Raw genomic sequence first — 60,948 nt, 5'->3', positions numbered from 1 at the left:
CAATCTGACCTGTTGATTGGCAAGGAAGAATACGTGTCAGGTCCGGAAATCACGATCGGCTAAATTTCCGATCTCGAGAGAGCTTATCAGCGAATCGGTCGATTTGCCGTAATAAAGAAATCGGCTATAAAGCAGCCGATCGCAGTAGCCGTGTAGATAAGAAAATACTGGAATGATCGACACAATGCTATAGTAACAACACTAGAAATAGATCTAATCGGCTATATGTGAAATAAGTGAATTTAATAGCAGAATGTAAAGAAAGCCGAAATCACCGATTCCTAGCTGGATAACTGGTGATAAAACTAGAAAGACAGGTAAAACCTATGATTCTAGTAAATATCGATAACTAGTGAATAAATCTAAACGAAACGACAGCGATGCGCCCGAAGTTAAAGCTTAGAATTTACTCGGTAAACGGAACTTACAAGATCGGCCGGAGATCAAGTTGATGCAGCCCTGCCAACCCGTACGAACTCGTGAAAAAGGAGAAAGTATTTGGCGAAGTCGCCTGCTCGAAAGTAAGTACGAGGAAATAGTAGTTGGTTGTATTGATTTGTTGATGATTACAGATTTACAAAGGTAGCTATTTATAGCTCCGTACAGGTGACTCCTTAACTGACTAGAACTCTATCCCTAATTCAAATAGAAAACGAATATTTACAAGCATGATTCGTACTAGGTTTGTTATAATACACTTCATGGGCTGATTTCCTCTTCATCCTTCTGATCCTTTTCAAGCCCATACCGGCCCAATTATTCCAGCCCCCTAATCGGCCGATTCCTTATCGGCAAAGGATAACCGATTCGGGAATCAGGCGCGTCCGATCCGAACCCCAAGGGTTAAGCGAGGCAGAAGTCATCGGCCGATCCCGTACTGTAGCATCTGGCCGATCTTGGACTGTAGCGCCAACCAACGGATCTCCAACTGTACTTTCCCATTTCCTCTTTTCTTGGCGCCGATTCCACTGGTGATGAAATCTAGCGTCAACAATTACAATTATAGAGTTCTACTCGGTAAGGCCCGAGTAGTTTTCCATATGCATACTTGACTAGTCCGAGTGGGATACGCCTATCCCTTGTCCTGATCATATCCGAGTACGCCCCTTAGTGGGCCGTCCAAGGTCTACTCGTGGGCCTGGGGTGCATGCCCGACAAGCCCCCGAGTACTTTGTAGTCGTGCGCTGCAGTCTTGGGCACTGCAGGCGCTATCCGAGTAGTTCGTCATAGAGGTTGTGGACCGAAGTGCTCGAGTACTGTCGCGTGGCTGGAAGGTACTCTTCTTGTTCCTTCGAGTTGTTTCTGTTCTAAGAATTTTTATATGGTAGTGCGATGTCAATCGCACTCCATGTGGAGTAGCCCCCGAGCCTTAGGTTGAGTCGAAGAGTCAGGCTTAGGGTCAATCCAGCTTTTTGTTTGTTTTACCCTTGGAAATCTTGAAAAAAGAAAAAACTGACCATCGGTTACGGTACTCAAGCCCCTGAGCACTTAGGCGATCTTTGTCGTTGAAGTGGTCAGCAATCCGTTCAAAAGAGTAGCCGTTGAGTGTTTAAGGTGATTAATCTGCAATTAATCTGTTTAAAATCTGTCCGTTGCGTAACTAACGCGTGGAAACTGGAGCTGGCGGAGATAAAATTGGAGAGCCCCCTTTCGGTTAGATTTACACCGTACGATGATCAGATCTATTTTTCTTCTTCCCCTGCTCTCCTGCTCTACATCTGCGCCACTGCAAGTGCCGCCGCCGCCATTGCCACCCCTTGAGAAAGATCCGAGAGTGAGTGCCGTTTTAGCCTGAGGTTGAGTCCGTTAGATGCGCACCAAGAAGATGGGCAAGAAACCCGAGAAGACCCAGGGCAAGGCTCCGGCGACGGGCAAGGTGAAGTCCAAGAAGGGGAAAGAATTGGTGCTGCCGACGCCGAAGGTGGGGCTGACGATCCAGACTGCGCCGGCGCCGCCTAGAGCAACGTGGCAACATTCAGTGATGAAGGAGGAAGCCGTGCAAGCACTCATTGATGTGAAGCTTCTGCAGCCAAAGGCAATTCTTCAGTGGCGCCCCGCATTTCCAAATGCGTGGTAATTTGAGGAACATCCAGGCGAGACAGTGATGCTCGCGCACTTTGTGGAGAGGGGGTTGGCAGTGCCCACCTCCGACTTCTTCAGAGGTATTCTCGACTACTACAAGCTTTAACTTGTGCATTTGAACCCCAATGGTGTACTGCATATGTCTATTTTTGTACACCTCTGCGAAGTGTATTTGGGAGTTCCTCCAAGTCTCGAGTTGTTTAGGAAACTGTTCCGCTGTAAGCCACAGCCTAGTGTCCATAGAACAGAAGTCTTTGGAGGCACCGGGTTCCAACTCAGGAACTCGGGCGCATACATTGAGTATAACTTGACTGACTCCCATGGGGAGTGGAAAAAGAGGTGGTTCTACATTGGTAATCATAATCCTCGCTTGTCTGTGGTGACTGGTCACGCGCCCAAGCACGCAGAAAACTGGGTGAGCGAACCCGAAGACACCCCCGAGCTCGATCACCTGATGCAGCAGATTACCGAGTTGAAGGTACTCAATCTAACTGGAATCAATGTGGCGGCCAGCTTTCTGAAGAGAAGAGTCCAGCCGCTTCAAAAACGTGCTCACTCGGGGAGTGAGCACACAGGTCTTAAGGATCCATCGCGTATGTCCGATGAGGATATATCCAATGATGATGTAGAGGCGCTGTTGGCCAAGTTCTTCAGGAACTATCAGGGAGTACCAGTAATCCCTGCGGCTCTTCGTCAGTACGACGCCTGGTATGAGCCAGAAGTGGTATGTCCTTGCACCTGACTTGTTCTTTTTGGCTTGTGATATTTGTTGTTAATGTCGACTTGTTTTTTGTAGTCTCGAGTTCTTGCCGACTACTTGGCGCAGTCGGAAGAAGACTCAGGAACTGTTGCTGAGGAGTCAGAGGACGAACCCTCTCCTCCTGTGAAGAAACACAGAGTAGTCCGCAAGATGTCTGCGACTAAGTCTACTTCAACCCCTAAGAAGTCTCGCAGTACCAAGGTATGTAGTTGTGAACTCATCTGTACCTGATGAATTTGAACTTGCTATTGTTGTGACTAAATTGTCTTTATCATAAAGGTTGTTGATACGACCTTTGGTGATAATGAGGCTGCTTCTGAAGAAGTAGTCGTGACTGACCTGGACGTCAGTAATGTATCTGTTGACATGGTGAAGGCGCCATAAACAGAAGTTGTAGTAGCCCCCGAGCTATCCGCACCGGCTTCGTCGGCTACCACGCTACCTGTTACTGACCAGGCGGTCCTAGGGTTGCTCGCTGGAGCAGTGGGTGTTGCAAAGGAGGTGTCGCCAGTACTCGCTACTGGTTCTTTGCTGTCCAATGTGATCGCTAGTGGTAAGCATTCTGCCCCGGCCAGTTTCATTTGTCCGAGTTGAATCGTAGTCTTGACCTTTGCTTTACAGGTCTTGGCGAGGAGACAGCGTTGGCGGCTGTTCCTGCGGCGCAAACTACTCGACCACCTGTTGTCGAGAAGAAACGTGTGCGGTTTCCGCCACGCTCAACTCGGTGAGCTTGCTTAGCCGGTGTATATCTTTAAGTTGTCTTGAAATCGTATAATGACGTTTCTTGATGCAGGGATGCAGAGGAAACTATCCCTGTGGAGACAAGGGTAGAGTCGAATCCCCCGACTACATTTTCGGCTCCCTTGGAAGATTTAATTGTTGAGGAAGTACCCGAAGTCAACGCCGATCGTCTTGGAGCTACTATGTCCATGCTCCAAGACGTCATCCGTTCGGTGGAAGTTCCCGCCGCCGCGTCAAGTTCAGGAAGTGCTTCCTTATCAACATCCACTGGCAAATCGCTGGTTGTAGTGAGTGTCGAAAAAGTAAAAGAGGCAACTGCTTCAGGTATGTTTCTGTAGTCTTGTTATTGTAGTCGTACCAAGCAGTTGACTGATGATAAATGTTGTAGGTGCCGCCTTGGATACAACTCCTCATCTTGCGGAGAGTACTCAAAGACCAGTGCTTAGCCTGCCATCTGACTCGGAGTTCTAGAGGGCCATCGATGTTTTCCGGAGCTTCCAGGTGAATTGCCTTTGAATTGTCACACAGATCGAGGAATTGGGAGGTTTTTAACTGACCGTATCGCCTTGCATACTCAGACCCTTTCAGGAACGAAGTCATCAACTGGAGCAGGAATGTGCCCGACTGACGGAAGCTCTGAGGGTTCACGAGGTTGGAGCGAAGTCTTTTACTGTGGAACGCACGGATCATGCAGTCCTGTAGCAAAAACTGGAGAGCCGCTACAAGTCGTTGAACAAAAAGTATCAAGGTGAGTACTTTGCATACTCCGAGTATGTTTGATTGTAGTCAGCTGTGGTTGAACTTGTTTGTCTTGTAGAGCTCAAGAAGCAAGAGGCGGCTGCAAGGAGCCAAGTCCTCGACTGGAGAAACGCGCACGACCGAGTGGCGGATGAGGTTGAACGTCTTCGGGCCGCGCTGACGGAAGCACAGGCTGCTTGTGAGCATCAGCGGGACAGAAAGATGCAGAATGGCGTGATGCTTGCCATGGCCATGGTGTCATGCAGGGATCATGCTCAGACCCTGGGAAGACTCCGAGGTGAACTCCAAGAGCTAACTGTAGCAGCTGAAGACTTGGTAAACGCCATAGCCCCCGTGGAAAAAGGCGCAGGGCCGCAGTCACTAGTCGAGCGATTGAAGGCTGCCCCGAGTAAAGTGGCGGGACTCTGCAAAGCTGTTTGCAAACAAGTCCTTGTAGTCGTGAAGTCCTACTACCCGAGGGCAGACTTGGCGGCGGCTGGTGACGGCGTGGCTCGCAACTGCACAGAAGAAGCATATGCGCAGTTTCTAGAGGAGGCAGGGCCTATTCGCGTCGAAGATGTCGGAGTTTGTCTCTCCAGAAGAGCCTTGAGCATTTTATGTACTCTTGAATCTGTGTCGAGTACTTTGAACAATACTTTGACAAATGAATGTTTGCCCATTGTCTTGTTGCGTGAAGTTATTGTCTTGCGAAGAGTAGTTTTACTCTGTTTTGTCCAACCCAAAGTCCCGTGGTCAGCTAAGCTCGACCCTTTGGGGGAGGAGCTCCTCCTTGCCCGACCCTAAGTCCTGGGGTCCGCCAAGCCCGACCCTTTGGGGGAGGAACTCCGCCTCGCCTAACCCTGAGTCCTGGGGTCGGCTAAGCTCGACCCTTTGGGGGAGGAGCTCCACCTCCCCCGACCCTGAGTCCTGGGGTCGGGTGCGCCCGACCCCTAAGCAGAGGGTCGGAGTATTCCAAGCCCCCGAGATGTAGGTCGTGCTTGGATTAGAGTAGTGCTGGGTTTCGAGTAGTCACAATGCTGTCGAGTACTCTACTTTTGAGGGTACATAGGTGTACGGTGCTTTTTGGTCCTTTGCGGATGCACGGGTGTACTGTACTCTTTTGTCCTTTGTGGCATAAGTGTCTTCACGTGGGCAGAGTCAGAAGTCATCAGACTGCATTGATCACGTGCGCATAGCAACTCTTGGGTAGGTGGTAGTTGCAGCTCTCGGCTATAAATAGATCCATCTGGAGGTCGACCCAAACCAAGTTTGCTGAGTAGCAATGGATCATCTTCGGTTGCTTTTGTTTGAGTGTAGAGAGCCATCAAAGAGTGCACCGGTGCTAGAAGATTCCTCGTAGATTGAGGCCACCTTCCCTCCACAGACTCCTGCGCTCGTAGGGATAGCCGCGATGCTAGAAGAATCCTCGTAGGAGGTTTCATCGCGCGCCTCATCTTGCAGCTCGTGATCCAGTGGAGTACGCGCTGGAACTCGCGGGTGATAGGTGATGAGTGCCGCGGCCTTTATCCCGCTCTCTTAGAGGTGGAGGTGTGGTCGTAGAGTGGATTGACTCCGCAAGGCTAGCAAAAGAGCAGCCTTGGTTCCCTCTAGGCGCGTTGCGCCGGATTCATCGTTGCCGCTGTCAAGGCAGTGGCAATACAGGAGTTCCTGGCGTTGCCTTGGGTAGAGGACCTGGATATGGCTGTGTTTTGCGCAGCTTCCTTGCGTGTAGTCCCTTCCCGTTGTAGTCGACAGACTTGAGTGGCTTTGTGATATAGTAAAAGCCTGAGGCTTAAATGCAGCCCGCCAGTAGGCAGTTGCTTGTAGTTCTTGTGTATTCCGAGTACTTGTACTTGTATATGACTTGATGATGTATCTTCGATTCCGAGTAAAGAATCACTCGACGGAAATTGTGCCATGGCAGTGATCCTTGTTGAGTTGATAATGCTTGTGTCAAGACTAATGTATCTTGAAGCTAGTAGTCAAGTAGTCATCCGGAGTTGTTGCCTCGAAGCAATCACTCGGGTGGTGCTATGGGTAGTAGCGACAAAGGTGTTCTATATTCCAAGAGTTTGGCACTTGTTCTCCTGAGAGCTCTTGCAATCTGTAAGATCCATGTCCGGTAACCTTTGATATGATGTAAGGACCTTCCCATGGTGAATTGAGTTTATGCAACCCTGTTGTGTCTTGGATTCGTTTGAGGACCATATCTCCCACGTTGAAAGATCTTTCCTTGACGTTGCGGTTGTGGTAACGCCTTAAACCGTCAAGGTATCTGGCAGATTGCACTAGTGCTGCGCATCTTGTTTCTTCTAGACTGTCTATATCTGTTCGTCTTGTTTCTTCTGCCAGTTCTTCGTCATATTGTTCAACTGATGGTGATTGCCACATGATGTCGGTGGGTCGTATGGCTTTCGAGCCGTATACGAGGAAATAGGGTGATAACCCGGTAGTCTTGTATGGTTGGGTACGTAGGCCCCACAGAGCATTGGGTAGCTCTTTGAGCCATTTGCCGCCTTTGGTGTTGCCAACGTCATGTAGTCTCTTCTTCAGGGCATCGAGTATCATGCCATTAGCACGCTCGACTTGTTCGTTAGCTCGCGGGTGAGCGACCGAGACATAGCGGACGTCGATGCCGCTATTCTCGCAGTATTCCCAAAAGTCGTGGTTGTTGAAGTTTGACCCTAGGTCTGTGATAATTCTGTTGGGGAAACCGTAGCGGTGTACGATTTCGTCCAAGAAGTCGAGGACCCGATCTTCCTTGGGGCAAGTAACTGGTTTGACCTCGATCCACTTGGTGAATTTGTCGATTGCCACGAGTAGTCGGTTGAATCCTCTTGGCGTAGTTGGTAACGGTCCTATCATGTCGAGCCCCCAGCAGGCAAACGGCCATGCTGAAGGTATTGTGACTAGCTTGTAGGCCGGTACATGTTGCTGTTTGGTGAAGAATTGACAACCTTTGCATTTCTGAACTAGTTGTTTAGCATCGGCCAGAGCCATTGGCCAGTAGAAGCCTGCTCTGAAAGCCTTGCCAACTATTGTCCTCGAAGAGGCGTGGTTGCCATAGATTCCTTTGTGAATTTCCTCTAAGATTTCTTGGCCGTCTTCCCGGGTAACGCACTTCATGAGTACTCCAGATGATGCACCTTTTCTGTAGAGCTTGTCTCCGACTAGAACGTAATTTTTTACTCGCCGGGAGATTTGTTCAGCCTTATTTTTGTCGGATGGTAACTGGTGATCTTTGATGTAGTCGATGAAGGGTGTCCTCCAGTCGACTTCTATCATCATGATTTCACGAAAGAAATCAGCAGTCTGGACCGCTGGCGGTGTGACTTGGTCAGATATGGACGGTTTGCGCAGTTCGTGTACGAAAATTCCTGCTGGAACCTCTGCATGGGTTGAGCCCATTTTGGATAAGATGTTAGCGGCAATGTTGTTGTCGCGGACAATGTGATGAAATTCCAAGCCTGAGAACTTGTTTTCCAGCTTACGTACTTCTTTGCAGTAAGTGTCCATGTTGTCCTTGTTCCTGTCCCACACGTACGTAGTAGTGCTTCGTACTCGGCTTCGCTGTTAGATGCTTCCCAAAATATTTGCAGTACGTATTTGAGCTGGTCTCCCCTGGGGGAGATGAGTAATACGCCTGCGCCGGCCCCTTCAAGTTTGAGGGACCCGTCAAAGTACATTACCCAGTGTTCTAGCCGTTCAACTGGTGTTGGTACTTGATTTTCAGTCCTTTCAGCTACGAAGTCGACCAAAGCTTAGGATTTGATAGCTGTCCTTGGCTTGAAGTCCAAGGTGAGAGCTCCGAGTTCAACTACCCATTTGGAGATTCTACCCGTGGCATCTCTGTTGTGAAGAATTTCGCCGAGCGGGAAGTCAGAGATGACTGTGATGTTGTGCTCTTGGAAGTAATGGCGCAGTTTCCGGGAAGTGAGCAAAATTGCATATAAGAGCTTTTGTATCGGTGAATACCGAGTTTTGGAGTCCGAGAGTACATCTCTAATGAAGTAGACAGGTCGTTGGACCTTGTAAGCGTGGCCCGGTTCAGACCGTTCGACACCTATTGCCGTGCTGACGACATGAGTAGTAGCTGATATGTATAGGATCAAATCTTCGTTCGGAGAAGGAGCGGTGAGTACAGGAGGCTTTGACAGAAAGTCTTTGAGTTGTGTTAGTGCCTTGCCTGTCTCTTCCGTCCATTTGAACTTGTCCTGGCGTTTGAGAAGCTTAAAGAAGGGTAGTCCCCGTTCTCCAAGTCTCGAGATGAACCGGTTGAGAGCGGCCATGCAGCCTATGAGTTTCTGCACATCCTTAATGTTAGCTGGTGCCTGCACATTTGTGATGGCATATATTTTTTCCGGGTTGGCCTCAATGCCGCGTTGGCTAATGATGAACCCGAGTAGTTTGCTGGAAGGTACTCCAAAGACGCACTTAGTAGGATTGAGTTTCCATCGGAAAGCGCGTAGACTAGAGAAAGTTTCCTCCAAGTCCGCAATGAGTTTCTCCTAGTTTCTTATTTTGACGACTACGTCGTCGACATAAGCTTCGATATTGCGATGAAGCTACTTCTCGAAGCACATCTGGATAGCTCGTTGATAGGTTGCCCCTGCATTTTTTAGTCCGAAGGACATTGTTTTGTAGCAGAAAGCTCTGAAAGGCGTGATGAACGCTGTTTTGGCTTGATCTTCTTCTTTGAGGCTTATCTGATGATAGCCAGAGTAGCAGTCGAGAAAGCATAGTAAGGCGCACCCAGCAGTGGAATCAACCACTTGATCAATCCTGAGTAGCCCGAAAGGGTCTTTTGGGCAGTGTTTGTTGAGGTCGGTGTAGTCGACACACATTCTCCACTCGTTGTTTTTCTTACGAACGAGCACAGGGTTGGTGAGCCAGTCAGGGTGAAAGACTTCTTTGATGAACCCTGTCACGAGTAGATTGGCTAACTCTTTTTTGATTGCCTCTCGTCTGTCTTGAGCGAAACGGCGAAGTCATTGTTGTTTTGGAGTAGCCTTGGGATCAACATTTAGAGAATGCTCAATCAGCTCCTTGGGCACACCTGGCATGTCAGCCGGTTTCCAAGCAAAGATATCGTGGTTAGCCCGAAGGAAGCTGACAAGTGCGGATTCAAAGGTACGGTAGCGTTCCTTAGTTCCAAAGGTAACTGGAAGGACAACTTGTCCTAGTGGTATAGCCGCATTTCCGGGCACGATACCGTAGAAAGGTGAATCTGTTGGAGTAAGCATTTTAGTGACGTCGAGGCACATCTTCCTCAATGTCTTGGCGAAAATAACGTTGAGTCCACTTCCGCCGTCGATGAGTACTTTGGTTAACTTTGAGCCTGCCACAACCGGATCGAGTACTAGGGGGAAACGGCCTGGTTCTAAGAACTTGATTCATTGGTCCTTTCTGCTGAAGGAAATGGGCACTTCTAACCATTTTAGCGGTGTTGGATCCGTTGGTTCAATGGCCATGATCTCCCTGAGTACGAGTTTGTTGGCTCGCTTGGATGCGGTGCCTCGAATACCGCCGAAGATGACGTTGACAGTTTTTGAGGCGGTCTGGAAGTCGCCTTCTTCGTCTTCGTCATTGTTGACTTTGTTCTTGCCCTTATCTTTTTTCTTGGTGTACTCTTCAGGGGGTGGTGGTGCGGGTAAGTCTTGCATTACTCGGCGCATGCTGCAGCAGTCTATGGCCGAGTGCTTGCTAGTCGGGTGCCATGGGCACTGCTTTTTGAGTAGCTCGGTGAAGGTTGGACCGCCGTCGTGTTTACGGGATCCCTTTTTCCTAGAGTTTGTCATGGCGGCAACAGTGTTGTCGGGCTTCCTTTTGTGGTTGTGATTACTCGAATAGTTGGTTCGAGTATCATTGTGTCGAGTTCTATCTTGGTCATTGTTTTTGTTGTCGCGTCCACGGTTACGGTGGGAGCCGAAACGTTCTCACTCTTTGTCTTCTTCATCCGCCCACTGCTGTACCATGACTTTGAGGTCTTTGACATTAGCTGATCATCGGCGACCGAAGTCTTGGTATGTTCGTCGATCGTAGAGTCCATTCTGGAAGCACTCGATGACGTCTGTTTCTGAGATGTCAACTATGGTAGCCTTCTTTTCGAAGAAGCGTCGCAGATAGTCGTGTAAGGTCTCACCTTCTTTTTGCTTAATTTGACTTAAGTCAATCTTGTTGCCTGGTCTAGCCATGGAGCCGGCGAAGTTGTTGGTGAAAGCCTTTGTCAAGTCTGCCCCAGAGTCAATGGACTTGGGTTTGAGTGACTCAAGCTAGGTCAGTGGTGCGGGTTCCATGCATATGAGGAAGTGGATAACTTTGGTGTCGTTATTGCCCCCGGCTGCTTGGACGGCTAGCGAGTAGCATCGTAGCCATTGAATTGGGTCTTGTTTGCCATCATACTTGGTGATTCCAGTTGGCTTAAACTTCTCGGGTAGTTTTGTTTTTATTACCCGGTTTGTGAAAGCAGGAAAATGGTTGTAGTTGTCGACTTCTCGTTCGCGCCGACTGTTGAGGATTTCTCGCAGATCACTAAAGTTGGACACTTCGTGGTTCTTCCGAGTAGGGCGAATGCTTGTTACCGAGTTGGTGCAGCTGACCTCTCCAACATCCTTATAGCGTGCTGGGGCCTTGTGCTTGCTTGGGCCTTGGCTGTGTTGCCGAGGTTGATTGACAACTTCATTGTCATTTCTTGGGACATTGTTGTTGCCTGCAGCTCCCCTGCTGCCTTCTTGGTGAGCTGTGATGTGAGGAACAGACGGAATTGGTGATTCTTTGTCAAGTAACTTGTAGGCTTGCTCCGCGAGTTGTGTGATCAGTCCGTTACCGCGCTGCATGAGTTGAGCTGTGGCTTCGTTATCCCTGTCTTGAGGCATCAACGTTGTTAGAAGATTGATTGAGGTGATTGCCGTGAGTGGAGTATTGTGCGCCTGTGCCTGGACTGCGTCGAATGCTCTTTCAAGGTTTGTGATGGGAATATTTGTAGCCATCGACTGCCGTCGCTCCGCTCGAGAAGCGTTGCGCATCCTTCGATTCCGTTGTTCAGAGGTTTCATTGTGAGGAGCGTCAGTTGTAGACTCGTCTTCGGAGACGTTGTCGAGTTGTGCTAATCACCTGGGAGTTCTGTTCTGGCTAGTACCCGGGTTGTTATTTTGAGTAATAACAAGGACTTCCCTGTCTGGGTAGTAGCTTCCGGAGCTTGATGTTGCGATCTCTGTGGAGCTTTCCTCGCGATTGGAAGTGAGTGGAACGCCCTTTTAATAGGGGATGCTGTCTATATGAGCGACAAGGCGCGAATCATAGTCGCGGGCAAGGAGAGACGGTCATAATCCTGGCCAATGTACGAATCTGCCTTGTGATGTTGAAGTGATTACCAATCCTTGGGCTGGACCAGATAATGGTATCTCTGGTGGGTCAACCTAGTCGGAGTCGACATCTTCATCACGTCCGAGTTCGAGTTGGGTTCGAGTAAGAAAGTCTTGGTGAACTTCGGCTGCATTGCGGAGTCCGTGCAGGAACCACTTTGAAGTCGAAACCGACTTGGGAATCGACTAGGACCGACTAGAGCGAAGCGAAGTCGAGTCCGACGCATAGTCGAACTCGAAATTTTCAACTTTGAAATCTTGGTTTTTCCTGGTCAGATCTTCTACTTTCTTCTCCTAAGCTTTGATGATCTGGTGCCGAAACGAACCCGAGCCATCAGCGATGCAGAGCCAGGATCCAAAAACGAAGGTGGCACCCGCTTCGATGAAGAAGACGGGCTTGATGATGATCGTTGCCATTGAGTTCGCACTGAGAAACTCGACGAGAGCCCCTACTTGGCACGCCAGCTGTCGGTGTTTTAGACCGGCAACCCACCTAGGGGGTACCCTAGGTGGTCTATTGTGCGGTAAGGGTCGTCGAGAATCAAGGAATCAATGGTGATGCAAGGAACACGATTTAGATAGGTTCGGACCGCTAGATCGTGTAATACCCTACATCCTGTGTGTTGGTTTGTATTGATCTTGGATGAACTAGAGTTGTTGTCTTTGAGGGGGGTCCCTGCCCGCCCTTATATACTTGGGTGGGCAGAGTTACAAGTCCGAGTCCTAGTCGAGTACAATTACAGAGTTCTACTCGGTAAGGCCCGAGTAGTTTTCCATATGCATACTTGACTAGTCCAAGTGGGATACGCCTATCCCTTGTCCTGATCATATCCGAGTACGCCCCTTAGTGGGCCGTCCAAGGTCTACTCGTGGGCCTAGGGTGCATGCCCGACAATCAGTGCACAAACAAAACCAAACATAGTGATCATCCAACTTGAAAACCTAAAGTCCATACTGCCTGCCGGCAACCATGGCCAGATCAGCTCCGCCTTGCGTCCCTTGACGTCGGTCGCTTCCTCCTGCGCCACGCGCACACCTTCCACCTCTTCCTCCACCCCGTCCATTGCATGCTCCACGCCCGCCTCACCCCACGCGCCGCTGTGGTGCTCCACGCCGAGGCCGAGGTTGTCGCCGCCGCCCTCCCTTCCGCCTCCGTCATCTACCTCCGCAAGCTCCTCCTCCTCGTGCCCTCGCACCACTTGTATATGTCAAATGAATGGACTGATTACTAAATATCTTAACAGAGGAGCTCATAATTTTATCGTAGTAGCTCTGGATGATGTTATCCTTTTCTTTTATTTCAGCATCTCTCTGCTCAATCAACTCCAGCGACTGACAACTTCTACTTGTGCAGCTCGGAGATTTCAACTTTCAGCCTCTCTACCTCGCCATCCTTAGCAATGTATGCCACCAACAAACACCAAGTGATTAGTGCATGAACCAAACCAAACATAGCGATCATCCAATCATTCAGTCCAATCCCTCCCTCTTCCATTCCTCGGGTGTCTCCAAGTCTCCAATCCCCATATCCGCATCCCGGGTTTTAAGCCCGCGATTTCGGGTGTAAATTGGCGAGGTGGGATTATACCTGGTGGGCGGCTTGCAATCCCGCCTCCTCCAGGCGCGTGACGCTTCAGCAGCCACTCCGTCTCTGTCTAGCTGAGGTTGTCAAAGATGGAGGGGGTAGCCGAGGTCGCCGTCATGGGAGCAGCTGTGGTCGGTTGGTCGCTGGACTAGCAGGTTGCGCTGCCGCTTGGTCCGTTGACTTCCTTGGCGCTCGCCCTCGCCGCTGCCGGGTTGCCCCTCGCCCTCGCCCTCGCCCCTCGCCCTCACCACGCACAGAGGCAGCGCAGGGTAGCAGCGGGGCGCCCCGCTCCGGCTTCCACCCACGTCCAATCCCCTCCGTCGCCTCTCTAAATAGAAAGGAGAAGCTTTTTCCCTTTAACCCCCTCCCTTTCCTCCTTTTTTCTACCCGACCCTCCTCTCTTCAGAATTTGGACTGCGGGTTGATTACGAAAAAGTCAAGAATTTTTTTGCAAAATGACCATGATGGTTGAAAAAAAACAATGGTTAGAAGAACCTCCGCTCTTTAATATTAGGTATAGATAAGCTCGTGAGGATAAAAGAAAAAGTGGCCTTGCAGGTTGCTGTGGTGGGGAGTCGGGACAGAGACTTGACCAAGGAACCTTTGGAATGTAAGATAACCCGGCCCAACCAGGTGGCCATTACAAAATTTTGGAAACCTTGGATCCACACCAAGCTGCACACTGTCCATGCCACTAGACCTGACACATCTTTGCTCAGCTTCCGGTAAGATGATGGTCCACCAGATTTTGTGAATAAGGATAGTTTCAGTTTAGATGTCGACGGTAGGCAAAGGACAAAGATCGATGGAGTAAACAAATTACTGTACTGTACTACATAGATGATAGATCAATGGATGAGATGTAGGCAGGTTTCAGTCCAACTGGTCAAACTTGGATGGCCAAGGAATCCTCTCTCAAACAAGGGTAGTGACTAGTGACTGGACAATTTTGATTGTTCACCGTTCCCCTTTAGGAACTTACTAATGTAGAGTGTTTGATTTTAGGTGTGGCATGGTTATGTGTGTGATCATCTAATCAGTTTCAAGCGTAATTTTCTTGCTTGCTTTGTAAAATAGAACGCGTTGCATTTCTTATATATAATGTTTTGTGTACTTCCTTCGATCCAAATTGTAGATCATTTTAATTTTTTAGGTGTATAGATATTATTATGTATCTAGATATAGTGCATGTCCAGATACATTTGGAATGGAGGGAGTAAATATGAAGAATGGATTGAGTCGTCCCACGAGTCTATTTTTCATCTTCAACCAAACACCTTTTTTTTTTTACCAGTTTGAGGTTACACTACATTTCCAGGGCCAGACCGCTTCTTATATTACATCTCGCCATTGTGAAACGATCACCTAAACCAGTACACGACACACTAAAGACAAACCCTTCAATAGTTTAGACACAGAACTGAAACGATCAGTGGTTAATTAGGTGGCCTCCTCACATCGGGAAGTCTGGCCATGACCTTGGCCATTTGGCACTTGTCCTTCCATTTGAGGGTGCCCCTGGTTAGCATGTGCCACGCTGCCACGACGGCGTCTCTCGCGGTACAACCAGACAGTGGCATGGATCACCATGAACAGCACGACGAGCACGGTGACCACGACGACGCTCTCCCACTCCCTGGTGCTGCCGGCGGCGTAGGCCGCCAGGAGGCCAAGCAGGTCCACGACGACGGCCGTGTTCGTGGCGACGAGGAGCAGGTCGGGGCTCTCCGCCGGGTTCGCGCGGCGGCGCCGCAGGATCTGCTGCAGGAGCAGGGCGATGACGACCACGGACGCGACGAAGGACGTGGAGTTGCTGTAGAAGAACACGTGGTAGCGGCGCCTGTTGGTGTCCTGGAGCACCGAGTTCCCCGCCTCGCGCCGGCGGGCGCCATTGCCGCCGTTGTCCTGCCACACGCCGCCCGGCGGCGCGAGGCCGGCCTGGTAGGTGACGCTCGCGGCCAGGATTCCGAGAAGCATCAGGTACTTGCGCTTGGCGTACACCTCGTCGCGGTACTCCGTCTCGTCGGCGTTTCTTGGCCCGTGCTCTTCCCCGGGCGCGGTGCTCCGTTGGACGAAGTCGAGCACGGTTATGTTGAGGACGATGACGGCGATCACTGCGCCGACGAGCACGAACAAAAAGCCGGATGTCCGCAAGCTCCGGGCGCTGCCGGCGGCGTAGGCGCCGATGAGGCCGAACAGCCCTGCCACCTGGCACGCGTAGAGCGGGTAGCACCGGATGGCGAGCCGGTGCAGGTTGGGGTTGACGAGGAGGAGGATGAGCGCCATGGACGCCATGAAGCTCGCCGTGTTGCAGTAGAAGAACGCCTTGAAGTGCCGTGGGTTGCTGTCGAGGAGGACCGCGTGGCCCGCGTAGTGCCCGAGCCGCCGGTCGTCGCTGATCCAGAAGCCACCGGGCGGGGTCAGCCCGACTTGGTAGGTGATGGTGGCGACCAGGATGGCCAGCAGCAGGAGATGCTTGTGCTTCTTCTCCGGCAACGTGCTGGTGGTTTCCGCCGCGCGCAGCGTGAAGAAGAGGACCTGCACCACGACGTACAGGACGACGGAGGCGGCCAGGGCGACGACGACGACGGAAGTCATGAGGTCCCGGCAGCTCCCGGCGGCGTACGCGCCGACGAGGGCGAACATGTCCAGCACCATCACCGCCAGCAAGGTGTGGCTCCTGACCAGCCTCGCGTTCTGGACCATGACGATGGCGACCACGGACGCGACGAAGGCAGTCGAGTTGCAGTAGAAGAAGGCCTTGTATCGCGCCGGCTGCGCCGACAGGAGTATCGCGTCGCCGGCGCGGTGCCCGTCATGGCCGTCCTCCGGCCAGAAGCCACCGGGCGGGTCCAGCCCTGCCTGGTACGTGATGGTCGCCGCGAGATTGGCAAGAAGCACGACAAGAGACTTGACCTTCTTCGTTGCTTGATCGATCGTGTCGGATTGCCCGCCGTACACATTAGCAGTAACAGCGCTTGGGGTGTTGGCACGGAGGCGCTTCTTTGTCGATAATGCCATCATCATCGCCATCACCATCCCCATCACGAGGAAGATGAACGCGAGGACAGCGCCGAACAGGCTGACGACATAGACGCTGCAGTTGGAGTCCCGGCAGCTCCCGGCGGTGTAGGCCGCCACGAGGCCCAGCAGCGCGCCGAAGACGAACACGTAGAGCGCGATGGAGCGCGCGGTCCTGGCGCTGAGCTTTTCTTCCAGGAGGACGACGATGATGTAAAGGGACGCGACGAAGGCGGTGGTGTTGCAGTAGAAGAACATCCCGTAGTGGCCCTTGTGGTGCGCCTCCACGAGCGAGTCGCCGGGCTGGTAGCCGCCGCCGTGCGCCGCCGGCGAGTCCCAGAAGCCGCCCGGCGGGTTCAGCCCGGAGACGTAGGTGACGGCCACCAAGAAGGTAGCGAGCAGGAGCACCACCTTGCGCCGCTCCATGGCCCTGAGGACGCCGGGCGCCGCAGCGGCGTCGTCCTCCTCCTCCTCGTCCGCCACCGGCTGTGCCGCCTGTGCGTGGTGGGAGTGGGACAGCGCTTGCAGGATGTGGACGCCAACGTAGGCGGAGAGGGCGAGCACCAGTGAGGCAGCGAACACGGTGGCGGACTTCTCCTGGCAGCTTCCGGCGAGGTAGGCCCCCATGAGGCCGAGCAGGTCTAGCACCATGACCAGCCGCAGCACGGCGAGCTGGACCCTCGTCGGGTTCTTGAGCAGGAGGAGAAAGATGACCACGAGCGACGCGACGAGCGCGGTCGAGTTGCAGTAGTAGAAGGACAGGTACCTAGGCCTGTGGGTGGACCAGAGGATGGGCGCGCCGGCCCTGGCGCCGCCACCGGCTCCGCCGTCCTCCTTCCCCACCCCGCCCGGCGGCTCCAGCCCCGCCACGTAGGTGACGCTGACCACGAGCGCGGCCAGCAGCAGGAGCTGCTTCCGGAGCTTGTACTCCGACGAGTCCCCGGGCAGCTCCACCGGGGCGGCGTTGGGTGCCGCCGCCGACATCTCCGTCGAGCGTGGAGGACTGACAGGCGACGCCGGCGTAGCTGTAGCTAGCTCCGATCCTCAGGCGCCGCCTGCCGGCCGTGTTCCAAGGACCTCCTCCAGACTGTAACAGCGTTGCCGCTGCTTCCTCGTAGCTGCTGCCGGCCTCGCCCGTGGTATCGAGCCGTCATCTGCTGGCTATGAATGATTTTAATACAAGTAGCGAGTAGCGACTGGAGCACCAATTGACTAGCGATCGAGCAGCGAACGAGCAGAGATCTAGCCATCTAGGAAAGACGACCGGATCTCCAATTGACTAGTGTTGACCTGAAGACCTCACCGACTCCCAGAGCTAAAATAGACGATGGGATGTCAAAACAATCCCTTTTGATTAGTCAAGATATTTTGGCAGTCCTATCTGTTTTCTTTCGTTATTCGGGAAAAAAAAAGATCTGCTAGTTAATTAGATGAACTCTTGTTTATTTAAAGATTTCTCTCCCTTTTGATTAGGCAAGATATTTTGGCAGTCCTACAGCAATTTTTTCTAGCCCACTAGTGCTGAATGACAGGGATTTTTCTTTCATGAAATTAAATCCATAGTATATACAGTTCACCACTACTAACAAATCGTTTGTGTCAGGCTAAAACTTGCTTGCATTGCCATGCATCCAGCACCGCCTCATATTGCGTCTTTTGCTGCTGCTTGGAGATTGGAGATTTGGGGGTTGAGTTCGGTTGGGTGCTTGCAGTTGCAGCAAAGAGATCAGCCCGCCTCATGTGGGGGACTTCTGCTACATGACATACACCACCTACACCAAGCAGGAGCTAAGCGACATGTTCAAGCTGTTCAAATAATTCCCAAAGTTCATAGTTGATGTTTATTGCTAGGCTGCCATTGAAAATGCCAATCCTCCTTGGGGAACGAAGGAACAAGAAGGATCTCCCTGTTGTCTGAAATATTACAATTGATCTTTTCTGTATCTCCTGCATTTTTCTTTTGTAATTCTAGAACAAGAAGTTGCAGGACAGGCTGCAAGGTTTCTGAACTCGACCTAGTGTGCCTGGGCAACAACAATCGTGGGTGGGATGGGTGATGCCGTCATGGGCCAAAGTGCCAAACTGAGCTGGGCCTTAAGATATTAGAATTTCTATCAAATCGAATCTATATTTCAGGGAATGTACATAACTATACACTTACATGTTATCCAACTAGGGTAAAATTTATTTGAATTCCCTGCAGAACGAGAGAGCAGTTGCATCATCACTGGGTCCAATCTATCTATAAAGAATGAAATCAATTGAAAAAAAAATTCACCTAAATTAGGTCCACCATACCCCTCATACTGTACCCACCTGTCAGGGTTGAGGTGGGTGGGAGAAGGTGCGGATCCATAGAAATAAGAGTTGGGGATGTTTCCGCCCAAAACCAATTGTTTCTTTCACTGCTCACAGTCCTATCTGCCTATTGTACCCGCGCAGGTTGGCGTGGACCGAGCGGAACATCTTTTTCTTTTGTGAACCGAGTGGAAAATCGTTCCCGTCCTCAAGATCACGCACTTATTTGTTTCCTGATTGATTCCATCCCGCTTGGGGTCCCTGTTTTCACTGCCATCTCCTTCGCATGGAGATCTATGTCCATGTAATCCATGTAATCATATGTACTTTTTTTTTTGCTTGATAACTCGATGCGTGAATCGGTGATATTCTGAATCTCTCTTACTTATTACTGAATTGGAGATTGTTTTTTAATATATACATATAATCAGAGTAGCAGACACATCATATATAGATGGCTAAATACATATTTGTTGAAGTAATCATGTTGCTTATTTATGTTCGAAAAACAAAAAAAGGAGATGTAGCTTGAAGATCCTGAGTCGTATATTAGATCTGTAAATCATATGTGGCATTGTGAAACTAAATATTAAGATTATGTGCTTGCTTAGGGAAAATGAGCAAGGGAAATCATGAAACGAAGACTGAACCACAATCTTATTTTTATTGCATTGCAAAACTTTAGGGTTATTTGTAGAATATATCAGGGATCTATGAATTTAGGACTATATTACTATATACCTAAATCAAATAAATGAAGGATAGCTTGGATAGTGAATATTTTAAAACTAATTGAATTTTTTTAAAATGGTTGGTTATTAATTTTTCATGATAATCACGTGCGTGCCGCATGTGCATTTATGCTAGTTCATACTAAAGGTCCAATCCTAATTTTGAAATGGATATATTGTGGGGGCTTCTAATGTTTGGAGCCATGCTTATTAGGCTATAGACATATAAGGTTATTTTTTTTAGCACATTGCAACGTACGTGTATATTTGGTTGTAGATCATGAAAATTAATCAAAAAAGTCTTGAATGGAATTTTAAGGTGGAATAGCTTTCTTGGTGCTCAACCTATCAACCGAGGCTCAATTTCGTCCCTTGACTACCAAAATGATCATTTTAGTCCTCAAACTTTGTAATATGGCTCAGCTTTGTCCTCCATCCTATGTGTTATGCCACATTGGTGCTCCATGTCAGCATTGAGTTAGCTAGGTTTCATAGAATACCTTTTCTACTTGTATATGATGCACATATCCATGCACTCAGGCATCTCCATTCGTTTAAGGTTCGTAAGACACATTCTTCACTTATCGTTGAATTGTAAAAAAATAGTTTGAAATTATTTCTCTAAAATTTACTTCTCTGATTCTCTCTTTGGTGGCATGTGAAAAAAAGGCTGATTTTTTCGATACATTTTAAGATAGGATGAATGGGTCCTTTCAATTCAAACCCACTTTAAACATAATCTAACTGGATGTTGACATGGCAGCCAACATAGCGTGACATGTAGCACAAATGATGAAATTAAGCTGTGTGAGAAAGTTTAAGATCCGAAACAACCATTGTGGTAGTTCAGGACTAAATTGAGTCTGAGGACGATAATGGCTATTCCTCCAAATTTTAAATGTCCGTGCATTGCAACGGGTTCTTAATGGTTCTCACGTTATTATTTGCTTGTTCCTAATATATTTAATATATTGGCTTTGCTTCACAATGTGTTGGTGCGTTGTTCATAGTAATCCTCTCTTTGCAATGTTTATTACGTGGGACCCACACATAGAAATAAAAAAAATCCACCGCTTAACCTCCGCTCTGTCCATTCATTCGATTTCCCTCGTACTCAACGTTATCCAGCCAGTCGTTGCCTCTTCATCCATTGGCTCCACCCGCATCTTGCCCCATCCTCGATGTCGCCCAAGCGCTGCGCATCTTGCCGTCCTCGCCGTCGTCCAGGCAAGCGCTCGTCCTCCCCATGCCTAGCCTCATTCTCGCTTTGAGCACTAGGCCATAGCCTCTGGCCGCCATGAGCAGGAGTGCGTCCTCCTCTTCATCTCGTTTTCATTCAACTCCCTTCTATAATCCACTCCAAATCATTCCAATCAAGTGTAAAATCGAGCTCCAATTGCTAGATGTGGAGGCCTTAGTTCCGGATCTGAAGGGGATGGACGTCATTGAGAGGAGGGGGTGTGAGGTCCCGGTCTCCGCCCCTATTTGCGTTGCCTGCCAACTGCTGCTGCGCCCCCCCAGGAAGGATGGAGCTAGGGGCAGCAGTCATCTATAGAGGAAGCTCGGGCAGCACCAACCATTGAGGGAGGGGATTCGATGCGGTAACTGGGAGGGAAGGAGAGGAGCTTGAGGTGCGCGACGGTGGCGGCAGCATTTATTTGTGGACTGACTTTTGCTCAATTGTGGAACCTAGCTTACTATCTCCTTTTCCTTTTAATATTGTGAGCCGAGAGCGACACATCCCCGAGTGTGAGCTCCCGGTGACCGGCAACCTATTCACCTGGACTTGTGTACCATTCCATGACCTCTCTTCGTAGTCCTTCCTTTTCTTCCCTTAATTTTTAGGTCCCCACAGCTCCGGGGTCTCTATTTTTTCCTTAACTTTTTAGGCCTGTTGAAATTCTCGTGATTTATGGGCCTACCTCCTCTGCATCCAAGCGGGCAGCCGCAGGATTATGTGTTTTTGCTCTTGTCACAGGATTTTGAGTATTGTGACTGATTATGAGGAAGCATATCCGAGATTCCACCAACGATGTGGTATTATATAAATATATAATGATACCTGCTTATGGTTTTTCGAACCGATACCTATTCATATTTTGGGTCGTCACGAAAATAACCTAGTAGAATTATTCGATTGGTAAAGCTAGCAACAGATTTGCTGCTTGCATTGTTTTTTTAAAATCCGTGCGCTGATGAGTATTGATTTCTACTTCAATTTTGAATTTGATTCACGCAGTCAGAATTTGATTCACGCACCGACTGCCGTGTCCCATTGGGCATCGGACTACTGCGATATATCAATGCCCTAAGGGTGGAATCGAAGTTAGGGAAGAAGAAGAGAGGCCCACAAATCAGTGGATCGTGGATTTATTCGGAAAAAATAGATCTCATGTCAATTACAGTAAAATTTGAGTATCTTTTTGTAAAATTATCAAAAACTATTCCAGAACTCTGTTCGCTTCAGCTTATCGGCCGACTTATCAGTCACCGAACAGTATTTTTCTCTCACAACAAATCAACCGTTTCAGCTTTTCAACAACCTGTAAGTCTAGTCGAACAGCCCTCGGTAATTCCCCTCGACTAAAGCCCTGCAAAACCCCCAGCACTCACGACTCTGCTCCAGGCTTTCCCCTCCAACCGCCTCTGCTCTCCCCTTCGCCACTCTTCCACTCCCACCCCTCGTGTTCTCCATCTCGCAGCGTCCCCGCTCCCCATCTCCGCCCCATCCGCCTTCGCCCCGCGGCCGGTCGCCGTAGCCGCGGATGGACTCCTCGTCCTCCTCCCCCTCTCCCTCGGCGGCGCCGCCGGCCGCCGTCGACGCGGGGCGGTACACGTTCAGCCCGAAGCTGCGGTGGCAGCCGGAAGTGGAGGAGTACTTCGCCGCCGCGTACGGACGGGACCGATTCGCCCGCATCTCCGAGGCCCTCGCGTGAGTACAACCCCGCCCACCAGAGGCTGGCTCTGGCTTTGCCCCCTTCTCCCTGTCAGTTGGTTGCTGCTGATTCTAGGATCACTGTATTTGTTTTTAGTCCAATTTCTGGGGTTCTGTTGCTGTGTAGTGTGGTGTTCGACCGGAGCAGCTCTGCAGATTGACAGGAAAATGTAGACTGGAAACAGAAAACGGAACGCTGATACTGGCACATCCCAAACTTAACAGTTAACACGCTCGACTCTTAAAAGAATGGTTCATAATTAGCAAGACGGATACATGGATATTTTAAAATACTAGTTTTCAGGATCTAGGCAACAGACAACTAGGAATACTCGTTCAAGATTTTAGTTACATTCTGAATTCCATGCTGTTCAGCACACCCATCTCATGGATATTTGCCGCCCTGCAGCATTTATGCATTCGATGCTTTTTTTTTCAATGGTTCAACACTAAACAAATTAATGTAGTGCACATTTAATAACAGTTGAAATGTTTGGAAGATAATATCATCAATACATCACAGGGTTATTCTAAAGACAGTAGTATGTCTATATACGATTTGTGTCTTTGTACAAGTTAATCGAATGCACCATGTTATGTTTGAGTTAATTCTGGAGCACTGGCTTTAGGACTTGCTACATACCTCTTTTGAAATATGAAGCAGAATAACTGTTAGTTCGTTGGTGCTTATTTAAGTAACCGATATCTATCACTGTTCTATATGAGTATATGACTAACTATTGCTTTCCTGCTCAGGCATCCTTCTCGTTATTCTTGTATTCGTGTCAATACTCTCAAGTCTTCCACTGATACTGTCATGCAAAAACTTATGGACCTAGTATGCGAAAATGGGGTCTCTGATGGAATCAATGGCTTGGAGATTGTTGAGCAGAATGGCGGAGACCAATCACATGAACGGAGCTCTCTAATCCAGAAGTGCCCCTATGCTGGCCTTGAAAATGTTTTGTTTGTTCAGGGATCAGGACCACATGTGTTGCATTATAATAGCCAACCAGACCAATCTGTTAAGGAAATAATTGTAAGTCGAAAATGTGCAGAGTCAGTTCTTCGAGGTGCCCAGGTATATTCTGTCTATTCCTGATATGTGCCATCTTTGAGAAGGAAGAGTAAACTTGAATGAATTACTTCTGTTACTGTCCTTTCATGAGACACAGCAGCAACATGTTTTTGGTGTGCCTACATAGTTTGCACAAGCATTTGCTATTAGGAAACATTTTCATATTCTGCTGTATCTGGATGAACAAGTTCACAGTGGTTATTATGTTGACCTTCAATAATCAAGCTAGTTTATTCTTTCTTTGGTTGAACATAAGCAATATTGCATAAAATGTGTAGTCATTAATGCTAGACTGGATACTATGTTGCATAAGCTTCATTGTCTTAATTAAAATAGGATCTTTCCACTTTCCATTTTCTTGAACAAGTTGCTAGATTTCCTTTATGTTTTTCTTTTTTTATTTTGAAATATGTCTCTATGCCATCTACACAAGTTCATTGCTACTGGCAAATCTGTACTCGTGATTTGATCCTTTTTGTTCAAATTTGCTTTGCCTTCAGGTGTATGTCCCTGGTGTTTTAGCCTGTAGTTCACATGTTGAAAAGGGCGATAAGGTTGCTGTGTCAGTTGCTGTTGAGCAGCCAGTCAAGGATGGTGGTTGGGCTGTGGGTGTAACACGAGGAACCGTTTTACAGGGATTGCAGACAGGCAAGCTTTTTTTAGGGTGAAAGTTTAGTTATTTTATACTTGTTAAATAAACTGATTTTGTTTCCTTTGTGAATGTCTATTTTCCCTTGTAATAGATGGTTGCTCTTTGTTGTATTTTGTTTAGCTTATGCTGCTAGTTTTTTCCTTGATAAAAGATTCAAATTCATATAGCTATATTATATACTCTATGTTGCAGATGCACATTATGAAGAAAGAAAAGGCTTGTACATTGGTCAAGGGACTGCTGCAATGTCAAGATCTGGAATATTTCGTGTTCCTCATGGGATTGCAGTAGAGATGACTGAGAGGGTATACAAGCTCCCATCTTTCAATGGTATATCTGCATACTTCTTACATTTGTAGGATAATTTTCAGCAGCATATGGAAGCATCTTTCAGTACTTTATACTTAATACACAATATATCATAGCAATCTGCATATCCTTTCTGTGCTATCATATAACTAATAGATTCATCATAAAATACATACACAAACTTACAGTTTTTGTACAAACTTGAGTGCATATTATATTGACCCTTGGTTAGCAAACAAAAGATTACCATTTATCTGAATGGTATTTGTATCATTTCAACCTTCAGCTACAATTTGCACAGCCAGCTAAGCTTGCCAAACAGCCTAGCATTGCTTCTTTGCCCCGATGTTCTCTTGTGGCAGCTACCAAGGAATTACATTTGGATAAGCTCCGCTCCACCCCACTTTCCAAAAAGAAAAGAAACAAAACATATCTAAAGTTTTGTTTGGGCTTCAGTTTCCATCAGAAGCAGACGTAAAAGGCAATTATGTAAAATGGTGTGAATGCTGACACATGCCTAATTTTGTTACATGCATACCTACTTTTTCTGTGAGAAGGATTGCCAAGTCAATACTTTAATTAAGTTGATATAACTGCATCAACTACTGTATCGCACTATCCTTTGTCATATTACTGTTTTTCTGTCCCTTCAAATTCATAAACCTAATTCTTCATTCATTTTGTCATTAGATGTGCTTGAAGGGGAGATATTTCTTCAAAATTTACCAAGTGTTGTGGCTGCTTGTGTTCTTGGTACGATTTGTATTTTTTTGGCTGCTAGTTTGAAAGTTATTTTTTTATCCAATATATTAATCTGCCTTTCAATTGATACAAATATCCTAACATGCATTGCTCATATTAATTGTGTTAAACCCAGGTACTGAAGTATAGAAAACCAATTGTCATGACTAAGAAAATTGAATTAGCTGAACGATTATTTAGAGGATGGTACATTCATCTGAAATAATATGAAGCACTCGTGATGAAACTTGGAGGAATGCATATTCAACTTTTTTTTTTCTGGAACAATGGCGTATTCAAATTGCAGATGTTAGAAATGATCATTGCATTGGTTGGCTTCTAATTGAGACAGAAACTGGGTCTTCCTTGAGTTGCAGTTTTAACCAAAACATCTGTGAAGTTGTTGAAAAATCACGTAATCTTGCTGAAAAAACAGTTCAATCTTGGGCTATCTTAATACTTTGTTCCCTAGATGCTTACCTCTCTGTGTTTGATTCAGTTTTTGCATTCTATACTTCCATTATTTCGTCATAACTAAAAGATTTTGGCCTGATCTGTATTTCATAAAATTTGCGACCCATTTTATAGATCCCCAGCCGGGAGAGCGAATACTAGATATGTGTGCAGCTCCAGGAGGAAAAACAACAGCAATTGCTATCCTTATGAGGGATAAAGGAGAAGTTGTTGCCCTTGATAGATCTCACAATAAGGTGAATTCTTTTTCATGTCAGATTAGATCATAACAAAATTAGACCTGGGTCAAGGTTTGAGTTTGTTATGACCTCATAACAAAAATGCTAGCTATAAGTGGTGCATGCAGTTTCTGTGCTGACTTATGGTGTTCAGTTGGAGCAAGGAGCCTAACTCCTTTGCATGCAGGAGCGGACTCACACCTAGGGCCACCCAGGCCGTGGCCCTAGTCGTGGCGCACAGGAACATCCAGTATCATCATTAGTTTTGGACAAAAACAATAGTCACAGTCTCACAGATGCACAGTTCACCTACTAAGGCATAGCAGTTCAATAATCCACATGCTTCTGCTTCCCAGATATGTCGTCGGTGTCGCGTCGGCACATTGCGACCGGCCACCTGGTGCCGCTACCGCTGCCTGATGTGCCGTGTTTGCCGCCCGCCTGGAGCCCTCTTCCAAACAATAGGCGGTTGCTAATTGAGCGATTTTGTTTGTTTTTTGTTTGAGCGTCGTGCAAAGAGTAGTGAGTGTGACGTGTGAGGAGGTAGATTCATGGTTACATTTTACTTAGGCGCAAGTCGTTTTTGGTTTGTTGTAGATGTTGATTGAGTGGCTTGCGGTGCCCTGTTGGTACGTACTGCTTTGTGGATGTGTGATAGAAATTGGTCACTTCGAACTAGCATGCTGCGGAAATAATGGTGCTTGTGATATAGAGCTGGGAAGTGTAATTTCAAGTGTCTTATCGATTTCCTTTTTTCTACTTTTGCTACGTGATATATGAGATAGTTTTTGATAATGAAATTTGGCCCTAGTTTTGACAAATTTCTGGGTCCGCCACTGTTTGCATGCAATCTGGCCCGTAGCTCAGCTGTGCCTCTTCTCTGTAGCGCATTTGTTCTTTTTGTCCTGCATTCCTCTCTCTTACCTCTTCTCTTATTTATTTAGGGTGATTGGCCGTTATAAACATAGTGTTAAAATCTTCTTTAATGGAATGACATGCAGTTATCCTGCATGTTTGTTCGAGAAAAGTTATCCTGCATGTTTGAGGTAAGGGATTTGTAATTGTTCTTATCTGACATGAAAGTAGATTCCAGGTGATGGATATTCTGAAGTTGGCTTCAGAGATGGACTTGAATTGTATTAAAGCTTATAAACTTGATGCCCTCAAATCTGTACGGAAGACTGATGAGGCAACAGTTGTTGGCATGGCTGATGGTCACTGTGAAGCAATTAAGACATTGGCTGAGGACTCTGACCCTTGCCATGCCACAGTAGATGACAGAGCTACTAATGTAGTTGAAGACAGCTCAACAACAACAGTGGCGCAGTCTGGTAAGGAGCATGCAGATTCACACCGATTTTTTATATGATTTTCATCATTATGCAAGCTTATACATTATGCTTCTTAGTTCGAACCCGGGGATGGCCTCCTCGTGAGACTATTCCTCAGATCGCATGTGTCTTATTGGAGACCTTATCTTGTTTACAGTGTCGCATTCTTGAAATGCAATTGCAAATATAAGTCGTTTTAGGATTTTGTTAGTCAAACCTTTTTATCTTTGAGTATCAGTATATAAAAGGTTCCATAGATTCACAACATATTCTTTATGTTAATAGATTCATCATGAAGGCTACTTCAATAGTATGCAACTCATTCTACTTAAAATAATATCACAAAAATTTCTAATCAAAGTATTTGACGCAGTTTCCTGAACAACTTCTATTTGCAATGAGATGGAGTAGAAAGTTTAATCATTACACGTCCTATAGACTAGACTCTTTATGAAGTGTTTTCCTGATACAGAAACAGAACAACCTTTTCTGATAGATGGCAAAAACCCAGAATCCAAAAGATATGTTAGTAAGGCAGAACTAAGGAAGAATTTAAGGCGGATGAAGAATGGACCAGGAAGAAATAATTGCTCTGGTGGTAGAGTTGAGAAGTCAAAGGGATTTTTTCCTAATAGCTTTGATCGAGTCCTCCTTGATGCTCCATGCTCTGCACTTGGCTTGAGACCTCGGCTCTTTGCTGGTGAGGTACGTTTCACCTGACTTAGTTGTGTGATTGATTGTTCAATGCATCATGTCTTTCAAATTTCACTTGTGCATGCTCACCTTTTGTATGTTCATCCTATGTAAACAAGAAGCAACAAAAATTCAGAAAAAAACAATATAGCTCCTGGTCCTACAACTACTATTTTTATATTAGCAAGAAACTTACATACTTGAGATTGGATAAAGCTCCACAGGATTATTTCAATTAGTGTGTTCTTGTCCCTGCTTTTTTCAACTGTGATTTTGCCCTCAATTATTCACAAGTCAATGCGATTTTGCCCCTAATCAACAGTCAAAATAGGGGCAAATACGCAAACACCAAGGGCAAATCACATTGACTTGTGAATAGTTGAGGGCAAAATCACAAAGTTAAAAAAACGAGGGTAAAAACACAATTGCACTTCAAAGTAGGGACAAGATCACCAGAAAACCCTTTCAATTATGGTGCCCATAGTGAGAGTACATAGTACGTATAAACTCATGAACAATGAAAACACAAGAATGGACATTATAGGGATGCTATATTAGTTAGTGTTTACTGGATGTAATGGGAGTAAGTTCCATTCTTAAAAAAGATTTCTATTTTTTTTAATAAATTTAAAAATTGGGCTCATTGTTGATGGTAAGTAAATTGTGTTATAAATTTAGGATGATGATTAGAGAGTAGATAGTGCTACTATTTTGCCCACCTGGAAAGCAACCAACTCTTGTAGCAGTACATGATATGCACTACTGCGGTAGCCTTTAAATCATTTTAAAATTTAATAATCTCTTAGGATACTCTTCAAAGTATTATTTAATTTGGCTTGCCTATCTACTGTCACCTGGATTTGTGAAACTCTTGAATATATGTTTTGTTTTTGTGCAAGTATTTCATGACGGCAAAGTTTTTTTGATTGAGCTTGACATGTTATCTGTTCCGGCTAATAGCTTGATGTGCATCTGCATGCACCTTGTCACCTGGAGTATTTGCTTGTACTATGACATGGAAGATTCCTTTTTTTTTTTTCATATGCATTGCATTCTGACAGGAAACTCTAGAGTCGCTGAAAACTCATGCAAGGTATCAGAGGAGAATGTTTGATCAAGCTGTCAAGCTAGTTCGCCCAGGTGGGGTGATTGTTTATTCCACGTGAGTTTCTGTTCAACTTTTATACTCCATCTGTGTTAGAAGCCTAAAAAGAACTTGTACATGTAGTTATTTTTTTATAGCATAAGTCATTGGGTGTAGTTGGTGGTGCATGTGCACCTTATCTATCTATGTAGTAGCTACTTATTCCTAAATTACCCCTGCTACCTACCCCTGACTTATCTCTATATGTACCCCCAAACTGCTATCTATGCGTGGTTAATGGAAGAGATCATTTTGGGCCAACAATTGGTATCAGAGCCTAATCTTTCCTTACCAACCCCTCTCCTCTCTCCCGTGCTCCCCACCATAGCTCGAAACCGCAGCGGCGGCGACCCTCCTCCCCCCTTTCTCGGTTCGGATCCGGCGGCGGCGCGGAATCGGGCGGCGCGGCGGCGGATTTCGGCGTGAGCGCGGGCGGTGTGCAGGCGGCGTCGCGGGCAACGGGCGGCAGGTGGCTTCCCTAGGCGATGGCGGCTCCCTTCTCTCCTTCACCACCCATGGCGGGCTCTAGGCGCGGAGCGAGCAGGTTGGCGCGGGCTCGGCAGCTGGCGTGCCACCGGTGGCCCTGGCCCGCTCGCGAGCCACCTCCCGGGCCTCCTCCCACGACTCGGCTGTGACCAGCTCGCGGTGCCGCAGGGCGGTGGCTGCGGAGGAGGTTGCGGCGGCAGAGCAGCGCGAGGAGGCGGTTGCGGAGGAGGCAGCGGCAGAGCGGCGCCGGGCATGGTGTGCAGCTGCTGTGCACGAGGAGGCAGCTGCGGCTCAGGTAGCGCGCACGGTGGCCATGGAGACCGCGGCGGCACGCACAGCCAAGGCAGCCCGCCTCCCCGACGAGGAGGCACTACCGCATCATCGACCCGGAGACAGCTTGTGCGCACGTAGGCTGCCTCACGGACGTCAAGGAGCTGAGCCACATCAGCAAGCTTGATGATAGGAGCACCCCAGGGGTCGGCTACACTGAGGGGGTGAAGGTCTACTGCATCCTCGACCTGTAGACAGCTTGTGCGCACGGTGTGCGACGTTGTGTTCGACGAAGGGCGAGGTTGGGTGTGGGGCAAGATGGTGGATGACGGCTCGACTCCGATGTACGACGACTTCACCATCGACTACGTCAACTTTGAGGGAGCTGGGGGAGTAGGCAACTCTTCTTTGCCAAGCGTGCCTACCCCAGTCCTCGTGTCTCCACTGACTCCGGCGAGCTCTTCACCGACACCGGCGAGTCCTCCACCGACTTCGGCGAGTACTCCTCCGGGCGCGGTGAGCTTTCCACCGCGACCACCATAGCCGGCCACACCACACACTCCAGTGTCGACGGCTACTCCTCCGGGCACGCCTGCACCAGCACCGGCTCACGACGAGCACAGCCCGGTGGAGTTCGCCACTCTATTCTCTCACGACGAGGATCGCGTCGACGCGTACCACAACGGCGAGCCTCTAAGGTTCCGCACCATGGAGGACATTCTCGGCGACCAGCCGGTGTTGGGACTGGTGGTTCACGACTTGGAGGCGGAGCTGCACCTCACGTACGATGACGGCGAGCCTCGCTCCTTCGCTGAGGCTGAGGGACACGCGGCATGGTGCGCCGCGATGAAGCTGGAGATGGAAGTTGAGAAGAACCGGACTTGGGAGCTAGCTGATCTTCCTCCTGGTCACCACGCGATCACCCTTAAGTGGGTGTACAAGTTGAAGAAGGATGAAGCTAGTGCTATTGTCAAGCACAATGCTCGGTTGGTGGCACGTGGGTTCGTGCAGCAGGAGGGGGTCGACTTTGACGATGCCTTCGCTCCTGTTGCACGGATGGAGTCCGTGCGTCTCCTCACGCTAGCAGCCCATGAGGGCTAGCGCATCCACCACATGGATGTCAAGTTAGCGTTCCTCAACGGCGACTTGAAGGAGGTCTATGTCCACCAGCCGCTGGGATTCATCATTCCCGGCAAGGAGGACAAGGTGTTGCGCCTGCACAAGGCCTTCTACAGCTTGCGGCAGGCACCGCGGGCTTGGAATGGCAAGCTGGATTCCACCCTAAAGACTATGGACTTCGAGCAAAGCCCGCACGAGGCGGCCGTCTACCAGCGGAGCAACGGAGGCAATGCCCTGCTGGTGGGCGTCTACGTCGACGATTTGGTGATCACGGGCACCAAGGACGAGGAGGTGGAAGCGTTCAAGGAGGAGATGAAGGCTACCTTCCAGATGAGCGACTTGGGGCCTCTCTCCTTCTATCTGGGGATCGAGGTGCACCAGGATGACTCCGGCATCACACTCCGACAGACCGCCTACGCTAAGCACGTCATTGAGCTGGGTGGGCTCACCGACTGCAACCCGGCTCTCACTCCGATGGAGGAGAGGTTGAAGCTGAGCCGCGACAGCATAGCTGAGGAGGTGGATGCTACACAGTATCGACGCCTTGTGGGGAGCCTTCGCTACCTCGCCTACACGTGGCCGGACTTGGCGTTCTCCGTCGGCTACGTCAGTCGGTTCATGCAGCGACCGACGACAGAGCACCAGCAGGCCGTCAAGAGGATCCTCTGCTACGTCGTGGGGACTCTCGACTACGGCCTCCACTACCCGAGGTGTCCCGGGGCCGCACACTTCATCGGCTATAGTGACAGCGACCACGTCGGCAACATCGACACCAGCAAGAACACGAGCGGGATGCTCTACTTCCTTGGCAAGTGCCTCGTCAGCTGGCAGTCGGTCAAGCAGCAGGTGGTGGCCCTATCCAGCTGTGAGGCCGAGTACATCGCTGCTTCTTCCGCTTCGACTCAAGCTCTCTAGCTCGCTCAGCTGCTTGGTGATCTCCTTGGCAAGGACGCTGAAGCAGTGGAGCTCAGGGTGGATAGCAAGTCCGCTCTGGCTCTAGCGAAGAATCCCGTCTTCCACGAGCGAAACAAGCACATCAGAGTGAAGTACCACTTCATCCGATGTTGCTTGGAGGAAGGGAGTGTCAGGGCAAACTACATCAACACCAAGGATCAACTCGCCGACCTCCTCACTAAGACCCTTGGAAGGACCAAGTTCCAGGAACTTTGCTCTAGGGTTGGGATGGTCCAGCTGCCACTCAAGACACGCAAAACTTAGGGGGAGATTGATAGCATAAGTCATGTGTGTGTTGGGTGTAGTTGGTGGTCCATGTGCACCTTATCTATCTATGTAGTAGCTACTTATGCCTAAATTACCCCTACCTACCCCTGCCTTATCTCTATATGTACCCCCAAACTGCTATCTATGTGTGGTTAATGGAAAAGATCATTTTGGGCGAACAATTTTAGCTGGTAGCTGGGCAAACAACATTTCAACTTACAGCTGTTTCTTACTGGACACGGCTAGAAGCTCCTAAGGTCACCTTATTTGCCTGTCCACAAATTGGACACAAAGAACAGGCACATGATACTAGAGTGCAGCTAGTGATTAATCACCTGAAGTCATTATAATTGCTGCATGAATACCAGACATAACTATTGTGTTGGCTCTAGTCATAAATTTGTGTTTTGCTGTTACCCATGTCGTGAAGCAATCAACTAGTTCCATGTTCATATATTTCAGTGACTATCCTTGATTGCTATTTGATCGAAGAGCTTGAAATTTAATCCTAGTTTTGTCCACAAATGGCTAGTTTACATTGTTATCCATCTGCTATAAGCATGCCATACAATACATACTGGTATTGTGGTATACGTGGCCTATAATTGAAAGTAGAAAAAAGAGAGCTCAGTGAATAGTCTGTTTATTGGTACTCGTCTCTTTCTTTTCGTCTTTGCAGGTGTACTATAAATCCTGGAGAGAATGAGGCCTTGGTGAGATATGCATTGGATACCTACAAATTTCTGTCACTGGCATCACAGGTTAGTTCCACTATTTGCAAAATAGTCTGGGCAATAGAGCAGTCGATTAATTTGTACATTGCTCAAACCTTTCATCGTTATGGTCATAAACTACACCATGACTCAGGTACTGGGAAGTAGATTGCAAAATAAGAAAGCCAAATTAATAAAGCCATACTCCATAGAATGAAGAAAAAGGGAAACCCTAGATCTTGGGGGGAGACACCCCCAGGCATAGCCTTAAGAAGGGTACAACCAGGCTCCGAATGCGGGCTGGCATGGGTCGTTCCAGTGACCCTCCAGAGATCACCGCTCTAACCATTATAACTCGTGAGAAGCTGGTTATAGAATACAAAATTATGTGATATATACATTCTTAATATTGTTTTCGAACTTTGCAATGATGCTTAGTTGCCAAGGAATTTTATTTGATAGTTTGAACTGATAGCATGTCTTTTTAGAATAAAATCTTGTCATCTTGCAGATCTCCAGCCGGTCTTCACATTATTGTTTAAAAGCTGTATTTTTATCGCTATTTGTTCCAGACTACTAAAATTTTCCCACATACCTTTCATTCTTTTATTTCAGAACCCAAAAGTTGGAGGGCCTGGTATTGTTGGTTCATATGAGCTATTCAACAAGACATATACCGAGTAAGATCATTGTTTAATTTGTTTGAAATTCGTCACCTATGCGGCTATGCCTGTTAGCCAGATCATAGTCACAATCATATTTCATTATATTATATTTTTAATTATTGGCAACTACCCCTAAACTGGACTAGGACAGTTCATTTACTTGTTGGTAATCTGGTGATTTTCAGACCACAAACTGGTCTGGGTTGTTCTCTGGGTGCATCTTGAGAACTTTTCCTTTTGTCCAAGCTGGACATATATTTCTACTATAATGTACACTATCCAAATTTCTCCATACGCACCTTACTTAAATTCTCTCTTCCAACTCTGAAAAAAAAATGCCTTTATAGGGAATGGTTGACAGAGCATGAAGCTGAACTTGTTCAGAGGTTCGATCCATCTTCACCAGTGGATACCATTGGTTTCTTCATTGCAAAATTTAATGTCGGAGAGAAAGAGGACTAAATGGACCGGGTGAAAGTTTTTGTGCGTCTGACTTCATATGCTTGAGGCTGCAAAATCATGGCACGGATGTCAGCTTTCAACTTCGCAGATGGTGTCTGCTAAGGCCCGAGAGCATACTTTTGGACATGTAAAAACCATATACGGCTCTACCCATGGAGGGGGACTGCAGCTCTTACCCTCTGAAATTTTGCCCTTCGGTGTTTAAAATTGGTTCAAAATTTTCTTTTGTTCAACGAACCATTGTTCATTATAATGAGATGATGAGGCGACTATGATTTCAAACATTTAGACGTGATACTGATACACTGTCGTAGTTTGAACCACCAGATTATATTGATAGCGTCGGCATGGAATGGAAGACTATGGTACCTCTAAAGAGTTCCTGTAACCGAATTTGAAGACTTTACATGTGAAAAATGAAAATGGTTTTATACTAGTTGCCATTCTAGCTTTATCCTATTTTTTTATATCTTTAACCATCAATTTCTAAACATTTGTATAGTTTAGCATCATAGGAATCATGGTTTAGATTCACCAAGACAAATATTTTCATAATATATAATTAGCATATTGTTAAATTGTACTGATTCTTAGGGATTGATAATTAAAAACAGAAATACTTAACTTACAAGAAAGCTAGAATGGCAACTATTTTGAAATGGAGGTACACAAGCACTGGCCAAACTGTGAAATTTGCGAGTGACGTGTTTGCAATGTCGTTTGGAGACTGAAGACGGCATTAGCAGACTGGCTCTGTTTGCTTCAGCTTGTCAGCCGGTTTATCAGTCACCGAACAGTATTTTTCTCTCACAATAAATTAGTCGTTTCAGCTTTTGAGCTGGTTCGCTTCAGCTTATCAGCCGGTTTATCAGCCACCGAACAGTATTTTTGTTTTACGATAAATCAGCCGATAAGTTCAGTCGAATTATAAGTTTAGCCGAATTCGATCTTAAGGCGCAGTTTGAAAGTTTAGCTGAGCCGAAGTCAACGTCAACGCACACTTCCTGGGCAGTGGGCTCAACCATGTCGAGAGGCCCGCCAGCTCGGCCCATCCAGACCTCTTCTCTCCTTCCGATCCGGCGGTGTCCTCCTCGTTCAGGCACGGCGGCTCCGGCAGCGGATCCGGCCGGCCACCCCAAGCCGGGGATCAATCCACTCCATAACCGAGCCGCCCTGCATCCGTCGTCGACGGTGAGTCCCCTCCCCGCGCCTCCTCCTCCTCCCTCTCTCGTCCGCGCGCGAGTTCCCCCCACGTGCGGGCTGCCGTCCATCCAGCAACCCACGGCGGCTGCCCTGCGTGACGGGCCTGCCCTGCCCGTTGGCGCCGCCGCCGCCGCCAGTTCAGCCCGCGCGCGCCTCACCCCCTCCCTCCACAGGACACGCACGGGAGGGAAGGAAGGATCTCGAGAGGGAGGACTCAGCACCGAGAGCAATCCACGCGCCGGCGGCGAGATGCACCCCTCCAAGGAGCAATAGCGAGCTCGCGTGGCACAACCAGCTCGAACGGGCGGCCATGGCATGCTTCTGAGTTGCCCTGTTTATCTCGTCAAGACTGTTGTTATTAATGTTCATGTAGCAGCAAATTACTTTTGCAATTCTCTTCGTCTGTTCATCGTTATAGTGCATCAGTAGATGTAGCTTACTGCCAGTGTTGGTTCATGGCTCCAGATAGTCTCGTATCTCGTTAGTCCATCTCCAGGAGCATAATGGTTGATGCCTCATAGTTCCTGGATGAATCTAGTCAGTTATCACCTTCTGATACTTCCTGGTATTTCGCTTCTGTTTTTTCCAGTGAATTTTCAGGTCAACGAGTCCTGATCCATGGCAAAGCAAGCCTATGCAACGAGCAGCCTGGTGGTGGGCTACGGGCTGTGCTCCAGCTTGCTGGCCATCATCAACAAGTACGCCATCACCAAGTTCAGCTACCCAGGCCTCCTGACCGCCCTGCAGTACTTGACATCAGTGGTCGGTGTGTGGCTACTCGGAAAGCTTGGCTTCCTCTACCATGATCCCTTTAACTTCCAGACTGCCAAGAAGTTTGCACCGGCTGCAGTTGTCTTCTACCTTGCCATCTTCACCAACACCCACCTCCTGAAGCACGCCAATGTCGACACCTTCATAGTGTTCAGATCCCTGACACCGCTTCTGGTGGCTATTGCTGACACCACATTCCGGAAGCAGCCGCGTCCTTCCAAGCTCACATTCATGTCCTTGGTGATTATTCTGGGAGGCGCAGTTGGCTATGTGATGACAGATTCGGCATTCACCCTCACTGCATACTCATGGGCACTCGCTTATCTGATCACTATAACTACTGAGATGGTGTACATCAAGCACATGGTGACCAACTTGGGGCTGAATACCTGGGGCTTTGTGCTCTACAACAATCTGCTTTCGCTGCTAATGGCACCGGTGTTTGGGCTTTTGACAGGGGAGCACTTGTCAGTCTTCAGAGCCATTGAATCAAGAGGACAGAGCTGGTTTGAGCTTGATGCCTTTGTGGCAGTTTCATTGTCCTGTGTGTTTGGTCTGCTCATCAGCTTCTTTGGTTTCGCTGCAAGGAAGGCAATCTCCGCCACAGCATTCACAGTGACAGGGGTGGTCAACAAGTTCCTCACTGTCGCGATCAATGTGATGATTTGGGACAAGCATGCAAGCGTGTTTGGTTCAGTTTGCTTACTCTTCACTCTCGCCGGTGGAGTGCTCTATCAGCAGTCAGTTACAATAAAAGGGAATTCCCCAGCACAACGAGAGGTGGCAGCTAAGCAAGGTACAGATGATAATGACACGGCCGGGTTGGATGAGGAGAACCAAAGGCTGGTTTCATCTCCAAAGGTTGTCTGAGCCTCTGAAGTATATGGCCCCTAAAGATATCAAGTTTTGTTCGTTTGTGTAATAGGCATTGTTTCTGAAGACTCGCCATAGTCATATACTCTAGGAAAGTCAAGAGGTAGCATTGTTGTTGTAGAATGACTTCTGGCCTGCACTCGGTTACATTTATACTCTCTGGAACTGTATACCAGAGTCACTATGTACGTCCTTCCTGAAATTTACATATTTTACCAGCGCTATGAAGCTTCATGGTTCTGGTATGATGAGATTTTATCATTGCCTGAATCTTATATAGCGCGGCCCATTTTTGTTATTAGAACAGGCTAAATATACTACACTGCATTAAAATTTGGTCATCTTCAGGACATGTTTCTTAGGATCGTTTGTAATATGGGCATCCAAAGTATTGTTCTACAAAGCGGTGCTGACAATTTATGTACTTTTAGCTCATGATGGATCAGAATATGGGATAAATGTTGTAGCTGTTAGCAATGCAGTTGCCGGTTGATGGTGCTTGGAATTTTTTGCTGTCGATATTGTGTTTTCAACTACGAATTGCAATGCTGTTGGAGGGTGAACTCGTAACCTTTGGCACTTAAGCTCGGCTTTGGATTCCTTAAGATCATGCTATTTAGCTCAGAAGGTTACTCGAATTTGCATATGACGTTAGCGATTTGAAGATAACATTAACGGGATGTTGTTTCACCTTCTTCTGAGTTCAGTTGCCCAAGTTGCAGACTTCAACATTGTTGCTGCATGCTATTTGCGACCTGTTAGAGATTGTAGCTTCAGCAATACGACTCAAATAGACCTGACCGGAACAACACACCGATACCACCTTAGCATCATCACGTTAAGCACGCTCGGCACCTTCTGGATTTGTCCAAAACATCATAAATCCAGCAGGATACTCGCTCCATTACCCTTCTATGTCCATCTTATTTCTGGTGGCTCAGAAAGACCACAACATGATAATTTGATGACTAACTAGCCGAAAAATCAACAACATACCAATACCAGGATAGTGATTTTCACAGCGGCTGAAGAGTTAAAAATAAAGAAAATAATTGAACAACATAGCTGTTTGGGAGAGATTTAGCAAGCACATAATCAGCAAAAGTCAAACCACACATCAAACTCTGTAAACAAAGGTTACCTCGAAGGCAGCCAATTTTCCATAACCATCAAAGGGACTCCAAATGTCACATAGCTTGGCTCTACTGACCATTACAATTTGACTAGCCATGATGGCATAATAAGAAGGGAAGCTTGCAAAGTTTTAACTACCAAAGGGACTCTAAATGTCACATAGCTTGGCTCTACTGACCACTACAACTTGACTAGCCATAATAAGAAAAGAGATACACATCAAGCATACTGATATTCCATAATTGAAAACGCCTTTTCAGATGACAGGTGAAGCTAGGCATCAGCTGGGAAGAACCAAGTGAGAAACTGTCTTTTGCGCCACAGCTCTGCCATCACAGGCTCTGGCGTCCACACAGGAAGATCCCCGCGTCGCTCCTCCTTGGGGCGGCTCGGGCAAAACTCGAGAGCCGGCGCCGCCTCCCCTCCTCGCCATCGCCCGAGCGGCCGCCGGAAGCCCACGTGGCCGCAAGGAAGGCGACGGCGGGGCTCCACCACCCTCCTCTCTTTTCCTCCCCCCTCGAGCTCTCCTTGGTGGCAACCATGGCGGAGGCGGCGGTCATCGGCCGGCCACGGCCGGATCCACACCCTCGGCCGCCAGATCTGCTTCCCTAGGGCCTCGATGTGTCGAGGATTGCAGCGGCGGCGGCGGGCTCGGCACCGCCAAACCTGACCGGTTGGATTGGGACATCAACGCGGTCGCACCACTCCACTTAAATAGCAGCAGCAGAGCACACTACACCACTCGACTTGCAACAACACAGAGCCGAAGCCTTTATCGCGGCACCCCCCGACAATTTCACGCTCATGTAGTCGCCGAACCTCCAGACGTGACTCCGCGTCGATAGGGAACCGAGAGAAACAGATCGCATCGCACCGAGAAGGCTACCACCATGCAGGACCCTTCGTCATAGTGCCGCTACAGCACCACACTCCACCCAACAGAGTGATACTATCAGATATGGACCTCTCGCAGGTTGCTTCGCAGTCGCCACCATGACAACACAACGCATAGGGCCTTGCTACATCCGCCGTTGGACTCCACTTCGCTCTCGTCACCTCGAAGAAACACCGCGCGCGGGGACCTCGCCATGTCTGCTACAGTACTCCATGTCACGTTTCTTTTGTCGCCGTCGGAATAGTGAGCAATGTTGCCCTGCTTCTCAAGGTCTCCATCGAACAGCCAAGCCGTCGCCACAGGTCGACTTCACCTCGCTGCTCAACCTGTGCACATAGCCTCCACCGTCGTGCCAACAAGCCAAAGAAGTCACTTGCGCCATCTTCCGATGATGTACCGCATCGGAGTAGCCCAGCAAAGCTGAGCAACCCACCGCAGTCCGCTGCAAGCCTAGTCATCTTACGATGCCGTTGCTGCAAGCACCGTCCACCGACGCAGTCCCACGCTGCACTGACAGCTGCCAAGCAACGCCAGCCGCCGCGGTCTGCTGCAAGTAGCCAATCCGACAAACGTGCGACAACCCCTGGTCGCTACCACAACTACAATCGCCACCACGTGAGCTTGGCAACCCCCGTCAAGCTTGCCATCTTGCATCATGTTGCCTTGCCGCGCCGCAAGCCCGTCGCGGCGGGACTGCCACCATCGGCTGCAGCCTCCCATGACCAACGGTGTCACCAAGAATGCCACATGCTGAGTTGGATCTCTATAAATGAAGCCTCCAAGGAGGGTACGACACTAATGGCGCCGCCGTTGCTCGTTCAAAATCTGGACAGGGTTTTCACCTAGAGAAACCCGTGCAGCAGAGATAAAGCTCCAACATGACGGCCCCAAAGGGGAGAACAATGCCCTATGGCGCCGCCGTCATCGCCACCAGCAAGATCGCCAGCAAGGTTTTCGCTTGGAGCATCCCATCCCTAGCCGCTGCACGTACACAGCTCGGCACTCCTAGGACCACAGCCATGGAAGTCCTCCCGGGGTGACGCCACTGCCTTGCCTCCTCGCGCCTCGTGCCGCACTGTCGTGCCTCCTCGTCCGCTGCCACTGCACGCCCACGCCCTGCGCTCGCTGTCCGGACGCACTGCCGACCCCCGCTTTGCCACGCTGCAGGCACCGCGCCAGCGTGTGGCCTACAGGCCGCAACCGCCGTCGAGACCGCGTGCGGCACCAGCCTCACGGCCACCCCGCCCTTGCCGCCAGGTCGCCGCGCCCCTGCCGGGACAGCGCGCCGTCGCGCCCTTGCTCATGCCGCCCGTGGCCGGTCGCCGACGCCACCTCTACTTCGCGACACACCCGCCGACCGCCGGTGTTCTGCGCAGATCAGTGCCCGGAAAGGCCGGATTCAGCCATCGGATCCGCCGGTCCGAGCAGCCACTGCAGCACTCCCGCCGCAGTGGCATGGCCCAAGCGCGGCCTCCTTCGTCATGGCCACACGGACGCATCCGCCGGCTCCACCACGCGGACCGCCGGCCAAGGGCCTAGGCCCCCAACGGCAGACACGACGGCCAACAATGCGACTACTCGCGGGCAAGTAGCAGAGCGCTACCGCCGTCCACGAAGCTGCCGCTGCCGCCACCGAGGCGCTCACTGCACCGCCTTCCTCCCCAGATCCGGACTGGGTAGAGCCGGAGCCGGCCATGGCCGCACCGGATCGGGAGCCTCCGGCGTCGGAGCAAGCCACCTCCGCTGGCCACCCACGCTCAGCAACAGGTGGAGGAATGAGAGCTTCAGCATGGCCCTGGGAAAAACGAGAAAAGAAAAGGAATGCCTCACCATCGCACGGGCTTCCGGCGACCGGCTCAGGGAGTGCTGCGGCCAGGGAGAGGTAGCGGGGGCGCGGATAGCGCCGGCAAGGGGTGCCGCCCGTGTCACCCGAGAGGGACAACGCAGGCCGAGCGACGCAGCCGTTTAACCATCACTCTAGGTGTTGCAACGCTTGGATGACCATTACAAATTGACTAGCCATGACAAGAAAGGAGATACACATCGAACAGCCTTTTAAGATGACAGAATCAGCTATGCATCAACTGGAAGAACCAAGTGAGAAACTGCCGTTTGCTCTGCAGCTCTGCCATCATGACCTCCGGCAGCAATGGCATGATTTTCCCATCTCTCGTGTTGTACACACCAGATTCACCAAGAGGATTCACACATGGACCAATGTACTCCTTACATGGATTGTCGAAAACCCTATGCGTGAAGTAGATGCAATCCTCTTGAACTCCACCTGCGCATTGGCTAGCAGGGACTGACTGTTGAAGTATGCCCAAGAGCCAAGAGGAGATCAGCCCAAATGGCCCATACGGATCGCCCATTAGCTGGTCAATAAATGCTAATCACCGGCCAAGGGAATGGTTAACCCTAATTAGACTTTAGCCACCGTGAGGTTCTGGCTGCCGCCACGCATGCTGGTCGTTGGGCTATTGTGCGTGGTTGCCCTGCGTGACTGCTGCGAGCTGCTATCCATCGGAGCACGCCGTTGAGTGTTAGCACACTCCATCGTGTCGTTTATCTCTCTGGACGTTTGGACTTCTGTAGAGGTGCTGCTCGTTTGTACACTACATCAAGCCGTACGACTACCTCCCCGACGTCGACTACATCGACTACTCGCGCTTAGTCAAGTCTTCCACTGCGCTGGCTGACGGGAAGGTATAAAATCCTTAATCCTCGACTCGCAAGTGATCCTGTGCTAGTGTGGTGGAACCGCCCAAATTAATCTGACTAAAATGCACTTAAGTCGCCTGACATGCGATCATGCACTGTGCAAGCTAACTTGGTCGTCCATCGGATTTCATCCGATAAACCACTTACTCAGGATCAAGAAGCATTGCTCACACGAAGGTGAGTGGCACAGAGAGTTACAACATTCCCATTACATTAACATAGTTCAACAAATTATTACATCAGAGTTCTCGAAATCCAAACAAGTTTGCAAGGTTGTAAACAACGAAGAGGTAAAACAACGGAAGCTACACGACGATACATAATACCATGGCGAAGCCGACCATGATATCCCTTTCAACGATCCACGCTGTCTGAGGCAGGTGTCCACTCGACCGACCAACCCGGAGGAAGCTGGGTCGGCCAAGTCAAGCTGGCAACCATTTCCTCGTGCTTAGTACTTCCTGAAAATATAGCCACAAGCAAGGCTGAGCAATTATATTAGTACTCAGCAAGACTAACCCGACAGGTGATAACTACATAACCGACTCCTAGTCATGCAAGGCTTTTTAGCCGTGGGTTTGTTTTTGCCAAAAGCGCCTAGAGTTGGTCCTTGCTTTCAATATTTTAGCTCAAGTTCTAAGTTTATTAACCAGTCTAATTGGCAACTTATACTAAGCAAGCATTATTTCCAAACAATTAAAGAACAAGTATCAAGATTAATATCCTCATGTTCCATCTTTACTCAGTGCAGAATAGTGATCAAGCAGTCCCAAACTGTAAGAGGCAGACGAATCGATTCAAATTTATTAACCATGTATGGAGAACCTCATCTTACGACATCCGCGCACCACGAAGGGTCACTTCATTTGTCAGCCGTCCCCATCGATCTCTTAGGCACGTGTCAGATCCAAACTTTATTTGGCATGCAATGCTCCATAGTCCCGGCCTCAGTCGTACTGTGACCGCACTTGCACCCATGTGATGCACCATGGGAACAACGTTCCAAGGACAACAGGAGTATAAGCCACGCTCCAGTTCAATCAGGTACTAGGCTTCCCTATCACATACTAGGTATGAGATTAGTACTTTCAAACACTTGATCACGAACGCAGACACGTTTCGACCTTAGCAAGTTCATTACTAGACAAACAGGGCAAACCACCACATCGGAACCATTCCCAGTCCCGTCCGTCATCCTTATAGTTGTAGTATGAGTAAACAATAACTCCTATAACTCGCGAGTGATAGGCAATCACTCGACTTTTACCGAGTCCTATTTAGCACAACAACTACTCGACCTTAGCAACTAGTGTTCAAATTCAAAGGTACTAAGTTCATGCATCTACAGTTTCAATTAACTCCTACAAATGTAAATGCACAATCATAAGCATCAACATATTGCATAAATTTAAAATAGGGAAGCATGCACCGGGGCTTGCCTTCAGGAAAAGTTAGCGGGTCTTCGGGGTCTTGGTCTAGCTCGAGCTCAACTTCCATGTGATGTAGCTCCGCGATGGTTTCCTCTTCCAACGTAGGGTGGAGCTCGTAGGTTCTGTTGGCGATATTAGCTTCTACACGACATGCACATGCAAAGAGTTCAGATTTTTCCATGCTTTGCATGAAGGATGCAAAACATGACTTATTGCTGGAAAGCAAGTTGCATTTTGGCCACATTCACCTAAACAAGGTTCTGACTTTCATTAACTTCACGAAGTAAGGTGGGTTGTGGTTTAAACTCAAGGTCGACTTTGATAGTGATTGTGTACATATATAAGATTCTTACAACTTAGGGCATTCACAAGGATGGTGAGGTCGCTTTTAGGGTTGTTCGGGGTTCATTTGGGAAGTAATAAAAGTAGTTTTGGCATGTGTCACTGCTGGAATTAATGCTATATGTTTTAATTCTTGTTTAAGCCATTTAAATCATAACAAATCATAGAAAAATGATAAAAAGATAAATCCAACTCTCCAATGTTTGTTCAAACAGTAGAAGCTTGGAAAAATGTTTTGGAGCCCAGCTCAGATGTTAAATCTCAGTTTTACCATAAGAAGCTAAGCTTGTTTTTGCCTTATTGCATAACAATTAAACCATAACTGAGAAAAATATGAAACCTTTTGGTTTAAGTCAGTGGTGTACTGTAAATTGCGGGAAAAATATGGAAACCACCAGAAATAAATAGATGTACCACTTTCCTGTTTAGAGAAGAATAAATAGGGTAAATGCATAGAAAAAGATGCCCTTCGCTAAAAAATTGTGAGAATTTCACCAGAAGCTCTGTTCCACCTCTAGAACCTGCTGTTGAAATTTCGTGGCCAGTTTCATTAAGGTCGCTGCCATAAAAATGATTTAAATACAAGCTACCTTAAGGTAATAAAGGTAATATTGGAAGAGATACAAAAGAACATTCAGAAATAGGATAACTTTCCGATCTAAAGCTTAATAAAGTGGAGATGCATATATGTACACAATCATCATCAAACGAACCCCCGGCTTGAACCACACCCCACCTTCCTCATGTAAATAAAGAAGGTTCAGAATCTTGTTTAGGTGAATGTGGCCTAATATAACTTCTTCTTCTTCAGCACTAACTTGTGTGTACATCCCATGAAAAGTTGAGAATTTAACTTAATGCATTGCATTCGTGTATAGCTGAACCTCGCATACGGAACTTACGAGCTCCACCCAGTGCCAGAAGAAGGAGTCATAGCTGAGCTGCAACCCGCCAGAGCCGAGCCCGAGCACGTCGAAGACCAGTTCACTACCTCCCCTCGTGAAGGCAAGCCCCGGAGCATAAATTCCTATCTGTAACTACTTGCCATATATTTGGTTTCTTGATTGTGCATTTACGTTTTTAGGAATTGATTGAAACCATAGATGCATAAATTAGTGCCCTTTGATCTGAACACTAGTATGATAGGTCGAGTAGTTGCAATACTTAATAGGACTTGGTAAAAGTCGAGTCAATATTGATTGACTGTCACTCGCGAGTTATAGGAGTTGTTTGCTTTCCTTTTGTTACAACTATAAGGACGATGGATGGGGTAGGGCTCTGTGAACTATTTTGGTGGTCGATGGATTGCCCCGTCTGTCTACATGAAATTGGACTAAGGTTGAGATGTGATAGTGTTCGTGATCAAGTGTTTGAAAGTACTAATCTCATACCTAGTATGGGATGGGGAAGCCTAGTACCTGATTGAACTAGGACGTGAGCGGTTTGTTCCACTATCTCTGGAACGGAGTTCCCTTGCGGCCGCATGTGGTGACAAGTGCAGTCGTAGAACGGCAGAGGCCGGGGCTATGGAGCCTTGTACCAAGGGAAGTGGGTCTAACACAGGTCTGTGAATTGATGGGGACGACGGACAAATGAAGCGACGCTTCGTGGTGCGCGGATGTCGTGAGATTAGGGTCGCCATGCATGGTTAAGAAATTTGAATCAATTCGTCTGCCTCTCACAGATTGGGACTACTTGATCGCTATGCTACACTGAGTAAGAATAGATTTGATGATGATGTTAATATTGATGCTTGTCATAAATTGTTTGAGGAAATTATGCTTGTTTAGTATAGTTGCTAACTTAGACAGGTAAAGGAACTTAGAACCTATGGCTAAAATATTAAAAGTAAGGACCTACTCTAGTCGCTTTTGGCAAAAGCAAACCCTAGAGCCAAAAAACTTGCATGTCTAGGTGTGGGTGGATTAGTACCACCGGTTGGTTAAGTCTTGTTGAGCGTGGTCGCTCAGCCTTGTTGTGGCATATCTCTTTCAGTTGATGTTGACACCTCTGAGCTTGCTGCAAGTGGCACTTAGCCTCCCCAGCTTCCTCCTAGGTGGACAGTTGAGTTGGATCACTCCTCGGACGGCGAGGATCGGGATCACTAATGTCATGATTGGCTTCATCATGATGTCCGGCAACGACGTTAGCTTCCATTTGTTTATTTCCGCTGTTTAAACTCTCTATGTTTGAATTTCAAACTCACTATTGTAATAATCTTGCTGCACTTGTTTAATTTGGATGATCTATTGTAGTCTCTGGAACCACTCACCTTCATGTGAGCTATGCTTTTTCGGTCCTATGAAGTGGTTTATCGGATGAAATCCGACGGTCTGCCAAGTTAACTTAATTAAAGTACATGATCGCGTGTTAGGCGCCTTAATTGTGCTTTAGCTAAGTTAATTTGAGCTGTTCCGCCATAAATCAAAGAATATTATTTCTTTAATCCTAAGGGAAAAGTGTTTGTCACTCGTAATGGGGTATTTCTTGAGAAAGAGTTTCTCTCGAAAGAAGCTAGTGGGAGCATGGTACAACTCAAAGAAATTCGAGAGACACTTGAGTATGTTTCAGCTCCCCATGAGGAGCCACAACAAGTTGAGCTAGTGAATGTCACTGGTGAAACTTGTGCGCTCGAACCACGAAGATCCATTAGGGTGAGCCGCTCAAAACTAAAGTACACGCTACTAACTACCAGGCAGCATGACATATTGTTGTTGGACAATGATGAACCCAATAACTACACAGAGGCAGTAATGGGTTGGAATCCGAAAGATGGCTTGATGCCATGAGATCTGAATTGGAGTCCATGAGAGAAAATCAGGTTTGGAACCTGGTTGATCCACCCAATGGCGTGAGAGTTGTTGAGTGTAAATGGATATTCAAGAAAAAGATAGACGCTGATGGAAATGTTCACGTCTATAAGGCACGATTGGTGGCAATAGGTTTTCGTCAAATTCAAGGGGTTGATTATGATGAAACATTTTTGCCCGTTGCTATGCTAAAGTTTGTCCGGATCCTTCTAGCAATTGCCACGTATTATGACTATGAGATATGGCAAATGGATATCAAAACGGCTTTCCTAAATGGAAACCTAAGTGAGGATGTGTACATGATAGAACCTAAAGGTTTTGTTGATTCTAAAAATGCTAGAAAAGGATGTAGGCTTATGAAGTCTATATACAGGCGAAAGCAAGCATCTAGGAGCTAAAATCTTCATTTTAATGAGGTGGTCAAATCATTTGGCTGCTCACAAAATTTGGAAGAACCTTGTGTTTACAAGAAAACCAGTGGGAGCGCACTTGTATTTCTGATCCTATATGTGGATGACATACTATTGATCGGAAATGACATTCCTATGTTGGAGGATGTAAAGGCTTCACTGAGTAAGAGTTTCTCTATGAAAGACCATAGAGAGGCATCTTACATATTGGGTATAAAGATCTATAGAGATAGGTCTAAGAGGTTAATTGGATTAAGCCAAAGCATGTACATAGACAAGGTGTTGAAATGGTTCAACATGAATGAATCCAAGAAATGATTCATACCTATGTCTCATGGTATTACCTTGAGCATGAGTAAGTGTCTTTTGACACCTGATGAGCAAGAAAGGATGCGTGATGTGCTGTATGCTTCAGCCATTGGTTCCATCATGTATGCCATGTTGTGCACGCGCCCAGATGTCTCCTATGCTGTGAGCGTCACAAGCAGATACCAGTCTAACCCGGGTGATAGTCACTGGGCCGTTGTAAAGAATACTCTAAAGTACTTTACAAGGAATAAAGAGTTGTTCCTAGTTTATGGAGGTGTGGAAGAGCTCATTGTAAATGGTTACACAGATGCTAGCTTCCAAATCGACAAGGACGATAGTAAATCCCAGTCAGGATACATCTTCTGCCTGAATGGTGGGACGGTGAGCTGGAAAAGTTCCAAGTAAGAGATAGTCGTAGATTCAACAACATAAGCCAAGTACATTGCTTCTTCAGAAGCCGCAAAGGAAGTTGTATGGATCAGAAAGTTTGTTTCTGAGTTAGGCGTGGTCCCTAGCTGCTCTGACCCAATTGACCTATATTGTGATAATAGTGGTGCAATCGCGCAGGCTAAGGAGCCTAGGTCACACCAAAAGTCCAAACACATACTACAGCGCTATCATTTGATTCGAGAAATCATCGATCGAGGAGATGTGAAGATATGCAAGATGCACACAGACCTGAATGTGGTAGATCCTTTGACAAAGCCTCTCCCTCAAGCGAAGCACGAGGCTCATACAAGTGCCATGGGCATGAGATGCTGGCATGATTGACACTCGTGCAAGTGGGAGATTGATGAGGATGTATGCCTGAGAGGCAATCATAGGATGATGACATCCCAATGCAATCTGCACATTTATTGATTCGTTCCATGACATTATCAATAGAATGTGATTGGGTGAAAATGTGATTCACTTGTGAAACTTCATATCTTATATTGATGGTGTATTAAACTGAGATCCCCAGCTTATATTTCCATCATGAGGGACAGTGGTGTAGTGAAAAGCTGGCACATGTGTCATATATGATCAGGTTTCACAAATCATAGTGATATAGGATATCGCACTGACAATGTGAACGTATGTTATGAACACATTGTCGGATAGACCAACTACGAAACACAGCGAATACATTTATGCTATCGGTGAGTCTCGTAATGACACGCATACTAAAGTCCATAGACCAGAGATCAGCGTAGAGTCCTGGATTGTGGAAGAGCATATTTTGGGGTGCCAAACGCTATTCCATAACTGGGTAGTCATAAAGGTAGTTTTCGGGTATGTTCTGAAACAAGTCGCAGGGTGCGTCGAGCCAAGATATAATCTGCCCCTCCCACATTAGGGAGAGATGCCTCTAGGCCCTCTCAATGTGTAGGAACTGAAAGTGCATGGCCATGCCATGACTAATGGTTAGTCAGTGAAATAAGTTCTACACGGAGCAAGATATGGCCAAGTTGACAAGGGTAGTACTTCACTCGCCTTGTACTTGGCTAGGTGTCATGTGGCAGAAGGATACAATATTGGTGAGTGTCACAGGTTATGCAGGATATGATCTTCGTAGACCTTCGGGAGTTAGTATGTCTTGCTAGAGACCAATGCTAACTGTTGACTGGAAATGGTTTCCATGTCATGACTGTTGGTCGCCTGAACCTACAGGGTCACACACTTAAGGAGAGGGAATTGAACAACTTAATTGGATTGAGTCCAGGACATTGCGGCGTATAGCTATGGTGATTATTGACTCTAGTGCAAGTGGGAGACTGTTGAAGTATGCCCAAGAGCCAAGAGGAGATCAGCCCAAATGGCCCATACGGATGGCCCATTAGCTGGTCTATAAATGCTAATCACTAGACAAGGGAATGGTTAACCCTAATTAGACTTTAGCCACCGCCACGCCTGGACATGCTGGTGGTTGGGCTATTGTGCGTGGTTGCCCTGCGTGACTGTTGCGAGCTACTGCGAGCTGTTGCTGTCCATCGGAGCACGCCGTTGAGTGCTAGCACACTCCGTCGTGCCGTTCATCTCTCCGGACGTGTGGACTTCTGTAGAAGTGCTGCTCGTTTGTGCACTACATCAGGCCGTACGACTACCTCCCCGATGTCAGCTACATCGACTACTCGCACTTAGTCAAGTCTTCCGCTGCGCCGGCTGACGGGAATGTATAAGATCCTTGATCCTCGATCCTCGACTCGTAAGTGATCCTGTGCTAGTGTGGTTATTTTTTATTTGCGCTAGAGTAGCGTTCCGCATTTCCTAACACTGACTTGGTGCATTGTGAACCAAGGTAGAGTGCCTGGCCACCCAAGTTCTCCACCTTAGTCCATCGGCCAGGGATGGTGGTGAGGTCTGCCTCAAATACATCAAACCTGAATGTCTTGTCGTTGTCTCCCAGCCGAGCATTTTCTGGATAGCTCATCCACCACCTCACCATCAACAGCCTGCCATTGGATTCTGCAATGTATCGCATCACCAAGTATTCTGAATCACGCCCAACTCCTTCAAAGTATATTTGCTGCTGCCACTGATGGTAGGTACTGTATATTTGGTGTTGCTTGGGGTCGTCCGCGATGCACTGATAAAAGAAATTTGGCTTGCTGAGGCCATCGACATCGAGGTTGATGATGTGAAGCCTTCATAGACAGTGAGGGCGTAGAGCTCCCCGTGGAAGAAGGAAATATCACTGATCATCATCGTTGGAAGGCCCCCAGGCCTCTCCAGAGGCAAGCTAATGCTGATCGCATCATAATCCTTGGAAGGAGAGATAGCAAGGCTGAATCCATCCTTAATTATGATCGCAACAAGGGGATCTGGCGTCAAATCGAGTGGCAAGGACAGGATCACCTTAGTGTGTGTCTTTCGGACGTAGGACTGATCATAAGCTAAATTTTCGAGCGCTCGGCTCACAGCAGGGGCCAGCTTGGGCAGATGGAGCGTGAGGCTGGAGAGAGGGTTCATGAGAGAGCATCCACCATCGCCGTGCATGAGGAAGGCCAAGTTGTCGACGGAGAGGTAGCAGAAGATGCCCTCGTGGAGGATGGGCGCGCAGCGGACGGGAGTGCCGTGGAGGTCGACGAGGGTTCCATCGATGAGGGCGAGCCATGGGAGCAGCAGTGGCAGCGGCTTGTGCCGCTGGGGCTGGGCGCCCATGCGCCAGGGGTGGCAGATGGTGCGGAGGTGGACGCGGTCGGCAAGGGATGGAAGGAGATGGAGGACGAGGCCCAGGAGGTCCGACGGGAGCTCTTCCCACCTACGACGGCAGTGCCATCTGCTGTTCCTCGCAAGAACAACAAAATCCTCAGTTCCAGTAACAAATTCAGATAGATCTTGAGGTTTGAGAGAGAGCAAGAGCAGTACCCGTACTTGGATCTCGTAGCGCGGTGCTGGTGGGGGGATTGAGGCAGGCCGCAGGGGTGGCCGGGCGGCGGCGGCATGCTGGCATGTAGCTGTAGGGTTTAGGAGTGAGGTGCGTTCACTCAGTGAGGAAGGTGCGGCTGGAGCCGGCTGGAGCCGAGCACAAAATGGTTGGGGATGCGAGGATGATTAATGGGCTGGAAGCATGCCTGGAACAAGAACGGCGGATTCACTTACGAGGCCCAAACAAGAGGCCCAAACAAACAGGTACCATATCCATTGGAAACTAGAGCCGCTGTGCAACCTTAGAAACTTTGAATCAAGACCACAAGATGCTCATCCAATGGATAGGGTTAGAGATGGGGTTAATTTGCACTTAAGCGCCCGCCGGCCAGCAATGCAAAACGGTATTTTGCAAATCCCCCCCTGGCCCCTGCCCCCTCCAAACCCTCCTGCCATGGAGTCCAACGCATGTGGCATTTCGTCTCTCGCGTGGACAAAACGTGCCGCCTCCATGGACCCTATGCACGGGTAGTGGACAGACGCCCTCTCTCAAATGTTGCCATTGATCCTGCCGTCGCCGTTGATTCTATCTCCATCGACACCAACGATGCCGGACTTACAGTAAGAAGTTTTGAGGCTACCGCTATGGATCATGCCGTCATCACCGTCGACGCCGGAGTTGGAGAACTCACAAAAAGAAGGTTCCATGCTGCCAGCGTTCCGGTGTCCAATGCGCCATGTGTAAGCAATATAATCACGCAAAGTTCTTTATTTACACCCGATTGCAAAGAACATTTGAAGCCTGTGGGGGGAATGATGTTTGATACACTCACAGATGTGGAGAAATTTTACAAATCGTATACACATGAAGCTGGTTTCTCTGTTCGTGTTGGTCAGCACAAGAAGCAAAATGAGGAAATATTAATCAAGTGGTATTATTGTTCAAGGGAAGGGTACAGAAAGGACAACGTAAAAAATATTATTGATGAATCTGGAAAAAAGAGAAAGACATATAATGTGATGGAAATCAGATTTGGTTGTGAGGCACATATTGTTGTCAAGCTTGGCAGTGACAAGAAGTATCGGATAGCTTCAATAGTTGAGGAGCACAGCCATGGTTTTGTGTCACCAGATAAGAGGCATTTGTTAAGATCCAACCGTAATGTTAGTGAGAGGGCAAAGAGTACTTTGTTCAATTGTCATAAGGTTAGCATTGGCACCTCACAGGCATATAGACTTCTCCATGTCAATGAGGATGGGTTTCAGAATGGTGGGTGCACGCTGAGGGATTTGCAAAACTATTACCGTGACCTTAGGACCAAAATCAAGGATGCAGATGTACAAATGTTTGTGGCACAACTTGAGCGAAAGAAGGAAGTGAATCCTGCCTTCTTTTATGACTTTATGGTGGATGAACAAGGATAACTTGTTCGTGTGTTTTGGGCAAGATGCCTTATGCAGGAAAAACTATAGTGTTATTGGTAATGTGGTTTAGGTAGATTTTTGTGCCATTTACTGGAGTCAATCATCACTTGCAAAGTATTTTTCTAGGGGCAACATTCTTACCAAATGAAAAGATCGAGTCATATTTATGGTTGTTTAACACCTTTCTTAAGGCTATGGGTGGAGTAGCACCTCATCTAATCATAACAGATGAAGATGCGAGCATGAAAGCTGCTATTGCTCAGATTCTACCAGATACAACTCACAAACTTTGCATGTGGCATATCATGGAAAAAGTACCTGAGAAGGTCGGGCCCTTTATAAGAGAGGATGAACAATTCTAGGATAGACTAAACACGTGTGTTTGGGGCTCCGAGACTTCAGATGATTTTGAGTCACAATGGAATTCTATCATAACAAATTTTGCACTCATGGAAAATGATTGGTTTTCCACAAAGTTTGCCATTCGTCAATCATGGATTCCAACATACTTTATGGACATACCTCTAGCAGGAATCCTTAGGACTATGTCATGATCGGAGAGTGCAAATTCTTTTTTCAACCATTTCATTCATCGAAACTTGACCTTTGTTGAGTTTTGGCTAAGGTTTGACACAGCTTTGGAGTGCTAGCGCCAAGAGGAGTTGAAAGCCGATAATGCAAGTCTTCAGACCAGTCCTAAATTGATGACACCATGGGCCATGGAGAAGCAATGTAGTCTGATATATACACATGAAGTTTTCAGTAAATTTCAGGGAAAAATCGTAGCTGAAAGAGACCATTGCATTATTCAAGGCATTATAGAGTCTGAAGATATAAAATTTGTCACCATCAGCAGTTTATCTGGAAAAGAGCGAGTGGTTCAGTTGAACAAGTCAAACATGTTTGGTAGGTGCTCCTGTAAATTATATGAGTCCTATGGCATCACGTGCCATCATATCATACAAGTGCTTAGAGCCGAGAAGGAAAATGAGTTACCATCGATTTATATTATGAAGCGATGGGAGAAAAGATGTAAAAGGTGTGTATTGTATGATTTTTTTCTATGGCTATTTTGTACAATTGTCTTGATCAGATCTTCAATTTTATAGGGAACTATTCTTTGATGAAGAATGTAACCTACTAGATAAAATGCCTTAAGATCCTATGAAGGTGGAATTGCGGAAAAAGATTTTAGATTCACGCAACAAGTTTGAAGATCTTATTCAAATGGCCAAGAACTCTGAACAAGGGATGGACTTTTTATTTTCTAGTTTATCCAACCTAGTAGAACCTCTCCAAAAGATCATGCCTACTATGAGAGTTAATAAAGTAAAATTCCAAATAAAGTCGATATACATCTACCAAATGATATCAAGTTGAAAGGAAGATGAAAAAGAATTAAGAAGAGCAAGGAGATGAAGGTTGGAAGCAAGGGTAAAAGGAAATGGATGTGTAGAAAATGTAAGCAAGTAGGGGATCATGATGCACGCAATTGCCCAAACAATATTATTGGCTGATATTTCAAGTTCGTGTAACCTTTTAAGACCTTCTGGAATGCTTCTTGTAAACACTTTTTTTACTAGTGACATCATTTAGCTTATTGCTGCCAATTTTCAGTGCTTCAGTGCATTATACAACATGGACATGGAGTTCACTGCAATTTATTTGATCAGTGCATTTGCATAAATGTCATTGCATTTACATCCTTACATAGAAGGCAGTACATATTGCTCAGATTCTACCTCATACCGCTCAGGTTGGATATATTGCTCTGTGCATTATACATAGAAGTCAATACATATTGCTCAGATTACACATAGAAGGCTTTTGTTCAGGCATTACACGGAAGGCAGAATTGGCATTGGCATTACACAACATCGAGCCACTGCCCATCTCCGGCGACATGGCCGCACCACCCTAGCCACTGTGGATCTCTATGCTCGGGTGGTGGTGGGTGGCGATTGACAAGCTCCTCGAAGGCAGCTCAGTCACCAGGCCAGTAGGGCAGCGCCCTAGCCATGCTGGGCGGAGTGGCACGCCACGGACGGAGGGGCACCGATGGGCCAGCACGCCACAAGTGGAGGGGCGCCGACAGGATGGCACACAATGGGCAGAGGGGTGCTGATGGCGCCCTCACCAGGCCGGCGGAGCAGAGCGCCACGGGCGAAGGGGCGGTGGCGAATCGCCTCTCTTAGGCAAAGGGACCGGATGGATGGAAGGGGCAGGGGGTTTGGAGGGGGCAGGGGCTAGGGTGGATTCGCAAAATACTATTTTGCATTGCTGGCCGGCGGGCGCTTAAGTGCAAATTAACCCCATCTCTAACCCTATCCATTGGATGAGCATCTCGTGATCTTGATTCAGAGTTTCCAAGATTGCACAACAGCTTTGGTTTCCACCAAACACGGTGCCAAACAAAATAGGCATTTGGTCGGCCCAATTGAGAAAAAAAAAATATGCCGGCTGAACATTATTCAGTGATTGAGTCTTTTGCCCAGCTTTGATTTCCTTTTTTTTAAGAATAAGAACCGCATTAATTCCCCTAATCTCTTCCCCTGGTTACTAAAACAATATTTTGCTAAAGTTAGCTAGTCAAATTTTATTTCATTGTAACGCTAGCTAGTCAATTTTTCTAATTTGCCTAAACTAACCGTGACGAAGCTAGTTACAAACCAAACGTAACCACCTTGATGACGTCCATATCACCTAGTAATCTCTACATTTCTCCCTGATCAGATACTCAAGAAACACAAAACCATTCTGCCGTTCCCTTCGGAGTTCCGACGCTGAACCTACTCTTGAGTCCATTCACTCTTTTGTTTTGACACATGAAACTGCTACGCGGATTTGCTTTCCACAGCAAAGCAGTATCATTTTGAACCGCAGAAGTACAAGGGATGTCAAAAGTGCAATTCGTTGCTAAATGTGCTGAGTAAAAGTGTTTCCTAACGAGCTAAACAGTCGCCATTTCATCAACAAACAAAGGTCCTTAGATTTACAACTCCACCAGGGCACAAGTACTGTATATGACCCCAGCATGGTTTAACGTAGCTCACATCGCTGGGTATCGTTGCGGATGCTAAATCCATTTGGTTTTGTTAGGTTGGCGTCGCTACCCCCTTGGAGGCATCATCTTGCATGACATTCTCGCTCTACCTCCGCCGGCTCCGGATTGTTAGACAATTAGTGATGTGCATGTGTTCTTGGTGACCTTTTCTCCAACAGGAGTCGTTTTAGGTCGTGTTTAGTGTGGTGGTGATGCTGGGTTTCTTTTTTTCTTTTGTTGTGTTTCTGTTGCTGGTCACTTGTAGTGGTTCTTGTAACTCTGCGCTTTGGGATCTCTCCTAAAGTTACTTCGGTGTAATTCTCTTCTACTTAATGAAAAACATGCTATGCATGTCTTAAAAAAATATGACTCCAGTCGCTTCACAACGTGGTGCCTCTTTCAGAAGCACTGAGTCGTTTCTATTTCTGACCAATTTGTGTTTGTCGAAAGCATCTTTCGTGGATCTACAACCACAGAAGCCTACTCGGATAGTAGTAGGATACTGGTTTGCATACAGTGGTGGAGGTAACACATGGACATGTCAGAATTGCCTGGAAGACTATATATCCGATCCAAAGCCTCCTTCACACATCACACTAGCCCGAACAAGCACAGATGCTAAAACGCAGTAGTCAGATCTTATAAAATTCTTACAACCAAATGCTGACCTAAAAGAACCAATTTCTCATAGCTTGCAAATAAAGAGTCTAACAAGCATAGAGATTCTACCTTGTGCTTAGCTTGGTTCCACTGATCACTGTGATGTTGACACAGTAAAATATCATCTCACAGTAGGTTGCGTTACATGTCACCTTCATGACTTCATCCCTCGATCTGACCGTTGCATTAAACTACATCGTCACTGGCTGCGCACCGAAGTTGAGTCCTCGGCCGTGCACCATCACCAGCTAGCAGCAGCGCACCACCTCGCCACCTCCAGCATCCGCACTCGCGCCAATTTTTTTATTTTTAACTTTTTTAAAGATATTTTTAAAAATAATCCCTCCCCAACTTTATTTGCAGAGCGTGACCTTTTTTATCGCGCCGTACCCCGTGGTGTGGCAGTTAGCCTCTGTTGCGCCACTGCATGTACCTGGCCAGCCACGCCAGCGTGGCTCTTACTGCCGTGCCACATGCACTGGCGCGCCAGACCGCATGGCGCGGCAGCGCCTACATCCAGGCCAGCGCACGCCCTTCACCTTCCCTCTCCCTCCTTTCTTCTAGCTATTGCCCCTGCCCGACCCGCTCCTGTTTGCCCCCCTCTCTCCCCCCCCCCACCACCACGATGCCCCCCCCCCCCCCCCCAAAAAAAACAAAATCTGACATTTTGGGTGGGAAAAGTGGGGGAATCGATCCCGCGTCTTTGGGAAGGTATTCCTCCACTTTTTTTTCCTTATTTTACCATTACATTTTGTAGATATATGTACAATTAGGTTAGGTTAGGGTAAGATGTTGAATGTTGAATCAATGCAAGTTCATGTTGATAGATTGGAGTCGCAGTACAGTTGTAGGTATCGTTCTGCCTCCATATTTGAGGTTTAGAAAATGTAACATATGCTTAATTTAAGATTTTGCTAATGATTTAGTTGGAGGCATGCAATGTAGATGAATGATAGAAGTCTTGTAGTGGTGGTTAGACGTAGTCGTTGGCAACACAATGGTATTGTAGAAACATCTTAATTCATGTTTGGTCACTTGTTGTGTAGGTGTGATTTCGACGATCGTGTATGAATACAAGCGGCGTATGGGCTATATGCAGTACCCAAGTGAGTTGGATGTGGATGCTCACGTACCTCCAGCCATTCCGGTCCCAGATTGTAGATGTGGCGTGCCAGCAGAGGTGAAACAATCAAGGCATCCAAAAATCGCCGGAAGAGCCTACTATGTGTGCAAGTGGAAGTTTGATCCTATGCCTGCAAGCCCTTGTTATTTTGTGGATAGATGGACTCGAGGAATATGATCCTAGGATCCGCCTATTCCCGTATGACAGGATGAAGCTTGAACCATACCATTAGTTTATGCGTTGGGTTCCTCCTCCACCAAACCCAGCTCCAATGACCGAAGAGAAGAAGCAGGAGGCTACCTGCAGGCATGTGAGGGATTGTCCCTTGTGCAAGTGTGGAGTTGCTGCTAACCTTATGTGTTCTAATGTAGGGGTTCCACCTAAGTTCACTCCATTTTTCCGATGCTCGCTAAAGACACATGTAAATTTTGTACCATAATGTTACAATCTCATGCAAGTCGCACTTGTATTTTTTTTAGATATAGTGTATAATCTTGTCATTCTTTATAATCAGGACGGATGGCCACTATGTGATTTCAATGAGTACATCCATGGGCCTACGCTGTTGTGTTCAACGGAGAAGCAAGTGCAGGAGTTCGAGACTGGTAAGGCACCATGGCCATGTGAGTCATATCTTAGTGATAGATGTAAGTGTGGTATATTATCTACACAAGATGTGGTTCTCTCCGAGCTTGGCTATGGGTGGTTTTGTGGCAATGTATATGGTGAGTATTGGGTGAGGAACTATTCACCTTTTTTGTGATGGTTTGTGTCATTTTGCATTGCTACAAATTTTTAACAATTTGAAGCCTTTTTGTAGGAGGGAAGGACATGCGATTGGGAAGAATTTTATGGTCACCATGATCTAATGTTAAAGTTGGATCGTACATCGGAACCATGGAAGTCAAGAGAAACACAAGCTTTGAGAGATAAGATTAGGTCTAAGTATGATGTGCCTATACCTGACAGTGACTATACTATAGGGGAAAATATACCAAGATATGATTCACGAGACTGGAGTGAAGCCTAAAGGACTTTATGTGGTGGAAAATATACCAAGTATTCACAGTCTCCAACTGAAGATGAGAAGAGAGAGAAGAGGAGGAAATTGCAGAAGGAGAGGGAGTTGGAGAAACAGAGGTTGAGGGAGGAGCAAACTCGCACAAGTTTTGTTGTTGATCCAAATGCAAAATATCCTAAGGGTTCATGGGAAGAATATTTCATCAGGTTCAGGCAAGGAAGAGGAGAATTGAAATGGAAGAGTTACAAGAAAGGGTAAAAGAGGTACAGATGGAGGTGATGAAGGCACTTGTTGCTGACTTACCTATTGGCATGGCGTTTGACAAGAACAAAAGTGCAAGGATGGAGAAGAAAAGATGGCAAAGGAGGCACAAATGGAGGCGGTCAAGGCACTTGTGAGAGAGCTGCCTCAAGATAAGGCTAATGTGGACAAGAAAGGGAATGGAGTTGTTATTGTGGGGGATGATGATGATGGGTGGGGTGATGATGATTTACCATTTGAAGGTGACTCCGACTAGATGAATGTGTTCGTTGAGTTAGTACTTGTATTTCGTTATTTGAGAACTATGTTTATTTGTGAGAACTATGTTTATTGTTGAGAATTATGTATCCATGTGATGTATTCATTGTATTTGTCTTGCATTGAACCATGTGTTATGTTATTTTGCACGATGTTTGGTATAATTTGAGATGTGTTGCTTGAAATTATTTGTACGTTGCACACATAATTGTGTAATTATGGGGTACTGTAGATATTAATAATTGAGGATACAATATTTGAAGTACATAAGTAGATGACGAGCTACCAAAGGGTAATACAACATTCAAAGTAAATAAATGGATGACAAACTACCAAATGGTGGTACAACATTCATAGTATAGAAATAGATGATGAACTAGCAAATGATGCAAGACAAGTACTTAAATATTTATATAAACTACGACTACTACCAGTAGTAGTTCCAGGTACCGTTGGTGGTATGAAATGTCAATTCACATTCCTCTCCCGTTCCCGTTGTAGTTGTTCCTCAAGTTGCCTGATGCGATCAGTCATTTCGTCCTTCTCTTGTTGAAGCTAGGTCACTTGGTTATCCTTCTGCATGTTCTCTTGCAACAACTGATTTATCAGATGATGTTTCTCCATGTTGTCCTCTTCCAATTGTTGTTTGATGAGATTAAGATGACGAATGTACTCTTGGAGATGTGGTTCCATCTAGCCATCTATCCAATAAGTGAACCTGCAATTGTTGATCTGCCCAACAAGTTTAAAGAAATTAATGAAATGCTTGAAAATAGAACATAATCGATGAATTAAGAATGTAACCTTGAAGTGCAGGCAACGGAAGAAACGTTGCCCAGCATCACCAAAGAGCTTGAACTTGACTGCTGCCTCTTCACCATGTCGGCAAGTAGGCCAATAGTCACATGGTAGTGGATTATGGGTTCCATAATAATTCTTAGTGGTGACATCTAGATTTGGATGGGGAGGAGGTGGATCCAAGGGACCTTGCATCTATGCCATGGATTTAGTGCTCTACTTGTGCTAGGTGATGAACTTGGAATACAGGCAAGGTTTGGTTTTATAGGGGTCCAAGACTGAGTTCTAGATAAGTTGAGGATTTTATATTGCATTGCAAACATTGTTTATCCAGTTGATGTGCCAAAGCACTGAAAAGGTTCGAGCTGCATCTGAAAAGGCTAGGGTCTCTGAAAAAGGCAGGCGGTCCTAAAAAGGCTAGAGCTACACTACAAAGTATAGAGAGGCCTAAAAGGCTAGCGGGCTCTGAAAAGTCTACTAAAACGCAACGATGTTGTAGGTATTGTTGCATGACACTACGATAACACATGCAACATCCAACAACATTGTTTTTGACATACACAATCTATTACATTTTGCAATGCATGTGTGGCTCACTTGTTTAGTAAACATGTTAAGCCTTACTAAATCTAACATGCCTTAGGTAAAGGAAAATAGCTAGTTGCAGTACCATAGATGTATCATCTAGTAGTACTAACTTTGGGAGTACTGGGATGGTCCACCTTGTGAGTAGCCACCACCACCAGATGATGGAGGAGAGGGAGGCCTATTCTTCTTCATGTGGTAACCGCACTTGCACCATGGATCTGGGCATATTGTGTTGGAGGCATGCCCTAGAGGCAATCGTAGAGATGATGATATTCCATTTGTATCCATGATTTGTATATTGTGTTCATTGAATATCCATTAAAGGCTACTTGAATTGATTTGCAATTATGTGAATTGTATGTGAAACTTTTTCTTGTATGGTTATTCTAAAGTTGTCCCTAGTCGGAGTTCATGTGAGGACACACATGAATATTAGACTAGCACATGTATTAGTTGATGACTATGTTTCACAAGTCATGGACAAGGAGATGTTGAACTAATAATGTGGACACATGTGGAGACATGTGCTAGGACTGACCCAACACGAGAAGTAGTTCTCTCTTTAAACAACATATACGCTTTGTCCTTAGACCTGAGATTGTCGCATGTATTCTAGATGTGGATCGACCTACTTAGGGGCTATCAAACACTACGCCGTAACAGGGTAGTTATAAAGGTAGCTTTCGGGTTTGTCAAGAAGCATGCTATGAGACATGGTCAATCAAGATGTGATTTGCCCCTCTCTCATTGAGAGTGATATCTCTGGGCCCCTCGAGTGATCGGATCTGAAAATGCATGGCCATGCTACGTACGGTTAAGAGTTAACCTACAAAGGGATTCCGGATCACAGGATCGAGAAAGAGCGGTCGGCTTGAAGCTAGACCAAATATCATGAGGTAAAGGGAATAGCATGTATATTATGTTGTGATGGTTCGTCTGATATGATCTTCGTGTGTGTATAGGAGTTGGCACGTCTTGCTAGATGCCGCTACCGACTATTGGGCCGAGTAGGAGTACTTGGGCCATGTCTATACGTATCCGAACCCATAGGGTCACACACTTAAGGGGCTAGAAGCCCAATTCGGATCTGATTCGAGTTGGATTAGGTTTAGAAGTACTAATGGGCCTCGGATCCAGAGGCCCGTCAGGAACCTCTATAAATAGAGGGGTGGGGGCACCCTAGGGTTCACACCTTTTGGCGAAACACACCTGCCGCGCCTCCCACGCCCTCGCCTGTTGCAACTCACGGATCTAGCAGTCTGGCTTACGACGCTTCCTCTCTGCATGTGTGGATACCTTGGAGGTGTTGCGCCTGCAGCACTTGGACGAGCCGCCGACGAGCCACGACGAGCCGCGGCACCGGAGGCGATCTTGTTGCACGTGGACGAGCTGCTGAGGAGCTGCTGGACGTGGACGTGATCGACTACGTACGACTACGTTGATCGACTACGTACGACTACGTGATCGTCTTCACTGCATCGACGCATATCTACATCTTCCGCACCAGTAGTGCGTCGAGTGGTAATCCCGTGATCCTTATACGGCAGTTCTTCCTGGTTATACGCGGTAGAATTTTTGAATTGCGCTAGTGTAGCCTACCTCGTATCCCAACAGTGGTATCAGAGCTGTAGCTGTTTAGTTTTGGATTCGGGATGTGTGTATATGGAGATATGCGAGTTTTCCGTTTGATC

At 47.3% G+C, this 60,948-nt stretch overlaps 4 protein-coding genes and 1 pseudogene across 8 annotated transcripts; 3 read left to right on the top strand and 2 right to left on the bottom strand.

Annotated features, from left to right (window-relative positions):
• Positions 1-14,525: 14,525 nt before the first annotated feature.
• LOC117861821 (uncharacterized) lies at positions 14,526-17,555 on the bottom strand. The gene has a single exon (XM_034745351.2). It carries the CDS (start codon positions 17,273-17,275, stop codon positions 14,711-14,713), a length of 2,565 nt encoding a protein of 854 aa, XP_034601242.2. The 5' UTR covers positions 17,276-17,555; the 3' UTR covers positions 14,526-14,710.
• A 4,382-nt stretch (positions 17,556-21,937) lies between these two features.
• On the top strand, positions 21,938-34,237 carry LOC117860585 (rRNA (cytosine-C(5))-methyltransferase NOP2C). 4 transcript variants are annotated; one of them, XM_034743908.2, is made up of 12 exons: positions 21,939-22,252; positions 23,012-23,336; positions 23,834-23,981; positions 24,178-24,315; positions 24,985-25,047; positions 25,624-25,745; positions 26,821-27,058; positions 27,555-27,763; positions 28,813-28,913; positions 32,671-32,752; positions 33,320-33,384; positions 33,717-34,237. In XM_034743908.2, exons 1-12 carry the CDS (start codon positions 22,086-22,088, stop codon positions 33,829-33,831), a joined length of 1,773 nt encoding a protein of 590 aa, XP_034599799.1. In that variant the 5' UTR covers positions 21,939-22,085; the 3' UTR covers positions 33,832-34,237. The 4 variants fall into 4 exon arrangements, 3 of the variants coding, with proteins under 3 accessions (XP_034599799.1, XP_034599798.1, XP_034599797.1); XM_034743907.2 differs by having other exon boundaries at positions 27,537-27,763; XM_034743906.2 differs by having other exon boundaries at positions 21,940-22,252; positions 27,531-27,763.
• Positions 34,238-34,840: 603 nt separating this feature from the next.
• Positions 34,841-36,953, top strand: LOC117860586 (GDP-fucose transporter 1). 2 transcript variants are annotated; one of them, XM_034743910.2, is made up of 3 exons: positions 34,841-35,022; positions 35,208-35,347; positions 35,624-36,953. In XM_034743910.2, the coding sequence occupies exon 3, from the start codon at positions 35,653-35,655 to the stop codon at positions 36,673-36,675; it is 1,023 nt and encodes a 340-aa protein (XP_034599801.1). In that variant the 5' UTR covers positions 34,841-35,022; positions 35,208-35,347; positions 35,624-35,652; the 3' UTR covers positions 36,676-36,953. The 2 variants fall into 2 exon arrangements, with proteins under 2 accessions (XP_034599801.1, XP_034599800.1); XM_034743909.2 differs by lacking the exon at positions 35,208-35,347 and having other exon boundaries at positions 34,843-35,022.
• Positions 36,954-49,192: 12,239 nt separating this feature from the next.
• LOC117861820 (uncharacterized) lies at positions 49,193-50,676 on the bottom strand. Its single transcript, XM_072294752.1, has 3 exons — positions 50,622-50,676; positions 50,130-50,169; positions 49,193-49,973 (listed from the first exon to the last, which is right to left on the bottom strand). Exons 1-3 carry the CDS (start codon positions 50,674-50,676, stop codon positions 49,193-49,195), a joined length of 876 nt encoding a protein of 291 aa, XP_072150853.1.
• A 49-nt stretch (positions 50,677-50,725) lies between these two features.
• LOC140223213 (protein FAR1-RELATED SEQUENCE 5-like) lies at positions 50,726-57,869 on the top strand (annotated as a pseudogene).
• The last annotated feature ends 3,079 nt before the right edge of the window (positions 57,870-60,948 follow it).

Source organism: Setaria viridis, chromosome 6 (assembly GCF_005286985.2).
Source record: "Setaria viridis chromosome 6, Setaria_viridis_v4.0, whole genome shotgun sequence".
In the NCBI taxonomy this organism is placed as follows: domain Eukaryota; kingdom Viridiplantae; phylum Streptophyta; class Magnoliopsida; order Poales; family Poaceae; genus Setaria; species Setaria viridis.
Note: the sequence above shows the minus strand (reverse complement) of the source record. Positions and strands in the feature narration are given on the sequence as shown.

Bases quoted from the DNA above. Each gene is read 5' to 3' on its own strand.
- LOC117860586 (XM_034743910.2), top strand. From the start codon at position 35,653: ATGGCAAAGCAAGCCTATGCAACGAGCAGCCTGGTGGTGGGCTACGGG.
- LOC117860585 (XM_034743906.2), top strand. From the start codon at position 22,086: ATGGACTCCTCGTCCTCCTCCCCCTCTCCCTCGGCGGCGCCGCCGGCC. The intron at 23,337-23,833 runs GTATATTCTGTC...CTTTGCCTTCAG, and splicing joins CAGTTCTTCGAGGTGCCCAG to GTGTATGTCCCTGGTGTTTT. The intron at 23,982-24,177 runs GCAAGCTTTTTT...TCTATGTTGCAG, and splicing joins TTTACAGGGATTGCAGACAG to ATGCACATTATGAAGAAAGA.
- LOC117861820 (XM_072294752.1), bottom strand. From the start codon at position 50,676: ATGGAGATAGAATCAACGGCGACGGCAGGATCAATGGCAACATTTGAG. The intron at 50,170-50,621 runs GTCTGTCCACTA...TAAACCCTACAG, and splicing joins GGCAACATTTGAGAGAGGGC to CTACATGCCAGCATGCCGCC. The intron at 49,974-50,129 runs GCCTGCCTCAAT...CTGCCGTCGTAG, and splicing joins GCCGCCCGGCCACCCCTGCG to GTGGGAAGAGCTCCCGTCGG.
- LOC117861821 (XM_034745351.2), bottom strand. From the start codon at position 17,275: ATGTCGGCGGCGGCACCCAACGCCGCCCCGGTGGAGCTGCCCGGGGAC.